At 41.6% G+C, this 63,569-nt stretch overlaps 1 protein-coding gene across 1 annotated transcript; it reads left to right on the top strand.

Annotated features, from left to right (window-relative positions):
- Nucleotides 1-36,088: 36,088 nt before the first annotated feature.
- On the top strand, nucleotides 36,089-47,488 carry LOC310858654 (ATP-sensitive inward rectifier potassium channel 12-like). Its single transcript, XM_083764862.1, has 3 exons — nucleotides 36,089-36,325; nucleotides 44,604-44,791; nucleotides 45,059-47,488. The coding sequence occupies exons 2-3, from the start codon at nucleotides 44,697-44,699 to the stop codon at nucleotides 46,707-46,709; spliced, it is 1,746 nt and encodes a 581-aa protein (XP_083620988.1). The 5' UTR covers nucleotides 36,089-36,325; nucleotides 44,604-44,696; the 3' UTR covers nucleotides 46,710-47,488.
- The last annotated feature ends 16,081 nt before the right edge of the window (nucleotides 47,489-63,569 follow it).

Below are 63,569 nucleotides of genomic sequence, written 5' to 3'. Positions count from 1 at the left end.
ATTCCTCTGTAGAAACTCTATAACTCAAGGATATACTACATTATACTTTTTATACTCTTTTTATATGACCAGAGGGCAATTTATTTAGTTTTAAGCTAAACTAGCAAACCTGCTTTGAAACTAATTTGAAAGCAAACTGACATTGAAAACAAAGAGTCAAAACGAAATAAGAAATAAAAGCTTATAAGCTAATTAAATAACTTCATACTGTGAAAGAGCGTACTGCCCACCTAGGTGTTCTTGGCCCCTGGGCCCTTCGTGGGCTAGGACTCTGGGTCCTCCTCCTCATCCCTTGTAACTCCTCCTCATCCATGTTGATTTTTGGAATGTCAGCAATCTCGATATAGTCATCAATGGTCATTCCCACCTCAGATTTAGGTCAGATTTACATTCAGATTTTTGTTGTTGTTATCATGGCCATTATAATATCATGTTAATAATAATGTATGTTGTATAAAATACAGAATACTGTATGCCTTTGAACAAAACAAAATGCAAAGCAATTTTACAAATTTTAAACAAATAACAGCAGGTATACCTCTTCAACTGCTACCTCAGATTTCTTAGGTTCTGAGGTCAGCAAGGCGCCCAAGCCGCGCGCCATGTTGCTCCTACTCCTGTCACTGCTAGCTTTATTATTGCTGTTATTAACCTGATCCGTTGCTTCCGGTGCTGCATGGGAGTGCAGCGAGTGGGCGAGACGTTCAGAATCCACGGCCCGCATCGATGGAGAGGAGCCATGATGAGAGTGGGTGGGGCTGAGTAAGGAATGTGAGGAGCCATGCCAAGAACCTTGAGCAGGGCTGATTCTCTCCTCCCGAGAGTAGGTTTGTGTTGTGTCAGGCCTGCTGTCCCTGGAACGGGGCTCCCTCTCACTGTTTCTATCTGAGTAGGTTTGCGGGGTTGTGTCAGGCCTGCTGTCTCTGGAACGGGGCTCCCTCTCACTGTTTCTATCTGAGTAGGTTTGCGGGGTTGTGTCAGGCCTGCTGTCTCTGGAACGGGCCTCCCTCTCACTGTTTCTATCTGAGTAGGTTTGCGGGGTTGTGTCAGGTCTGCTGTCTCTGGAACGAGGCTCCCTCTCACTGTTTCTATCTGAGTAGGTTTGTGTTGTGTCAGGCCTGCTGTCCCTGGAACGAGGCTCCCTCTCACTGTTTCTATCTGAGTAGGTTTGTGTTGTGTCAGGTCTGCTGTCTCTGGAACGAGGCTCCCTCTCACTGTTTCTATCTGAGTAGGTTTGTGTTGTGTCAGGCCTGCTGTCCCTGGAACGAGGCTCCCTCTCACTGTTTCTATCTGAGTAGGTTTGCGGGGTTGTGTCAGGCCTGCTGTCCCTGGAACGGGGCTCCCTCTGTGGAGAGTGGTTGTGTGTGCCGTGTCCACTCCTGGACGGGGAGACATGATGGCTATTGCGTGTTCGAGGAGATGCTTGCGATCCCTGATATGAGTTGAGTTGAATGGCTGAGGAGGATCCACGGCGAGAAATTGATTCCAGATTCTTGTATAGCTTCTCAGAGTCTAAGCTGTGACCGTTTGAAGCTTGGGAAGGACGCCTCGACTCTCGGCTGCGTCCATTCAAAGTGCCGTTCTCTAAGTGCAAGGAGTCTGTACGCTTGTGATACGGGCTGGCACGAGAGGGTGAGGCAGGCCGAGACAGAATGGATCCCCTCCGGTGTGATGGACTGGACCTGCCCGATGTATGCCGAGATGGAGCATGCGATGGACCGTGGGATGGGGCTTGAGACATGGGACGACTCCTAGAGTGTGAACTCCTTCGTTGGGATGCCGGCGGAGATTCTGTCACTTTGCGGTCTGGGCTCTTGGAGTAGTGGCGAGTTGGAGAATTTTCTTGCGACCGTCTGAAGTTGGAGTGGTAAGAGTATCTCTGTGGAGACTCACTTCTCCACTCCTCCTGCAAGAATGTATCCTCACTCCTCCTCTGGGATGGAACGCCAAGATTAACAGTCCTGTAAGGGACACAGGCTTTGGGATCAGGGACGTGGTTGTAAGGCAGGGCATGTCCTCTCTCATAGTGACGATATGGACGTTTTTGGACGTCCTCCGTCTGCTGTTCACCAACACTTTTTCTGTCTGGTGAGAAGTAGCCACTCTCTTGTTGCCTGTCTCCTCTGGATTCTGAAATATTTACAAATTCATCATATCACTAGAAATCATTTATGCATATATAATGTACACAGCGGCTGCTACTAACACCAAAAGAGGCCCTTGGTTGTACGGATTTACAGCCTGTAAATAAGCTTTTATGTTTTAAAGAAACTTTAGTTAATAAATAAATGATTTATTTCTAGAAAACTCTTGCCACTATAGTGTCTACCCACTCTACAAGCGTCACATATTTTCACTATTTATTTAATTTTGTTTTAAATTCATGGAAATGTTCACTTTCTGGGAATGTTTTTTGAAAATGTTGAAATAATATTAATAATAATAATTTAAAACAAAATCTAGGAAACAAAAAAAATAAAGGGATCCACAAAAATGTGTCCGCGACCCACAAATGGGTCCGGACCCACTGTTCGGGAACCAGTGGTCTCTATACTGTACATCTTCTGTCAATAATGTGTTATGTCTAACCTGATGGCTGCCGTGACCGGTCTCTTCCCCTTCTCTCGTCCATCAAGGAGCTGTTGCTGGCTCTGTGGAGAGACGGGTCCAGTCGGGTCATATCTGGCCAGGCCAGGCCGTGCCTCGCTGGGCTGAGGGAGCCACTTGTCCCTGCGCTGTGCCACCGATCTGGAGACCTGCAGGAGGGTAACGGAAGGTCCTCCACAATATTAACAAGGGTAAACTGGACATGTACTCTGCATCAGTGTTGTTTTCATCGACTAAAACTAAGACGAAAAATGTTCGTCGACCACCTTTTTCCACTGACGAATACTAAATGGAAACTAAATGAAAACTAAGCTAGGATAACTAAAACTATAAGACTATTAAATATACTGACAATTTCATCAACAAATAAAAACTAGACTAAAATGTTAGGAAGGGACTATAGCGGACAAGACATCCAGTATAAGTCATTTTACACTGAATGCAAGTTCACAATGCAGTAGATCTGCTATTTTCAGCAAGTGTAAAATCAGCTATTACGACGGCATCAAGGCCCGCCAAAATACATTTTAGACTAAAATCTCATGACATTTAGTCGACTAAAACTAAAACACTGAAACATTCCAGATGACTAAAATATGACTAAAACTAAATGAAACGAAATGAATTCCAAAGACTATGACTAAACTAAAATAGAAATGTGCTGCCAAAAACAACACTGTCCTCCACAATATTGACAAGGGTAAAGTGGACGTGTACTCTGCATAGAGATTTATGTAGCATAATCATAATCACAAAACTGTCAATAATGAAATTCAATGGCTGGACACTATAGCCCACTGGGCTTGTTGATGACTGGGGGATTTGTATTTAATGTTGCTGAATTCCCCTAATCTACAGCACTGCCACCCAAGTGTGGAATGCCCTGACCCCTTCCCTCGAAAAAATGCAGATCACTGGCTTCCTTTAAAACAGTCCTGAAAACCCACAATTCAGTAGGCCAAAGGGAGAGGAAATTATCACTTCGCCATTATGCAGGTTTATATTGTGTGAATTGAATTTTGTCATTATTTTTCATGTCATGTTTATGAATTGAATACATAGGCCCCGAATGGAAACAAGACCGCAAGGTTGTTTTTTTTTCGTGCTGCTATCCTTTTAGACCAAATGTTTGACTTGTACTCTGTTGCTGTTTTCACATTTCTGTCTAAAAAAGTATTCTCAACCTTTTTCATTTTAAGGACTCTAAGGAGTTTGATATGCATTAAGCCTATAGTTAAAAAGAATCAGGCCTAAATCTTCCACCACTGGTAACATGTTGTACAAAACATGTGCACAAATCATCAATATAGCCTATATGCTGTGTGGAAGCCTGTGAATGTGTGATTATACCTACTAGCACAGTACACCTTTGCAAAGAGTGATCTCTCAGCCTATTCTTGGCACAATGTGCTTAGCAAAAATCAGGTCACAGGGTACATTTACCTAGATTGTGTGTCACTATCGCAGATATTTAGTTCCCAGTCTGGACTCAAAGTGTGGACCAGACTCCACTCAAAGGTCCAGCCACCGCTGGTGGCATCACTGGTGGCACTGGTGGCATCAGAGGAGGCATCGTCGTCATCCTTAATGTGCACAAGAACACAGATGACACTTAATAATTCAAATAATTAAGTGTTCGTAAATTAATAATGTCTAAAATCAGTGTATCTGTACGTCGTCGGTATCTGTGGAACAATCTTTTCATTATTTCTGTAAGCAATTTCTGGACGATCTATCCCTCTGCATTCAACACACCTCTGCATGCCATGTGCCCGTCGTGTGTATTCACATTTTCATGTGTCTTCCCGTCTACTGAATGAAAATTAAATGTGAATTCCGCGACCAGGATGGTTTACCATGCTATTTTTAACCTATGAAGTTGATCAACTGAATACATAGGACCACAATGGAAACAAGTCCCCAGATCTTGTTTTTGTCTTATCCTTTTAGCTTTAATGTCTTACTGTACCACGTGCTGTTTATATTTCTGAATAATAAAGTATGCAATCAATGAATCAATCAAAACCCTAGCATCTCTATTCCAGGCTCAACATTCTGCAAAAATAGCAGATCGGCAATTTTCAGCAAAGAGATTTGGGTGCAGATTAGTGAAATCATGAAGACCTAGAAGAGCACTGTGGTGGTTAAGTAATGCAAGAACACAAAAATTACAATGACAAACATTTAGCTCATCAGTTATTTGACTTGTCCTTGATCACACTTCCATTTAAAGGGGAAACATTAGAAAACAATGCAGAAATGTACACATTGCACATTGCATCTATAGTCCTATAGATTATGAGAAATCAAAGAATTACAAAGTGTGGGACTTACTTGATTGTCCTGTAACTCTCATCAGTCTAATATGCTGCCAACTCTTTCGGGAGCTGTCCTGGTTCCTTCTCTACACTTGTCTAGCTTAGCCAATCCATTAGAACGGCACTGGCCGTAACTCAACCTAGTCTCAGGCCAAGCTCATCATTATTTCATTGCTCTAGTGCTTTTGCATAACCAGAACCGCCCACCCTCTTCTTGCCCTTATCTTGATTCCTCATTCACCTTTACCCTACTTAACAGTAAAAAAAAAAGACAAATTTTTAATTGTGGATTAATTGTGTGTGTTTGCTTGTTTATTCATGAAGAATACTGTACTAGAATAGATAGTGCTACACCTTTCGCTTAATATGAAACTGTCATTTATTTCATTATATTACAGTGCTGTAATTGTTGTTGTTATATTAGTAATTTGCTCATGATGTTCCTTCGAGTAAAATTAACTTACAGTGCTCCTACAGTGAGCTGGGGTTGCACCAGGCTACACGTGCATATGTTGTTTGGGTATATTAGATTACAACCTATTCCCCTAGGGTTGTAATGTGCTTTCATTAATTAATAATACAGAATCAAATGCCATCCATGATCCTGGTGCTTCTTCCTCTCCCTGTGGGGAGTATACAGCCTGGTGTGCTGAACTGGAGGTTTACGTCAATACCTTATAGTCAACTTAAACCCTATATTAGTTGACCAGGGTCTCCGGCCCCCCCACCCACGGCTCTGTAATGCATTGGTTCTTTACTCAAACTCCCTTTTCCCCCATATGATAGGGTTCATAAACCAGTGGTTTTCAACCATTTTCATTCAAGGCCCATTATTTATTCAGCATTTGAGACACGGACCACCGTTTGATGACATGTAGTCTCTCAGACCCAAAATGTAGAAAATGTTGTTGTCGTTGGATAAGATTGGATAAGAAGGCAAACGTTGCTCAAAATAACAGTTCTTCTACATTCACTCATTGTGTATTTCTTGGAAATTAACTAATGCATTTTAAACAATAATTTAACTCTTGAGAGCGTGAAATGAATGGTTTCATTTCACGCTCTCAAGAGTTAAAGATCTACTGTATAAGGGTCCATGTGGTTACCAACTCTCCATCATGTAGCTGGGGACCACCTGGAATCCCTTCAAGGACTACTGGTGGTCCCCGGACCACTGGTTAAAAACCACTGACATAAACTGTATGCTCCCGTTACACTAGCACTATGACGCTATGTATATGACTGTGAATATATTCCATTCCCACACACTATTTGTATGTGATACACTCTGGTGTATTTTATTTACCGGTATTTACTTACTTTAATTCTAGAGTAGGTCTACACACTTTTCTTTTTAAATTCATATATGTTTTATTACACAATAGTGATGACCTGGCTATAATCTGTCTTCACTATTACTCAAGTTGCAATCTGGTCTCATTTGGCATTTAGCTTTACTGTACATAGTTCATGTATGTCAATAGCAGAAAAGGCCAATCTAGTGCTTGTAGATCTTATACTGTATTTTTGCCCAGTATGACATGCCCAGAATAGGGATGTTATAGGGTTCATGTGGATAAAGTTACTGTCTGTATCTTCGAGCATATGGACTGAAACCTTAATTGCCGCCATCATATATTCATCTTTCACTAACTCGTCACCTGTTGTGCACCTGCTGCAGCAGTGCTAGCGTTCAGGTGCATGAGGCCTGGCCGCAGGCAGGCGCCACAACGAGATGGGTCAAAGGTGTTGGGCTGGAATTGGTTACAGTAATGATCCCCACATGGTACATCCATGCTGTTCCTCCTTGGATGTCTCCTGTTTGTGTCATGCCTTAAAGTACACAGACACCGGTAAACTCAGAAAACCTTAATTAGCACTTGTGTCTTATTGATTGATTTTTACTGGAACTAATATGATCTTTGCCACCAAGCCCCTTGGTAGCCATGCATGTACATTTCAGGACTATCATAGGGTAAACAAAAGGATAACAGTAGGACAAGCGTAAGTACAGGTATTCATGGTCATTATTTTATTTATTTTAGGTGAACAATAAATCGGAGAGTAACATCAAAAAGTATCACTCCGTTTTTATGAATATAACTCAGCGAAATGCATGCAGTGACACAGCGACATCATCCGAGTAGTTTTTAAGCATTCTTTGAGGCTAAGCATACTTACTTAGATAGCTTTTTTAAGTGAAACACACACCACTATTCATGGGATACCTTTACAGCTCTGACAAGAAAATTGTGACACTGAATACTCAGGCAGTCCAAAGCATAATCTATCTATGTCAAAAAGAACCTGCAAAATATAAGAGTCCAAAGGGACTATAGGGAGAAAGAAGATCATCTACCTTACAACCTTTTTCCGAATTCTTCATTAGAGCACAAAGGTACAGATATTGTTCCCGGGGATGGAAAGAAAGAAAGAAAGACCCTTTTTTAAAAGCTGCTGCTGCTGCTGCAGACCTGGCTATGAATGATCAAGAGGAACATCCGACCGGGGGTCTTTTTTCATGAAGAAAACATTCATTGGTTCTCACTTGAACTCAATGAGGGGACTGCATGTGGCCTATCAAATATCATCATCGTTACAGAGTGAACCGTATGACTTTCTTCCATCGACAGATGTCCTATGGTGGGCTAGTTATACAGATGGCTGCCCAATGCAACCCCAGAGAGATCACCATGAACACAATGCAGCGTAGCTGATATGGGTAGCCTAGTAGGGCCTTAGTAGTGCCTAACAACTACAAAAGGTTGCATCATGGTTTATATTTATGGCAAGATAATAATTTTAATTTCTAAAGACATGTAAGATGATCTCTCTAAGTTGAGTATTCTTTTTTTAACCTTATAGGGTATGCTCAAATTGCATTGCATGCATAAAGTGAGTGGAAAATCAAGTGGCAAAGTATGTAAATTATGCTAATGAGAAAATGTTGCATGACTGCACCATGGATTAGATAGATATTTGCATGCACAAACATGTACCTAGATTCATAAATCAATCAATGAATTAGAAGCAACATTTTTCCAGTTCTACTGACTGACACTGACACTGATACAGCCGGACTGGCAAGGATCTCTCGCCTTATGCGAATACTCTAACCAAACCCAACAGAAAAAAAAAATCTGACTTTCTTGGAACCCCCCAAAATGTAGATTTACCACTATCCCAACATTATACAAAAGCTAAAATCATGGCCACCAAAATTTAGATGGCTACTTTACAACATTTTACAATGGCCATTGTGTTCGCTTGTATGCCATGAACAAACCTAAATCTATTAGGGAAAGACAGGGTCACACAGTCCACCGCTCCCGAACTACTCTGCCGGGACTGGGAGGTCTGGCACGTGGAAGGACGTCTCACCAGGTCCACTCCTGCTCTCATCAGGTGCAGTGCAGGACCTGTGCGTTGCACCAGACTCTTCATTCAGGAGTGGTTATTGAGCCGCAATGGTTCCACAGGCTCCTCCGGCAGGGAAGCGCAGAAGCGGTGGTGCTGCAGGCTCCGCTTGCGGCTTGAATGGCCCTCCTGAAGGCCTTACCGTGGGCTGTTTGGTAGATGGTATAGGTATAGGTATAGTGGGAAAATTGTGGACCAAGGCAGAGGGTGTTCTGGGTCTGCCCCATAGAGTTGGTCTGCCCATAGAGTTGGTCTGCCCATAGAGTTGGTCTGCCCATAGAGTTGGTCTGCCCATAGAGTTGGTGTGCCCATAGAGTTGGTCTGCTAATTGTCCGAGCTGCATTTTATTTTTGCTTCATTTCGCATCTGATGACAAAATGCTTAGTCCATCATAGATAGCCTACTATGTCCAGTCACCAGTGGGAATATTAGTGTTCCATGAAGCCACCAGAGGGTGCCAATAACACACGCACGCACACACATTCATGCACACACACACACACACACACACACACACACACACACGCACACACACACACACACACACACACACACACACACACACACACACACACACACATCAAAAATAGGTTAGGTGAGGAAAACAGGTGAGGATTTGTCAGGTGAGTGTTAAATTCAGGCATGTGGAAAGTCTGTGATGATTAATTGCAGTGTGAGTAATTGCAGGGAAAGAAAGTGTATATTCCTGGCATAGATGCCTTTACAGAACTAATTACATAACACACTCAACAAGAAAGACACTGATTTGGTAATTTATTTTTGCCTAATACTTATACACTGTCACAGTCGCACAGACAATTTGCTGTGAATTCACACTAAATTACTGGCTAATAATTGCTGTACTTTCACAGTAAGTTTCACAGTAATTATCTCACAGTAAATTACTGTAATGAAATTACTGTAATTTACTGTGATTTACCAGTATGTAGTAGTTATTTACTGTGAAAGTAATTTAATTTACTGTGATTTACCAGTATGTAGTACAGTTATTTACTGTGAAAGTAATTTAATTTACTGTGATTTACCAGTATGTAGTACAGTTATTTACTGTGAAAGTAATTTAATTTACTGTGATTTACCAGTATGTAGTACAGTTATTTACTGTATATATTATTACCATTACTGTGAAAGTAATGTCATTCACTGTGATTTGCCAGTGTGTAGTACAGTTATTTACTGTATATATTATTACCATTACTGTGAAAGTAATGCCATTTACTGTAAATCTACATACAAGTATTGTAAAATTTACTTTTTAACTGTGATTTTACCATACATACAAACATGCTTTGTGGATCTGCTCAATACAAAAGAAAACAAGGAATATTAATTAACTTTTTATTTAACAATTAGTTAAAGTGCAACATTTCAAGGACATTTGAGGATTCCAGGTGGTCCCCAGCTAAATGGAGTTGGAAACCAAATACAACACACTGTAAAATTCTAAAGAGGCTCAAATAGTGGGTCCCAACAACATAATGTCACAAAATCTGTAATAATCTTAAGGGATAAGGCGGGCATTTTTAATGCATTGCTTACAGCTTAGTTCTTTTTTGCTCTACTCCCATTCATTTGACTTCCCGCATACTGTTTTTAACCATCAACCCAGAAGTAATTGGCTCCAATTGTAAGCTAGAAACCATAAAATACAACTCAAAGACATAGTTTCCATTTGTTAAATCCTTTAATCCAATCCAAATCCAATCCAACTATATAGCAACTTGTAGTGACTCATGACTATAAGCAAAAAGACCACTTGATTTTCACAGATTGTTTTTCTTTTCTTGTTTTTGTCCATTTGGGTATGTGGTCATTTTACATAAACAGTCTGCTTTTGTCACCTGCCTGTTTAAAACAACTCTGAAAAAGAATGGTGGAGAGCAAATAGTAAAAGGCCATGTACTTTGTAAGCTGGAAGAGGGCAGTAGTCAAGCAAATCCTCATGCTTGACGCAGACAAATTCCTCTTGGGCTATACTCCTAATTCAGAGTAGATACCCATGTCTATCAACTTCACAAAAGTATGTTTCTCTGTCACAAAGTGCACAGAATCATGGTGAACAATGACCAGGTTAATTTTCCCAACGTAAAGTTCTTCATCACTTTTCCCAAGCAAAACGAACATCCCTTTTTTGTACACAGTTTCCTTCACTGTGACAGTGTTACAAGCCACTGCAGACAGTGACTCAAACTTGTAACTGGCTACAGATGCCCTGATCTTGTCATTGTAATCATTTACATAAAACTCTGTTTCCTTTTCTACTTGTATTGCAGGAGGGAACAAGTTGCCTGCACTCAAGTAGGCTTGCAGAAGTTGGTGTCTCTCTGCCAGAGTTTTGCAAATATTTTTGAAATTGTGTAATTTTCTTGCACACTGCTTGAAAAAGGTGTGTTTGCTTTCAAACCTTAGTGTCCACAGGCGGATAAGTGGGCCAAAGTGTATGATAAGCTCTGCATAATGGCTCAAATAATGATGCTTCGGCTTCAGGGGATGATCAGGGAAGAGCTTTTTCCTGTAGTATATGTACTCTTCAGTGATGACTTTTAGATATGCTACTTGGCCTGCTGTAATGGCTGGTGCACAGACAAGTTCCACTATCTCTCGCAGCTGCAAAATGAGCTGCCACACCTCATTGTCACAAGGATCTTTAATCCTGTCACCCACCAAGAGAGGTAGCAATCTAAGAAAGCACCAGTTTTGAACCGCATGCCCACTTAGTCTCGCACCGTCAGGAGAGATGCCTGCCGGTTTGTCATTGCCATCATATCCTTGATATTTGAATTGGTTCTTACACCGATTTAGTTGCAGGTAATTAAAATGCTTCTCCTTAACTAAATGACCAATGAACAAAGCAAGGTCATAATTCACAACGCCCTCAAACAAGTCATGTCCTAAGCATGGTGGGAGGCCAGGCTGGCAAACATGGAAATGAGCAAGCTGGTTAAAAGGAGAGTCAGACTTGATACCACATACAGAGTTAGTGTCACTGGTTTCTATATCTTGCAAATTACTTTGATAGGATTGTGGTGTTCTTGTGGTCCCACACAACTGTGGCTCCTTCATAAATGTAGCTCTGTCAATCTCACAGTAGCGACAGAAGTGAGTGGCCCGACTGAAGTTTTCCAAAAAGCCCCCAACAGCATGGGACCCCAAGTTGTCTCCTGAAATTGCAACCAAAGTGCTTTTTACAAAAGTACCATCACTTATCTCAAAACCTCTCTCCTCCAGGAGTTTGAGGTCCTTGATCAATGGTTCAAAAACTTTGTCCATCCCAAAGTATTTGAAGTCCTGCTCCCTACACAGGAGGACAAGTTGCATCTGATCTATAGTGGATCTGTTGTGTGGCAAAATATCAGTCAGGGTTAAGTAAACAGCTAACACCTTGTGTTTCTTTTTCCCTGAACCGAGAGGGTTCACAACTTCAAATGAATCTTGGTATAATATCATACCAATCGAGGAAGGCTCGTTTTTCCACAACAGATTACTTTGAACTCCCTCTCCATCCCGAACATCTTTATAGATATTAGCAGTGGATGGTTGCAACCGTGTTGCAGCATACTGTTCTCGAACAGACTCACTTTTGAACAGTGCGGCCAATGTCTCTTGTACTGGTACATACTGTGCAAAGCACTCTTTGCCGCTATCATCATATCCAAAGCACAGAGGGACAGGATTAACATAGTTGAAACCATTTTTAAAAGCAGCCTTCCTCTTTTTGTCTGTGCTCAGAACTCCTCTGTTATAGATTTTGAGTAGATCATCTCTGTTCAGTTCATCAATGATGTTGCTTATAATGGCCTCAGGAATTCCAAGTAGGCCTACCTTCAATTTCTCACTCAGGGTGTTAAGCAAATTTGACAGGCCAATTTAATGGACATTTTGAAAGTCCTCAATGATTGTTTGTATGGTAGTGGCTGGTAACAATAGCTTGCCTTGCAATTTCAAGTAGAGAAGTGTAAGATTTTGTAAATAGAGGGTTTCATCCACAGCTAATGGGCCTCCTGACTCCTGTTATAAATGAACAGTGCTCCGGCAACAGTCAGTGGCACTAATGAGAGAGGAGATCAGTATCCATGGAAATGGGATTGGAAAAGTTTGGCACACAACTTCATACTCGTATAAGAATGCCAAAACTATTCAAAGAATCACTGCGGCTATTAAAATAATGCCTGTTTTTACACTATGTGACTTAACTATATAACTACCGGTATAAAGAATAAAGAATAATGTTCATAATATCAAGCCAGCCTAATATGGAAACGCAGTGTTGTTTTTGGCAGCAAATTTAGATTTTAGTTTTTTCTCTTGAATAGTTTTCATTTAGTTTCAGTCACATTTTAGTCACCTGGAATGTTTTAGTGTCTAGTTTTAGTCAACTAAATATCATAAGATTTTAGTCGGCTAAATCTACAGTTGATTTAGTTGACTAAAATGTATTTTGGTTGGTCTTGATGCCGTCGTAATGACTGATTTCACACTTGCTGAAAATAGCCGATCTGCAAGCTCACATCGCACTGCGACGCAGCGTCAGTGGAAAAAGGTATAGTCGACGAACATTGTTTTGTCTTAGTCGACGAAATCAACACTGGTTCGATATAGGCCTGGCCATGCAGTTTTCTCTTGAGTACTGAAAATACGAGCTTCCTTTGCCAATTGTCGGTGTGGGCCTTTTCCGGTTTTTGTCACTTTTCAGGTCGAGACCCAAAAGAGAGATTAGAAATGTTTTAGTTTTTTTTACATTTAATTAAAAAGCACACACACACACACACACACACACACGTTGAAAACCTGTGGCCTACATGACATCCTCTCTCTCGATCACTCCCATATTTCTGGTACCCTAATTATTCTACACTAGTGTAGCATATACTTCGTGATATGGGAATATGATTGGACCAGTACTGCTGTCAGAAGTAGGCGTATGATTGAAAGGAGTTTGCATTGAAAACCATAAAGAACCAAGAGACTGAAAATTAAGCTTAAGGATATTATTATTGAAAAAGACAAAAGAAAAACAAACAACAACAATGAATTCAGATATCAAACAATAACATAAATCAACCCAAAAGTATAAATCCAGTCATGGTGTGTCCAAAGTCAATGTTCAAAGTCATTCAAGTCAGGGGGAAATGTGAGGCAGTTTTTAGAGTGTATGCAGTTATGGAGGGGAAGTGTGTGTGTGAGTGAAGCTGATATCCTACCGTCCAGGTAGGACAGAATCAGGGGATCGCTCTGGGACTAGCTCGCCATTGTGTTCAGGATCATCATCATGGGAATGAACTAAGGGAAAAAACCTGGCCTGAACACAAAAGAGGCCAAATTAAATATATTATCAAAATAATTAAAGTAGCTGATCTAAAACAACAAAACAGCATAAACCAGCATTTACAAACGTCAAATTATCTTTTCAATTAAAAATGAAAACAAACAAAACAAAACAAAACACTTCAAACAAACAACATTTCAAACAAACAACATTTCAAACAAACTCACCAATTCAGTTCAATTGCAAAAGCTCATGCAGCTCATCAGTTCAGTTCTCTCATCAGGTCAGTATTTGGAGTCTAGAATCAATCATCAGTGTCAGTGTTAATATCATGTATTGTAATGAAGAGTAAAATGGTAAAATGTTTGCAGAAGGATAGGGATACAGACCTGCCACAGCCAGTGATGTGCACCTCACTGACTGAGACAAAATGGCTGTGCTTTATACTAGGGTGTGGTGATTACTAGGGTGTGGTGATTGCTGATTGAAACTGGTGTTACTGAGTGAGTGAGTGAGTGAGTGAGTGAGTGATCGGTGTGATGAGCTGTGAACTGATGCAGATGGTACATGTGACCATACAAATGCATACAAACAGATACAAATACAGACATACAATTATAAACCTGGGTTACACTAGTCTACACTATCAAGTGGAGAACATGGTTTTAAAAATAATCTTTATGAAAAACGTCCCATATAAATATGAGATCAATCCCATCTGACACTCCTAACCTAATCATAACCCATAACCCAAGGCAACTATTGATCCTTACCAGCACTCCCACTCTGGGATACGTAATGGATGCCTCTACAGTCTACAGCAGGGGTACTCAACTGGCGGACCGCGGTCCACGACCGGACCGCGGACCACCTCTCTGCGGACCCTAGGCAATCTTTTTTTTTTTTTTTTTTTCATCAGGTCAGGCCAGCAAAAAAGAAATCTCTCCTAAGCTCAGGCCAGGCCAGCCACAGTCAATTTCAATTCAATTCAGGCAGTGTTGCTACAGCACAACTACATTGTGTGTCTTATGTTAATGGAGGGAAGAAGTTAATAATATAAATAACATCAGATGGTACATTTCTCATTGCTGCAAAGGCCCCCAAAATGTCCCCCAAGGGCCCCCAAAATTCTGGCACGCGCTACGCGCGCGCAGTGTGGCCTGCCAGGGCGTATAACTCCCGGCCTGATTTGGAGTTCCACTCCGGGCCTGCACTCTGCACCCCATTATTGGTTGGGTGGAAGGGGATCTGATTTGTATAAGCTTGGCTTGACCATACTAAACGGGCATAGAGCCGCGCTCTCCGATGGACGCCGCGCATGGGACCGGATCTCGGTCTTATTAAAAAAAAAATTTGTGGACCTTCATCATTTCTAGTTGAGGACCCCCATGGTCTACAGTCTACAGTATAACCCTAAACACTCTTTTACATTCTCAGGTAAACCACCCCCTAATATATTCTATATTCATAATATTTTTTGTGACTTATTAGACCAAAAACATTTGCCTAATAGTTTCGTGAGCCAGGGGGGTTAATGTCGGTTGCCTATCAACTGAGGGGAATAATGCTCATAGTGATTTCTGACCTGTTCCCAGACCAAATGACCTGTTCCCAGACCGACCAAATGACCTTTTCCCAGACCTGTTCCCAGACCAAATGACCTGTTCCCAGACCTGTTCCCAGACCAAATGACCTGTTCCCAGACCAAATGACCTGTTCCCAGACCGACCAAATGACCTTTTCCCAGACCTGTTCCCAGACCAAATGACCTTTTCCCAGACCTGTTCCAAGACCAAATGACCTCTTCCCATGACATGTTCCCAGACCAAATGACCTTTTCCCAGACCTGTTCCCAGACCAAATGACCTGTTCCCATGACATGTTCCCAGACCAAATGACCTGTTCCCAGACCGACCAAATGACATTTTCCCAGACCTGTTCCCAGACCAAATGACCTGTTCCCAGACCAAATGACCTGTTCCCAGACCAAATGACCTGTTCCCAGACCAAATGACCTGTTCCCAGACCAAATGACCTGTTCCCATGACATGTTCCCAGACCAAATGACCTGTTCCCATGACATGTTCCCAGACCAAATGCCCTGTTCCCAGACCGACCAAATGACCTTTTCCCAGACCTGTTCCCAGACCAAATGACCTGTTCCCATGACCTGTTCCCAGACCAAATGACCTGTTCCCATGACATGTTCCCAGACCAAATGACCTGTTGCCATGACATGTTCCCAGACCAAATGACCTGTTCCCATGACCTGTTCCCAGAACAAATGACCTGTTCCCATTACCTCTTCCCAGACGTGTGTGTGTGTGTGTGTGTGTGTGTGTGTGTGTGTGTGTGCGTGCGTGCGTGCGTGCGTGCGTGCGTGCGTGCGTGCGTGCGTGCGTGCGTGCGTGCGTGCGTGCCCATGTGTGTGTGTGTGCACGCACGTAGTTCATCCTCACCTGCCCATAGCTCAAATGTCAAATACATAATGGGCCTTGATATATAAAAAGGTTGAAAACCACTGGTAACCAACATGAATAGCCCACATGTGCTGGGGCATCTGTCTATGCCCCAGTTTGCCCACTCAAAGAACTGCCACCCCGTGGCACTTCTTTGAGTGCTGCAAAGAACTGCATGTCCTAAGTGCATGAAGTGAGGGGAGTGTGTGAAGTGAATGAGATGAAAACAAGCTGCATGAACTGACTTCATTGAAATCTGACAAACTCAGTAGGCAACAACTGTACATTAAAGAAAAGCATCAGGAGGTGTCACATGGCACGGAGTGAGTTAATCCCCCCCCCCCCCCCCCCCTAGCCTGGCTAATAAACCAGACTAATATCACACTGGCTCTGCTGAAAAAGAGGGTCCAGACTCCAGCCCTCAGTGTGTTCACCGAGAACTAAATAAAGGTTGAAATGAAAATGAAAAGTGGAAAAACATAACAGGCAAGAATTACACGTTTGGCACTTCTGGTGTTAAAAATACACTAAATTCATTACTTATTTAGAGTAAATTCATCCACGGGGAGTGATTGGCCTGTCACTGCCTCCAAACCCCCCCCCCCCCCCCCCCCCCTCGGCCTGCATTTCTAAAAACATGTTGGCCTGGATCTGCTTTGAAAGTGAGAAATGAGCCGGCTGCCTGCTTCTAACCAAATTGGCTCTAAAGGCATAAAGGGGGGAGTCATCAACCAAGGACACCAGCTCATTTATACTGCGCACAGCTGTGACGCTCCATGTAAATAACCCAGTCAGTCCTCAATTAACTGACATCAGTTGCCTGACATTCCTAACTTGACCGGCAGCTATGCTTGTGTCAGGAATGTTGTCTTCTGTGTGGAGGCGGGGAATAAATCAATAAAACAATGGTAGAAAATGTGTGTGTGTGTGTGTGTGTGTGTGTGTGTGTGTGTGTGTGTGTGTGTGTGTGTGTGTGTGTGTGTGTGTGTGTGTGTGTGTGTGCGTGCGTGCGTGCGTGCGTGCGTGCGTGCGTGCGTGCGTGCATTTGTGTAGGGAGTGGTAATTATACCTGATGGTTACTACTCGGACAGAAATAAAATAGTGCTTTCAGAAATATTATGCTGTTTCTAAACAGGCATTCACACTGTGTCTGACTCATGCTTTGTCACAGTGATGGTCATTTTGAAGTGAGGGCGGTCTTCCCTTCACTTTACCTAGTGTTACACTTTTGATGATTAGAGGGTCTGGCTATAATCTCAGCTGTATGTAATCCTAAATTAAACCTGCTGAAATCCAAAGCTAGTTTCATGCTTCCCTGCAGTTAGCCTATTCAGCTGACTGATTGATAGGCTATCAAAAGACTATGTTCACCCAACAAGTCAAAAAGGGTGAAGGGGTACAAGATCCTCCCAGCACGCACAAGCAGGCTGAGGAACAGTTTCTTCCCACAGGCTGTCAGGCCTGCAAAGTGACTATGAAGGTGCAGTAACCTTCCGTACTCTGCACTATGCACTCTGAGTACGTACGTACTGCACTATGCACTTTTTGACAGATTGCCCTGTGTTTAGTGTTTTATAGGTTTTTAACATGTTTTATGTAATGTTTTATTATATTGGAGCTTCCAAGTGTAAGATTTTCACATGTATGTACCGTGCAACTAAATGACAATAAAGTGAATCTACTGTATCTATCTATCTATCTACATCCATCCATCCATCCATCCATCCATCCGTCCATCCATCCATCCATCCATCCATCCATCCATCCATCCATCCATCCATCCATCCATCCATCCATCCATCCATCTATCCATCTATCCATCTATCCATCTATCTATCTATCTATCTATCTATCTATCTGGCCACCGTAGACCAGCTGCCCTGCCACTTCCTTGTCGTCAATCAGTGTTGACTATTTAAAGGCCCTGCAGGTTTCTTGGTATTGGCTGTGGGTCCTGAGATCATGTTTAAATTGTGTTTTATCTGTAACATGATGTTATTTAGATTTGACTAAATAAGTGTTTTCTAAATAAGTATTTTAATTATTTGTTACTACTACAATTTACGCATTTAGCAGACGCTCTTGATCCAAAGCGACTTACATTAAGCAAAAACAAAGCATGGCATACATCACATATATAAAAAGTAGTTATCATGAATCATGTATAAACTAAGAACGTAACAGTGGAGTATCTATGTCAACTATACATACTATACTAACTATACTATATTATATTATACAATATACATGTGTACTATAAAGTGCTATGACTACATAAAATGCTATTCTAGTGCTGTCTACGTAACAAGCTATAAGTCTGTCTAAAATACTTTCTAAGTCTACATGAAGTGCTATCTAAGGGGCTAGGTTAGGGCAAGTGCTATGGGCCATGGTGGAGTCTGAAGAGGTGGGTTTTCAGACTATGGCGGAAGATTGGGAGTGAGGCTGCAGTTCTGACTGTGATGGGAAGTGCATTCCATAGTTTTGGAGCCAGAAGGGAGAAGAGTTTGGGACATGTGTAGCGTTGTCCCGGTGTTTTTAGTGAAGGTACCTCCAGCTTCCCTGCGTTGGCTGATCTGAGTGCGCGGGAGGGTTTGTAGGGTACGATCATACTTGTGAGATATGGGGGAGCCATGCTTTGAATGCCAGCATCAGAGTTTTGTATTCTGTACCAGTGCGTTGTCTACGGAGATAGTTAGCTCCCGCATAGGGCAGGACTTAGCTGGGAAGAACAGAAGCTCAGTCTTGTCTGGGTTCGGCTTGAGGTGGTTGGAAGACATCCACAGCCAGGCATGCAGTGATGCGGTCTTCCACCTGGGTGGCAGAGGGGGGGAAGGATAGAAACAGTTGTGTGTCATCGGCATAGCAGTGATAGGATATATTGTGAGCAGAGATGATAGTGCCCAGGGATTTAGTGTACAGTGAGAAGAGGAGGGGACCAAGTACAGATCCCTTTGGCACCCCAGTTTGGAGGGTGCAGGGGGATGATAGCAAACCTTTCCAAGAAACCTGGTAGGTCCGGTCAGAGAGGTAGGAGGAGAACGACTTCAGCGCCGTCCCGCCAATGCCTAGATCAGCTAGGGTGTCTAGGAGCAGCTAGTAGTTCACTGTGTCAAATGCCGCCGATAGGTTTAGGAGAATCAGGTAGTGTTTCTGTGACTGCGAGGATTGCAGTTTCAGTGGAGTGTGCCTTCTTGAATCCTGACTGGTTGGGATCCAGCAGGTTGTTCTGTGAGAGATGGAGAGAAAGCTGGTTAGAGACAACACGTTAAAGGGTTTTGGAAAGAAATGAAAGGAGTGATACCGGTCTGTAGTTCTTGACATCTGAGGGGTCAAGAGTTGGTTTTTTGAGGAGTGGTGATACCCTGGCTGACTTGATGGCAGATGGGACACAGCCTGAGGTTACTGAGGTGTTGATGATGGAGTTGATGAAGGGGAACAAGTCAGGTGCGATGGTCTAGAAGATTGGAGACGGGACGGGGTCGAGAGGACAGGTGGTAGGTCTAGTGATGTGACGCCAGATGGAGGGGGGAAGGTCCATCAGCTGTTGCTTCCGGAGCGTATGATGGAGGAGGTATTCCACCAGCTACACGACAACCATGGTCATCAGAGTACAGAGCAAACCACTGAACTGATCAGGCAGAAGTATTACTGGCCACGTATGGGGCGGACCATCAAGAGATGGTGCCAGGCTGCCAGCAGTCAGCGGTGTAAACGATGCAACCTCTCAAGGGACACATGGGCCCCCAGCATCCATCACGTCACCAAGTACCCTAAACCAGGTGGTGGAGGTCAAACGGTAGCACCACAACAGGACTCGTTTCAGGTCCACCAGCCACACAGCTCGCTGATGCACAAGCCTGTGTCATGCGGCCGTTCTGTTTCTCCACCTATGGGGAGCCCAGTGTCCAACAGCCTGAGGGATGAAGAGGAAGGCGAGCTGTACATCATAGTAGGCCCTGTAGACTTTACAAGGCCATGTCCAGATGACATCCCAGCCAGTGACACCCCTTCCCCTGGCCCGTCACTGATGGTGAGCCCTCCTCTTGTCCAGGTGCATCCACCAGCCCCTCCCTGTGAAGTGGTTGTTTGGAAGTCTGCCTGTGAGACAGCTGGCAGACATTCCAACCCTCACCACCTACCAGTGATTATGGGAGGTAGGACTATGAATTCCCAGGTGACTATAGTGTGAACAACTCCATGTCAGCTATTTTTAGGCCTTGGTTGTAGGTTGGTGCGTTGTCGTGACGCCAATAAAAAGAAAACGGGGGTAGATGTAGCCAGGCAAAGTTGAGCCTCAAGGGCCACCGTAGACTGGCTGCCCTGCCACTTCCTTGTCAATCAGTGTTAACTATTTAAAGGCCCTGCAGTCTAACAAACACAGGTTTCTTGGTGTTGGCTGTGGGTCCTGAGATCATGTTTTAATTGTGTTTTATCTGTCCCTGCCTTGGTGAGTAACATGATGGATAGATGTTATTTAGATTGTACTAAATAAGTGTTTTCTAAATAAGTATTTTAATTCTACCCTACCCAGGGTGAGTTCATGTGCCTGGAAGTGATGAGCTGCATGTGCCAGAGGGGCCGATGTGAATGCACAGAATGAACACAGACTCAAATAGATGTCACAACTGCTGTTTTGGTTAGATTGATTTTAGCATTTGATTTTATTATTGGAGCCATTTATTTTGTAATGTTTTTGTTGTTTGGTTTGTTTTAGAAATTAATTCCATCTACATTAATATATATTAATAATAAATGAATGTGCTATGGCAACATTGTTCTAAGCTAACTTAAATAAACGTCCATATGCTTGGGGGAAACTCATGTCTCAACTCTCATTGGCGAACTTGTACATATTGGGGAACCCGATTTACAGATTCATTGTATTTCCTTGATACCAACATCATATCAAGGTGTAGTAGTCATACATTTTAATCACTAAGAGTAAATTCCTTGCCCACCAGGTATAATATAACAGACGTCTGTCTGTCTGTCTGTCTGTCTGTCTGTCTGTCTGTCTGTCTGTCTGTCTGTCTGTCTGTCTGTCTGTCTGTCTGTCTGTCTGTCTGTCTGTCTGTCTGCCTGCCTGCCTGCCTGCCTGCCTGCCTGCCTGCCTGCCTGCCTGCCTGCCTGCCTGCCTGCCTGCCTGCCTGCCTGCCGCCACACTGGAGAGAGTGAAAGAGAGAGAGAGAGAGAGAGAGAGAGGGGGGGGGGGGGGGGTGAACATAGTCCTGGAACTAAGCATTCCCCTCTGGCACTGGTACAGTCTGTGCTGTAATAAGACATGACAAACCCAGTCGTTAGGTTGGTACAGTGTGCTGCACCGGTGTGACCAACTCACATGGGTACAAGGTGTGTGTGTGTGTGTGTGTGTGTGTGTGTGTGTGTGTGTGTGTGTGTGTGTGTGTGTGTGTGTGTGTGTGTGTGTGTGTGTGTGTGTGTGTGTGTGTGTGTGTGTGTGTGTGTGTGTGTGTGTGTGTGTGTGTGTGTGTGAGTGAGTGAGTGAGTGAGTGAGTGAGTGAGTGAGTGAGAGAGAGAGGAACAGAAATAGAAAACATAATGGTAATGGTTTCCATAGTCCATAGAAACTATAGTTGTGTCTAATTGCCAATAACCTCTCAAAGAAATGAGAAACCATCATAACCATGGAGTGATGCTTGCTTACGCTGAGCTGACATTATTGGTTCACACATTTTTACAGTCTATATGGTTCACACATGGCCAGTGGTGGTGGAAGTACTGGAAGTACTTGAGTCAAAGTCAACCTCCTGGTCAAATATTGCTCTGTCAAATTTGTACAAGAGTTAAAGTTCTGAAATAAGTATTTTTTATTTTTTATTATCGATGCATTGCTGTATCGAAATGGAGATTTTCCAGACATTCGAATTCAAAATTCAATAATAGTGGAAATAGCAGATCTACAATAACACAATTTACAATTTTCATTTAGCATGATAGAAATAGTCATCTCTAGAATCATAAGTAAACTAAGAAAAACCTATCATCCGTCTAAGAGTAGAATATCCGTACATTGAAACTAAGAATGCTACAGAACAGTGGTTTTCAACCAGTGGTCCGGGGACCACCAGTGGGCCTTGAGGGGGTTCCAGGTGGTCCCCAGCTAAATGATGGAGAGTTGCTAACCAAATGGGCCCTTATAGATCTTTAACTCTTGAGAGCGTAAAAGGAAACCCTTGCCGGTACATTTGGTTTCATTTCACGCTCTCAAGACTTAAATTATATCTGCATTTATTTCTTTACAAGAAGACTATACAATTCAACGTTTGCCTGTCATCTCTCCTAATGGTACCAACATCAGATTTGATACAAAAGGTTTTTCGATGGATTCTGGTAGTATTGGGTATGCTAAATAACATACTAAAAGTCTACCAAAATCTACTCCCCAGAAAGCCGTCATTTTCAAGATTGCGTCCCAGACGGAGTTTAAAATGGCCATATCTCAAATGGTATGGTAAGTATTTTTCAACATATTCTAGTACCTTTGGACATGCTTAAGAACATACTACAAATTTAGGAAAATATATGTTCGGGAAAGGAGTCATTTCCAAGATAGCGTTAAAAATGGCAGCTGGACAAGCTTATAAACGGTTATACTGTATATCTCAATTGAAGAAAATATATATACAAAATATTTTTCACTTGATTCTTGTACCTGTAGACATGCTTATGAACATACAAAAGATTTAGGAAAATAGGCCTACACCTCCCGGAAAGGCTTCATTTTCAAGATGGTGTCTAAAATGGCCGCCGGTGCCGCTATACTGTATATCTCAATAGAAAAAAATTATACAAATGATTTTTACATTTGATAATTGCATATTTTAGCCTTTGCATAAGCCTGCAAGGTCGTCGTGGCTAGGGCAAGTGAAGTAGTGCTACGGCAAGTGCTATATGAGCTCAGAACGCCTCGCATCACAACAGCCATATTCCCTATATTTGAAATAGTGGAGTGAAATGTCATATAAGTAGTAAGTACAGTGCTCATGTTAATGCACTTAGTCACACTCCGCCACTGCCGTTCACACATTGCGTGACACATGAGTGACAGACTTTGATGGATCCATCATGCCAAGCGTGACTCGTGAGTGGTTTCGGTATATGACCGATTATGTCAGCTTGACCTCGACCTTTGACCCTTTTGATCCAAAACGTTACTCACCTCTTCAGGGCATCCTACTGATTTCACCCAACATCTGCCCGTCCGTTTCTCGTGCGATTCTTTGCTCACTGACAGGAGCTAATAACCCTGCTAAGAATTGCTGAGGGAAGGGTAGTAGTCTTTTCAACATATTTAGGAATCTGTGATTTGAGGGTATGCTAACTAGATTAGACACCAACTAGACCCACATAAATTCTCTATTTATTGTCAATGGCATATGATGTTTGTGTTACGACAAAGATCTACACTATAGCTGAATATAGGAAGGCCTGGCTAGCGCCCCTCAAAAACAATAATGGAGGTGGGAACTTCTCCTTTGGTCCACCCATTCCTGGGATATGTGAGAATGGTCAAGTGATAATTGCATCAACTGCCCATTGTGATAGTATGGGATAAGTTTGTGCAGCCACTCCAATGCACAGCTCTGTGTGTATATCTGTCAGTCTGTTTGAGCACGGAATGTCTGTGACGTCATGTTGTTGACATCATCAGATGTCATCATTGAGTGTGATTTTTTTTTTGAGGGCTACAGCTTTTCGTCTCGTCATGTCTCACATTTGCCATTGACAATTCAGTGCCTGAAATATGACGTAAATTTGTGGCAACGCAAACATTAAATACCATTGACAATGAAATCATATGTATACTAGACGAGCAAATCGGCTTACCAATCAAATGAATTCAGTTGTCATCTTACATGTTCATGGTGAAAATATGAGGTTTTTTTAAACATTGTGTCATGGGTAAAAGATAATAACAGTTGACAAATTAATTCATGAAGAAGTATATTCATTTTTTATTGGATGATGTACGACGACAAGAGCGCCCCTCACTTCACATGTGATTTATTTTTACCCAGGTGAAATTCACCCACACACCTGAGGTACAAACAAACAGGGAAACTATAACCTAATTTCTATGATGTCACTGAGCATCCTGAAGTTACCCAAGGACCCACCCACACAGACATCAGCGACATTATGAAAATCAACATAATTGTGCAGGTGAAAATCACCCAGGTGTTCTATGGTTAAACAAACATTACCAGACGGCAGGCGCACACTTCACACGAGTGTGATATTTGTTTTAGAGATGTCCCGATACTGTATTGGCATCGGAAAAGTATTGGTATCGGTCCTTATTTGGTCATATCGGGTCATATCGGTATCGGCGAATATGCCAGTCTAACCACCGATCCGACACAGGGGTAATTAAGGGCTTGACACTATGGCAGGTAAATAAAATGTTGGGGCATTTGGAGTTTGCTTTCGAGTTTCCCAAACCGAAAGTGCACATTTGAATAAGGGGTCTGCTATAAACACAACACGACATATATAACTAGATATAAACACAACTGGTATCGGTATTTGTTATCAGTGTCGGCTAACACAGAAATGGTGGTATTGGGAACGAAAAAAGTGTTTTGCGACATAATTTATTTTACAATTTCATATAAATGTGACATGCTCGTTAGGCCTATCCCTGAACTACAGAACTAGACCATGAGAGCTGTACTGAATGTCCGTACAGATCATCTCAGACTGATACCACTGCCACTGTTAAGACATCTATACTTTGCTGTACCGAAAATAGCTGATCTACATTTGTGCATGACATCATCGTACGGCAGAGGATACATGAGGCATTAATGTTCTCATACCTCAAATTGAGACTCCATTTTACAGTGCTTACTCACTTTACTCACTTTAAAACACTTCTGGGAAAGTGATGACAGATCACTATGTTACATGTAGTGGAGTCTGCGGACATATGCTCAAAAGACAAATCACAACAATGAATAATGAGGCAACACAAGAATTCTGAAGTTATAGAGTATAGAGATTTTACTCGAGCAAGGAGACAAGACTTACATGAACCAACCCCATGTATGGAAACCCCAGTCTGACTCCCAGAAGGACAAGACAGGACAGCCTTTATAGCTCTTCTCTTCTCCCACACGACAACCCCCAACATAGCCACAAGGCATTCCACATGGGACAGTGACGTCATAAAACACTTGGAGTATTATTACAATGTTTATCTCTAAACTTCCACGACATTACCCCACTTTTAAACATTTAAAAACTCATAAACACCATTTTATCAGTCATTGCAGATGCAGGCAAAAACCTGGAACACAAAATAAACACTTACTCATATCGTACGGGCAGGCGAAAAACCCCTTTTAACGTTCTGGGAAAATTCCTACACCGGCCTATCTCATAAGAGAAAACGACCACCACATGGCTTACGACATGATAAAAACATAAAATCAACAACATAGTATATACAACAAAACACATCAGAATACACAGGTATTCAGGCACAACCATAAATCAATATACAGTGACACAATGGTTTTATAACAACAAACCCAAGAAAACATCTCAGCACCATAGTGTGTCCATTCAGAATTGTCCATCAGCCCACTTTGAGGAGCAAGCCAAGTCTTTTTTTAGTTCTTTCACAATGTGCAGGGCCCAGACATGTTGCGAATTTGCAGATTGGCCATTTTCAACAGAACAGCACACGTCACGGCCTCCCAAAAGACCAGAAGTTGTCACCGACAGGTGACGTTCCCGGAGCACATGCCGCACATGATCGCCGGGTTCAGAGTCCAGAGTGCTAACAGCACTCTCATTTAGGAACATCAGTGTCATAGTAGCAGACATGATCGCACATCATCATCATCATCATCATTCATCATCATCATCATTCATGTTGTCGTCTTCATAGGATCATATGGAGCTGGAAAAAAACATACTACAAACCAATTTTTTTTTTAAAGCCCTACTCTATCTAGTCTGTCTAGAGTGTTGACGGTGGACTCAACACTTTGTAATATGACGGGAATATGATAATACTTTTAACATGGACACATATATATATACCAGTCAGCTGTTACTTTATAGACTGTTGATTCCTTACTTACAGAAGGTGTAAGTGGCACCTTGACTTATTCAGCCTGCTTTTTTACTAGCCTACCCTGCTCCTGATTTTGTCATAACAAGAGCCAGCCATGACAATATAACTACAATATAACATACAGCAGTATCAAGGAAATCTCTTCAGAACATCAAAATGTTGCATTTAATACTTACAGATCTGATTTCCACAATCCAATGATAAGAACATCAAAATGTTGCATTTAATACTTACAGATCTGATTTCCACAATCCAATGATACTTTTTCCTGCAATCACAGCAATATATATACACTTTCGACGCGCATGCACAATTAGGTTAGCCATTCCATTAGTAATCATGCTACACACATGTGAGGGATCAATAAATCAATCTCATGACACAACACGCATCTTTGCCTATTTATTTCCGGGGCGTCCCCCGAAAACAAGACATCAGAATCATAATAGTACTCTATTCTAGTATCAAAGTTCACAAATGACACTCAAATCAATAGTTTTAAACAAAACTACACAGGAACTACACAGGAACTTCTAACTTTTTAAACTACCATGCGTTCATTTGGTCATCGGCATCATCCCCTGTTTTTATTATTTTCCCGGATATTTCCCTATGATGACAAACAGCTCACAGAACAACAACCATTATTTAAAAAATGTTCACACCGGCCATATGTGGTCAGACCAATATGTAATGCTAAAACACTTTCCTAACTTAGGTCTATCTAATCTGTAGTATACAGCCCCTTATCGGACTTTTTGAATAATCGAACAATGTATAACTCATCAATATAAGCCTAGCCTATCTTTAATAAGCCTAGCTTATTCCGGCTTGATCATATTCTGACCATGTAAACAGGTTATCCTAGTACAGTATGTTTTACATTTAACTCACACATTAGTAGTCATAATCACTATTATTTTCTTGTCCTGATGTCAGTGTCTTTCCCTTATTTATTTTACTTATTTAAATTGCACAGCTCATACTGCATTACTGCATCGCTCTTACTAATGAGCATTTGCCTGTCATAGACATGCACAGAGCAAGTTCAGTCAGGGAACCTCAGTCAGCGCGCTGGCCGTTAATTGGACCACTGCAGCATCAGGCTCTCATCCACATGATTCACTCAGCCAATCACAGCTCACCCAATCTCTCATACCGGCTATTTTAACCGAAGGTTTTGCATTCATCCTCCTGCTCGCTCGCGTGCTGCTGTCACACAACCTGAGCTCAATTCTGCTTGCTTACTGCTGGTTATTGTATACTGTGCTGTATACAAAGTGATCACCCACCTTCCGTTTTGGATCTACTGCTTGGGCACGGGGGTTTCAGAGTTCCTATGGTCAGGACTGATGCGCTTGACCTGAGTACCCAAAAAACAGATCCAATACATCGCCAAACCATAATAGATATATTGCATTGATTATCTTACATCAATAAATATATATATATTACATCCTCCTTGAGTTGTCTGACTGAACTGTATTGAAGTTCCGCTTCTGTGACACACATTACACTAATACTATTCAAATCACTTGTTATTCAACAAAACTATGCCTCAATATACTGTACTTATCCTAATTAATTCTCTAACCGATCCAATACAATGTAGGGGTTGACTGATTTTACACTGTTCCATTTCTACAGATTTCCAACATGACCTATATGACTGCAGTAGAATCTTAACTGCCCATCTTCTTATTTGAGTGAGCGTCGTACTGCACACACATATGATCTATTTCTTATTTAGTACTGTACTATTGAACTGCACTAATTTATATTAGTATTGTAGTATCTAAACTCTGACCACCAGCTCAGTGGCCTTGTGGTTAGAGTGTCCGCCCTGAGACTGGGAGGTTGGGTTCAATCCCCGGCCGGGACATACCAAAGACTGTAAAAATGGGACCCAATGCCTCCCTGCTTGACACTCAGCATCAATAATTGGACTGGGCAAGTTCCCGCGACACACTAGCGTCATGTCCAGGGGTGTACTTGTACATCAGATGCCTCACGCTACAGAAGGAGTTAGGCTCCCGCCCCTCTGGCCTCATGGCTCAGCAAGCCTAGCTCTGAGCAGCTGATTATGCCTTGAACAAGTTGTAAAATCATTAACATTCAGGAGGGGGGTTTTATTGTCTCCACTGTTAACCATGTCGGAGGAACTCAGACAAGTGCCTTGCGACAGCTGGAACCCCCCAGTTCTCTTTTAAGATAAGTTTACGTCCTGTCACTCACAGCAACCACAACCTACTGTTTTCCATAGCAGCTACAACTACACAACGCAACTCTACTCACTCACTATCATTTTGATCCCAATGTACACCTGTCGGCTTCACCTCATCCCTCCATCACTGCAGAGAACACAATCAGTCACAAAAATAGCTTCCTTTGCACTCAGCTGTCGCGAGCATGTTGGTTCCAGAATCTTGAAAATGTTCACACTCCCAGTTTTTTCAGCGATTCCCGGAGATTCCCCCATCACTGTCTGCCAGGTTTTTCATCTCACAATGTCAGTTCATCTATGTCCATTTAGTGACCAATGTTCAATGTTCAGTACGTTGTATCAACCCTCCTCATACTGGAAAAAACAAAACCAGTAGGTTGGATTTGATCGTGGTATCCTCTTCTCAACGGAACAGGATGAAGCTTTGTTGACAGTTGTACATTTATCTTTCCATAATATTGCAATCCTTTGCATACTAAATTTTGCAATTTGTAGTTGTAGCTGTTATGTCCCCTCCCGTATTTTAACTTTTGGGTTCCTGTCCTTCAAATAATCTCATAATACTGTTACATGCTCATTAAATGTAGTTTTTCATGTCGGCATATCTGGTTTATTCATCTCTGCATTCACTAACTAGTGATTGTGACCCTGAGAGGGCACATGCGTTCTACAACAACAAGACCCTCCCAACTGGCAGTGTTGCCAGATTTTGGAAGAGAAACAAGCAGCCATGTCTATGGAAACAAGCCCAAAAGAAGCCTGACTAGGCTATTACAATACAAGCCCAAAAACGCTTATAATAAGCGGACATGGCAACACCCAACTGCTCCGTCTCTGTGACAGTGGGGTTGACAGTGAGAGAGACGCTGTGAGCACTGATTTTCTTCCTATATAGACCACCAGCTGTTTCTTCCTGTTGACTATTTCAACTAACCACTACTACCCCCCCTCTGGGGTCACTGGGACAATCACCAGCTGGGCGATATGGCCGAGGCCGACACCTGGGGCACACATACCGGTGCATGTCGATTTGAACCATAGTTACTTTTGGACGAGACTGCATGTGGAACCAAGACAGTTCTTGTCTATATGCCACCAAAGATGAAGAAACTTTGACCAGCTGTAGCAGCTGAAAGCTGCTTTGAGTAGTATGCAACTGGTCTCATCTGTCACCCTGTTGCTGTAACAATACAGCACTATAGCCTAACCTTATCCTTCCATCCGCATTTCTTTAACCTCCTATTTTTACCAAGGCAAGAGGTATTTATAATTCGGCCCACATGCTTTTATCTTAAACCTCAACCAGTTTGACATTAACAACATACTATTATCTGTCACTATTGCTTTTCCTTTTCTCAATCAACACTATTATTCTCAATCTGACATGTCCACAATTTCTTACACAGTCCAATATATTCTTTGAATCTTCAAAATATCCTTGCATGAAACTGAATATTTCTTTTGGACAATGTCCACTGGGATTTACTCCTGTGTCATCATATCCACTACATAGTGGATATAGACACTAGACACTAAACTTTCACACAGTCACACTGTGACACACTCATGCTCCTCTCACTTAGTCACAGACATGCATACTCATTTGCATACTGTCCCCACAGAATGAGTATAAACTCACTTCAAGGACAACATTCAATACTGTCTCTCTCACACCATCCACACAGGTGTGTAAAATAAGGAAATTAGAAAACTATTGACAGTATCAAACCGTAACTCAAAAAACAAACAACCATAGAAATGCTACAAGGTAACTATCCTGGAAAGTAATCCTTTACATTCATATAGGGGACCACCTAGCTTTGGTTAATTTCTACAATGGCTTCATAATGTACTTACTCTCCTGTCTGTAACATGAGCCGTCACACAGAGGCAGAGGAGCCCTCGGAATAGCAAATAAACAATAAACCAATTACAGGGGTAATTATCTCACAGCATGACCCCAGGCTAGCATCAACACTAATTCTCACCGTTTCATTACAACATGCTTGCTTTTAGAACTGCCATTTTTTAAACTCTTTCCTATCGGTATGCACAAATGCATCATCTTAAAAGTCACTGTCCTAACAATTTCCTTAAATTTAGGCTATGTATTCTATTTTACTCAAACTGCTCCACACCTGTTTTGTCACAGAATCAAATTACCCATGCAGCTATATTGTTTTTGACTAAGATAAAAACCTGTAGGCCTAACAATCCACATTAACCTATACCTAATTTCACAAAAGATATGAAATGTCCTAAATGTGATCATTTACAATGAGAAATATATCTCATCTACCTCCTAAATTTAGCTTGAACCTTCTAATTTTATCCTGGACCCCAAATGAAAGCCAATTCAATTTTAAACCTCCCCTGAGGCTCTCGCACATACGCTCTCAAACCGGAGCGATTTACAAGACTACCCATAACATACTCATACAACACGTCACGTATTTTCTCTTAAACTAACTTACAATATTAATCAGGGCATGGCCTGCCTGGGGAATTTAGATTACATTTTGTTTTTCTACATAAAACAATCCTAAATTTTATGACAACTCCCCTTGCAGGGGGCCATATAGACTGCCATCATGCCAGGTTAAGGAGGAAGAAAGATAAATAGTCCTAATTCAGACATTCCACTGCACATTTGAGGTATTTCCGCAGTTACCATTTCCATCAAGAATACTTTGACCCCACATATAAAATGTAGTTGATAGATTAAACTACCATAGGCTCACTATTTCATCAAGATGTACTTTTAACTCCACAAATTACACAGTAACAATATCTAAAATAGAATATCTTATAATTTCAACACACCAAATATAATATGCCAAGAAAAAATGAAACCATACCACTCTCACACTCTCCTTCGTTTCACATCCTTACTTTCATCCATATTATGGAACCATTTCCATTTTCTCGACTCGAGAATTATGTCATATCATGTGACTAAAATGTATTACCATATCTCCATTTTAGATCATCAAAATCTCCCATTTCCACATATTCTCTCCCTGTCATCCTGACACCTTGCCTCACTCACAGTCACACACACACAGGCAGATAGGCAAACACACTCAAACACTCACACACCGTAGGCCTACATTCACACACTGGCTAGCCAACTTTCGTTGTTTCTTAAAACAACAGGATACCCCTAGGCAGGATCTCTTGTCCCCCTATTAGACAGCAGGCAACTTAATGAATGATTTATTGAATAGACTACTTTTTCCTAGCCATTCAACCAACCAAACACTATTCCTCCGTCTCTCATATGCACATATGAAAGGCAAAACTTCACAGTTTCCCTCTTTAGTATAGGCCATCCAAAAAAAACAATTGTGATCACAACCAACTTCATCACTATACTTTAAAACTCTGAATAAAAGCAATACCTCATTTTCTGAACATCCAAACAGACCCATATACTCACTTGTGCGACGCCGGCCCAGCCGAAAGACAGAACTTTACCCCACCGGGCCGACCCCGCCAAGCACAGCACATCTCGATGGGACACCTCCAAATTGTACTGGAATCTGCGGACATATGCTCAAAAGACAAATCACAACAATGAATAATGAGGCAACACAAGAATTCTGAAGTTATAGAGTATAGAGATTTTACTCGAGCAAGGAGACAAGACTTACATGAACCAACCCCATGTATGGAAACCCCAGTCTGACTCCCAGAAGGACAAGACAGGACAGCCTTTATAGCTCTTCTCTTCTCCCACACGACAACCCCCAACATAGCCACAAGGCATTCCACATGGGACAGTGACGTCATAAAACACTTGGAGTATTATTACAATGTTTATCTCTAAACTTCCACGACATACATAATCTTTGTTCTGTTATAGACGAAATACAAGTCTCACATAAAATAAATCTGACTTCATCTGTCACCACAGCATGCATGGGAAGGCTAGGGGACGATTGAGGACAATGTCTATCTATATAATACTATATAGACAAGATTATATAAGAGAAATGAATGATGCTATAAGCCACTTTACTTGAGCCTTTCATAAAATCCAATAACACATCTGACATAATTATAGGATATACATTAGGCTACGGGCGGCAGTGGCTCAGGGGTAGCGTATCCGGTAGAGCGGCCGGATGGGAACCACCAGGTTCCCAGTTCGATCCTGGGCTCCCCCAGAGTTAGTTTCGAAGTGTCCTTGAGCAAGATGCTGAACCCCTAATAGAGCACCGAAGTCTGACGTCAATATCGGTAGAGGGCGCAAATCCACAGGTTCATGTACTTTTTATTTGCATTGTAATCCCCATAGGGGGATTTTAGATTGCCTCATATAAGAACTGTGTTTGAAAAATAAACATGTCGTCCTTGGACGATGCAAAAACGCTAATCCACGCCTTTGTTTTTTCTCGGCTTGATTACTGCAATGCACTTTTTTCAGGACTGCCTAAGAAAACAACTGACAGATTACAACTTGTCCAAAATGCAGCAGCCAGAGTTTTAACTAGAACTAAGATGAGAGAACATATTACTCCAGTTTTGGCATCGCTGCACTGGCTTCCGGTTGTTTTTAGGATTGATTTTAAAATTATTTTACTTGTCTATAAAGCTCTCAATGGTCTCGCACCTTCCTACCTACATGACTGCCTGCCTAAATATGTCCCAAACCGCCCCCTAAGGTCTTCCACCGCCGGCCTGCTCGCTTTGCCCCAAAAAATGGCAACTAAAAAATACGGGGAAGCAGCTTTTTGCTTCTACGGGCCGTCGGCTTGGAACAAGCTCCCACTGTACCTTCGTCAGGCAGCCTCTGTAGACATTTTTAAAGCTCAGCTCAAGACCCACTTCTACAACATTGCCTTTAATTGATCTTATATTTTTTATTTTTCATGTCCTCACTGTACTGCATTACTGCTTGTTTTTTAATGTCATTGCCTTGCTTTTCTTTTATTCTCCATTGTTCTGTAAAGCACTTTGAGCTGCATTTCATGTCATGAAAGGTGCTATACAAATAAAGTTTTATTATTATTATTATTATTATCCCGGCCGTTTCACTCATATGGATATGAAGAATCAACTGACTGAGAGAAAACGCTATTGTTAATGCTACTGAAATAGTTAAATATTTGCTAGAAACAGACTGTATCATATATGAGTGACTGACTGTCGTAAACGATACAGAGACACCTACCTGACAATAATACAATGCAGAGACAGCTTGTTTATTTTTGGACCACAATGCATATATGAAACGATTTTAAGATGAGCCCATGTTATTCTCCATAGAGAAATTACTTCCGTGAACCAGGGGAATCGAGAGGACGAGCGAGTGACGTCAGGACTTCGGCACTCTATTGCTCCCGATGTGCAGGTTGGTGCCTTGCATGGTTTCCTCCGCCATCTGTGTGTGAATAGAGGGTATGCGCATGCATAAAGTGAATGGAAGATCGAGTGGCAAATTGAGTGTCAAAGTGAGTGTCAAAGTGAATTTAATGTTGATTAAAGTCATATAATCAATCAATCAAATATGACTTTTCTGTTTGGATGTATGGGCTGTCAAGGCCAGAAAGTAGCCACTCAGTAGGCATTTCTGCATAACTTCCTGGTATGATGATGATGTCACACGCATACTCTCTATAGTTCAATGTAATTCACAATCTATGTAAAGCGCTTTGGATAAAAGCGCTATATAAATGCACCATTTACCATTTCCATTGTCCACAAAATAACAACAAAACCAAACATTTATTTTACTTTGATTCAAACCCCTTTTCTTTGTTCCAACATTTTACAGTGTGGTTGTTGTGAGCAGGGTGGCTGTGCTGGAGTCTAAGCACCAGTGACAGTCTAGCAGGGAAAAGGAACAAGCGGAGAGTTATTGGAAGCTACAGAGGTCATGGTAATTGTCCCACTCTCTTCCACCTATCTGAATATGTCAGAGCGGTTCATCGTGGTTATAACAAGCTTTTCGTTCCCTCCTGCCTGCTAGCTACTGCTAGTACACTTTTAGTACACTTTCCTCATTCTTAATCCAGTTATGTAAGACATTGGTTGTCAAACATTTTCATCTCAATGTTTGGCTGAAAGGATGATGCACCAGGGACCCCTGATTTGTCTTGTTAAGAAAAACAAAAATTCCTAAATTAGATGTTTTCCAAAATAGCAGATCTACAATCTCACAATGCGGCACATCGCAATGCATTGTGAGCTCTTAGATCTGCTAATTTTATAAAATAGGGTTAAAGTGGTTAATGTGTATCTTTAATTTGTCATGGGGACCACCTGGAAGCCCCTCAAGGACCCCTGGCGGTCCCCGGACCCCACTTTGAGATCCACTGATGTAAGATACATATTGCTCCACAAAAAATAATAATTATAATACCGTAATAATAATAATAACCAGTAAGACGCCCTATGGGCGAGAAGCGAGGTTGCATGCATGCATCCGCCTTGATGACGGCAGACTGCTGGGCTGGCTCTTTGGCATGGGGGGTCAGATCAACATATGGAATGAATTCTGTACTGACCATATATGGAGCGTGTCTTGAGTGTACAGGGTTTGATGAGGTCAGATCAACATATGGAATGTCAGAACAGGTCAGCTCCATATATGGAGATATAAGCGTGGCAGTGGGGGCAGTGTCTTGAGTGTACAGGGTTTGATGAGGTCAGATCAACATATGGAATGTCAGAACAGGTCAGCTCCATACTGTATATGGAGATCTGAGGGTGGCAGCGGAGGCAGTGTCTTGAGTCTACATGGTTTGATGAGGTCTGGCCATATATGGAGCGTGTCTTGAGTGTACAGGGTTTGATGAGGTCAGATCGACATATGGAATGTCAGAACAGGTCAACTCCATATATGGAGATATAAGCGTGGCAGTGGGGGCAGTGTCTTGAGTGTACAGGGTTTGATGAGGGCCTAGGTATGGCCGGGCCTTAATTTTCAGGCCTGTTGAATGGACAGGTGTGAGTCAAAAGGGAGACATCGACGAGAAAGGACGGATGGGGAGGGATCAACATATGGAATGTCAAAACAGGTCAGCTCCATATGGATCTAATTAAGGGTTTGAGGTTTGAGGTCATGCAGATGTATAGAATTGCTGGCCGGCTCCATATATGCAGATATAGGTGATGATCCATTCTTCTCCACGGTTGATGAGGTCAGTGTTGTGATCTTCATGGCCTTATATGGAGACGTGATGTCACGAGGCGTGATGTCACGAGGCGATGAGGTCAGTGTCGTGATCTTATGGAGAAGCCCATATATGGAGACGTGATGTCACGAGGCGATGAGGTCAGTGTCGTGATCTTATGGAGAAGGCCATATATGGAGACGTGATGTCACGAGGTGTGATGTCACGAGGCGTGATGGACTGATGGACCATTATGCAGTTGTGACATCATGACTAGCAAATAAACAACATAACTGGCCTCACATCAGGAATGGCAATGGAGTACATATTCCAAATTACATGCTGCACACCTACACTCTCTTGGGGACACAATAGCATATAAATAGAATCATAACCAGAGTGACAATCGGCCTCATCCGTTCCCTTCCTCCCTCCCGCCCTCTCTCTCGCTCTCACTCTCTCTCTCTCTTTCTCTCTCACCCACACACTGTCAGGGACACGGAGAGATGCGCACACGGTGCGATGGTGTCTGAGGACGAGGAGTGAAGTTGTTTATGTAGCTGAATGGAGAATTGTGATCTACGATTAAGGACTATATTATGGTGCAAAAAGACATGAAGAACGGACAGCTATCACTATTTGTGAAAGTGCAGCTGCGGTGCAGTTTTATCAAAAACATTTTTTGCCTTGTAAACAGATTACCAGGAAAGCTCACAAACAAGGATTCAGATGTATTTTTTTAGGATGATGTCAGCTTTACTTTTCAATTATAGCCTCTAAACAAAAGGTAAGCGAGTTAAATCTTTAGCCAATATACTTTGGTTATTTTGTGCTATTCCTTATGCATGTGCAGAAAGTAATAAGCATATGCATTTAGGCTACTGAAGTGCTGTACTCAAGGTATAGGCTATACTTTCACTTTACTTGAGTATAGTTCCATTTTTGATAGGTTACTTTTTACTTCTATAGTCAACATCTCAGAGGCAAAATGTTCCTACTTTAAAGGATCACTTCACCACTTGTCAACTTATCTTTATATAATTGAGTACTACAGACGAAAAACTGTTTAAGTCCACACTAATTATCCATAATGTATAAATGATGGACAACGAGGCCTTTTCATGGAGGTGTCAGAATAAAATTTGGACTAAACTGTTTTTCGTGGTGCTCACTATAATGTTCATGATAAAATATCACAATTTTGTTCTACACTGTCTACTCGTTATAATGAACTTTAGTGAGGACCAATTATATGAAGGTAGGTTGAAAAGTGGTGAAGTGGTCCTTTAACTGATTATAGGTGAATCTACCCAGCAGCACATGCAGTTCAATCAGCCCCACTTTTACCAGCTGCAACAATAAAGTGACGATTTATTATGAGTACAGGTTTACTTATTATACTACTTTCTAGTGATATTTAAGTAAGCAATCTTTAAGTACTTATTCCATCACTGTTTCTTTTGAAAGTTATTTCAGTGTTCATTTTTACCCAACACCTCTATGATAAAGATCTTGATTAATGTATTTTCTCAACATGATTGGTTTGTTTCCATCCATGCCAGTGATACAGCTACAGTATACAGTATCTCCTCTCGGCAAACGCACCACCTTTAGATGTTGACACCATTATGTCACCATACTCCATGTCTGTGGGTGGTATAGAATAACAACCCCAAGGAACTCAGCTGTAAATACTGTGAGGGTGGAAAATAATTAAGAGACCGAAATAATGGCAAGCAAATAGGATATATCCTTTAGGCTGATATGTCAGAGACTCCGAGTAACTCCAGCCCAGTGAGTGAGGTGGCTCGGTAGTAGAATATAATTAGAATAAAGCAGTTCATTCATTTTCATGCATGCTCAAATACATTTTGAGGTCTATTTTGAGGCCAACCATGTGTTTTACCATTTCAGAAAATCAACTCCAAATTCCATGTTGAAATGTTTTGAAAATATATTTTCTTATACTGGCAACGCAGTCTGCAGGGAGGTTTAGTAAGATGTGCAGATGTTTTGCAGTACTCAATCATCTTCCAGCTGTGTACCATGACTGCCCATATAGACTAATCACCTATTTCATCACCTTAAGCCTGATTCGCAAACCAGTTATTTTTGGCAAGTGTACAGGTTGCCTGTTCCTGCACAAAATGTTAACTTTAATTTAGTCTCTTCTTGTAGATATCATGAAGGAAGCAGAAATAATTCCCAACAGCATTGCATGAACATTATAGCCTATACGTGGGCTGATTCATCCACATATGATGGCCTATTGTCCCATTCGATCTGCACAAGAACTGCCAAAAGAACACAATGCCACACAAACCCTTACCCTTACCTAGCATCCCTATTAGTGGACACATCATAATAGGCTCACATTCGACAAAGAAATAGGAAAACATTTGCAGAAAATAGCAGATCTTTAAAAAAGGAGGTGACCAAGAAGTCTCCCGGGGGACCCCGGCTTGTTCTGTAGTACAATTTATAATGTAGATTGTTGACAGTATAGCAGCTACAATTGTATCCAAAGAGACTTACAAGTGCAAGATCAGAATTCAGTTCAGTTCAGTTCAGTTCAGTTCAGTTCAGTTCAGTTCAGTTCAGTTCAGTTCAGTTCAGTTCAGTTCAGTTCAGTTCAGTTTTAGTTTAGTTTAGTTTAAGTTTATTGAGGATCCCCATTAGCTTCTTAGTTCTTCCTGGCGTCCTCACGGAATAATTTATTTACAAAAATCAAAAACAAGTTTACAGACATTACAAAAGAAAACAAGATAATATACGTGTACAGCATAAAAGCACGGTTAGTGCATTCACCTTATAGTGACATGGTATAGTTAAATAAACAGAATTATAATTATTTCTCTATATTTATAAGAAAGTGCTTCAGTCTTTTCTTAAAATGCCTTTTACCTTAAATATCTGTGATGCATACTGGTGGAGAGTTCCAGAAAGTCATTGCACTGTACATGACTGTATTCTTCATTGCATCACTTCTTGGCTTGGGCACTGTAAATCGACCCATGTGGACATGTGGTCTGTAAATATCAAACCACATGTCTGATATTATATCTGTGTATAATAGATTTTTTTTATAAGCATTTTGGTATTTTAGTTGAACAAATTCCTAAAAATATAAAAATATTAGGAATAAGCAGAGTAATTCAACACTAGTCAATAAACAATAAGGTAGTCACATAAGTGGAGTGCAGAGAGAACAATGAATAGTGCCTCAAATAAACTAGGACACCAGGTAAACATCTACATAACAATTTTAACATTTGTGGTCAATAAAAACAAGTATTATGTAACAAAAACATGAGAACATGTGACCACGATATACGGTATCTGCAATGTAAGCAAGCATCTAGTAGTCAGGGATACAAGGACAGAGGAGGAGTATACTAGCGGGTGCAGGGACAAATTAGCCATTGGGCCAGTGGGGCCGTGGCCCAGGGGCCCTTGGCTCTCAGGGGCCCTTCAGGGAAATTGGACCGTAAGGTACTAGGTTTGACGCCCTGAAAAGGGCTCCTGGGGCCCTTCATTGGCCATTGATTTTGTTAAATTTAGGTCAAAAAGATGATAAAAACACGGAAAAACACCAAAGATTTGCGCGCACGCGCGCTATGGGGGCCCTGCAAAAATTACCGGCCCAGGGGCCCTCGGGGGGTTAATCCGTCCCTGAGCGGGTGAGGTACAGTGTAATAGAGTGTGGGGTTTACGTAGGGTTTAAGTAACAAAAAAGGAATTCTGTTTACAATACAAACTCCAGGCACTTATGGAACAGTAAAAACAGTGTGAATCAACCTCTTCTCGGGAAGTGGTTGCAGTAGTAGTATGCTGACTCGCTCTGATATATCTTTTGTTTCTGTCATTTCTTTCCTTCCTTCCACTTGTAACTCCATCCGTCTTTCAAGCCTGCCTATATTTACCCCCTCCGTTCTTCTTTTGCTCCTGTCTCTCATCTTCACGATCATCAGATCAGATCACAGATTAAATAAGGTCTTATAATATTATAATCTTAAACCGTGGGATCGCACATTGACGGCCATCCAAAGTAAAATCCTCAGTGTTAATTTATCCAATCCAACTGTAACTGAGGGTGTACAAATGAACCCTTTCGGGTCTATTTGGTTGCACTCAGAGTTGAACTACACTGATGATTTTACTGTGTAGCTTTCATGTTGTTTGTATTGTGAGATTAAGGAAATTGTAATCTCATGTTCTGACATAGGCCTCTACAATCCTCGGCAGACACAAACACAGATTCATAACAATTCCCATTCAATGGGATTATACTGTGGTGTACAGTACATTGATTTGGCTCCTCTGATGCTGTTGAATATAACATATACGTCAAACTGACAGTGACGTTCTCTAACCCGATTAGTTATCTGCACTCCTCTTACGTTGGACAGAGTGGGGAGTAACAAACAAATAGGTTGTGCCAAATAAAGAATAGCAAAACAAGAGTGGCTACCGTAATTGTGCTGTATTCGACACAACTGGAGTGTGTGTAAGTGTGCGTGCGTGTGTGCGTGCATCCTTGTAGCTGCATGCATTTGCATGTGTGTGCATGTACAGTCTATGTTTACAGTACAGTCTGTACTGTCATGCACACACACGCGCACACACGCACACACACACACACACACACACACACACACACACACACACACACACACACACACACACACATACACATGTGTGTCTATGTCTACCGGTATATATATAGCCTACCGGTAGTGAAAATAGCCAAGTATAATAAAGGCTTAGTGGTTAATCAGACTAATACACTTAATTTTTTAAACGGGTAAGAAAAAGAAAGAAAGAAAGAAGTTTATTGGTTCTAAATATGGGCTTTGATATTTTGTCTTAAGTGCCCATGCAGCCCTAGTATATCACATAACAAACCTAGTATATCACATAACAAACCTCTGACCACTCAGTCAGTCAACAACACAGAGAAGAATCTCTGAAGAAAGGGGAGAGAGGTTCCTATGGAGACACTAATGACTACCTTTAACCATTAATTACCACAGCTCTCCCACAGGGAGTAATGCTTCATGTCAGCAGGGAATGGAGTTTCTGCCATTTGTTTTAAAATGTTTTAAAAATACAACAGTGGTTCCCAAACTTTTTCATGTCATGGACCCCCAAATCTACACTAATTAGCCCACTGACCCCCATTTCAAAAGATATTTCAGGGACCCCCATAAGAGAAGATCTTTACGGCTCTAGCAGTGATTCTCAACCTGTTAAATTTCAAAGACCCCCCAGTTTGACATGCATGTCTAGTGTCTACAGACCCGCATTTAATGGCATTTCTTTCTCTGGGACCCCAATTTATATTGTAAAATCAATGTTAATGTAACTGAGAGTGTACAAATGGAACCAAATGGACTCCATTTGTACACTCTCAGAGTTACAGACCCTTAAGGGTCCATTTGATTCCATTTAGCTGGGGACCCCCTGGAACTCCCTCAAGGACCCCTGGGGGTCCCCCGGACCCCACTTTTGGAACCACTGCTCTACAAGAACTCATCTTGATCTGTGTCATTCAATAGATTTAGATTTTTTTTACCCTTCTTTTATTACCCCATCTAAACGTTTTAGACCAAAATACGTTTGGTGTGTATGTGAAATGTTGACAGTGATTGAATCACAGTGCAATGATTTGATGTCAGAGTGAAACAAACTGAAGAGAACACTATTCCATAAATTACAAATACGTTATCGTGGTCATAAGGCTTCACCAGCCCAGATGCAGCTTATAGGTCCGTCCAGAAGCGTGTTGTGTTACGTGTATATATCCACAAATCAAAGTGAGGATCGAGGCGGGTCACAGGCGGAAACAAAAGCAAACTGTGACACATCGATGACCAGTGGTGGAAAGTAACTTACTAAGTAAGTACATTTACTTAAGTACTGTAGGTACTTAAGTTCCATTTTGAGGTATTTGCACTTTACTTTTGAATTTCCAATACTTTTACTTCTACACCACTACATCTCAGATCCAAATGTTGTACTTTTAACATTTATTTGCTTTTTGATTATTATTACAAAACATACATTAACCACTTCAGCCCTATATAGGCTACATTTCGTCTGTTTGAAAATAGCCGATCTACAAGCTCATAATGCATCACGATGCGCCGCATTGTGAGCTTGTAGATCGGCTATTTTCAAAAGATTTGTATACATTTGAAAACTTGAAATGAGACATTCCGCATAATGAGCCTACTTTTACTTTTGGTACTTTAAGTACATCTTGATGCCAATACTTTTGTACTTTTACTCATTTAGAATTCCGGACTTTTACTTTACTTCTATATTGCATTATTGATGTTTTTACTCAAGTAAAAATTGTGAGTACTTTTTCCACCACTGAAACTGTGACACACTGATGACGGCTGCATATTAGAAACGTCTGAGGCATAATGGAACAAACAAAACCAAAGTATTTCTGAGTGTGACCCGCCTCCTCTCTTTGATTGGGTGAACAGTTTATTGGTCAGAGGAGCGTGGCGGTACAAGAGAATCACAGATGTAGGCTAAAGGGAAACTCTCTCCAGGCGTTCAGTCCTGATGAACACGTTGACGAGAATGGGAGGTGGATGTGAGCTCACCGTGACCTTGACCTTTGACATACATAACATTCATTTAATTTTTATCCGATTTGACATTTTGGGTGAAAATATATCATATAATTATTAGCACATGAATTCTTCAGTTATGGCCAAAAACACACGTCTTGTGAGGTAACAGACAGTAACCTTATAGCCTCGGAGACCGCAGGCGTTTTGTTTTCAAAGGAGAAAGAAAGCCTGGGCGAGGCTGGCATACGAGTGGAAGTGAGCCTTGTATTTCAGCTAAATAAAAGTGCAGAGCGGCGTCACTCCAAATGTGGTGACATCGAGCCTCGGTCTCATGCCTTACTCATCTGCGAAGAGAAAATCGGCAGCGACATAACAATAAGAATAGCAGTGATTCTACAGTCACTGCAATCATGTATTGGGCCTTGACGACCTACCAGTATACAGAGAGATTCATGCCACACACTGAAAATACATTCTTAGAGCTAATTCAGTTCGATTTAAGAGTTTTTACAAGTTTTGCTCGCGAAACAATCGTATTTTGTTTATTAATCTAAATGTGCAGCTTATTTCTTTTCTACTGACTTCAGTCATTTAAACCCTATTTACTGTTCTTGGTTGACAGGGCTCTATAATAATTTGATCCGCTCCTATTTCCCCCTCTACACCTGTCTTCGCTGAAAATAGCCAATTTACAAGCTCACAATTATAATCTTTTCCACACAGTTTTAGCCCATTCACATACATTTAGATGTCATCAGTCATCAGTAGGCGAAGAGCTTTGATCCTCTGTCTACACTCTACAAAGACTTGTCTGACAGAGTCTGCAGTAATGCTAAGTAATACCATGAGTCACAGTCACATCGACATGGTCCTTTAAAATAGGTTGATGATGTCACATAGAGTAGATGTCATTTGCCAAGCTGCGAATGTTACCAAGCTTACATAATCCTGTCATCTTGCGACTATTTGATTGGTTATGCATTGTAATCTCGTCATTTATATGCCAAGTTACAACATCTGTCCTGGATGTGTATGGAAGGAGTATGGAAGCACACAAAGGTTATCAGCAGTGTGTGCCACGTGATCCCAAATGAATGTGGTGGAAAAAGTACTTGCTTCTTTTACTTAAGTAAAAGTATCAATACTAAGTAGAAGTAGAAGTCCGGAATTCAAAATGTACTAAAAGTACAAAAGTATTGGTAATAAAATGTACCAATTTAAGTATCAAAAATACAAAGTACTATTTACCATTTTCAAAATGGCCAAATAGGGCTGCAGTGGTTAATGTTTTGTAATAATAATCCAAAATATACTAGTATAGGTTTTCAAATAAATGTAGTGGAGTAAAAGTATAGGCTACATTATTTCGATTTGAGATGTAGTGGAGTATAAGTAAAAGTAAAAGTATTGGACAATGGCAATACTCAACTAAAGTACAAATACCTTAAAATTGTACTTAATTACAGCACATAAGTTAATGTAGGCCTACTTAGTTATACTTTCCACCACTGGACATTAAACACTATCTTTAAACCACTTAAACCCTATTTACTCGGGGTCCCCCAGGGCTCTATACTAGATCCACTGGTATTTCTCTCTAGTGTCTATAGTCTAGACCAGTGGTTCCCAAAGTGTCTGACATGTTGACTCCCCTACGCCCACAACCATGAAACCTAAACTGCACTGCACTGCTGTCTTGCGTGAGCCCCTGCAGCCGCCTGTTATGCAACCTGATGCTTTTCCGTCCTCCTGTCTCTCCCAGCTTACTGCGGTCCAAACAGCAGATTGATTGTACATTACCACTCATTCATCTCTTCATTTTGACCTTTTCCCCCTCCAATGCCCCGTCTGGTTTTCCAGTCCCACGGCATGCAGGGTCCCTGCGGGCTAACTGGTAGTGCGGGGACCCAATCAATAGGCTTTCATTACAAAATAAATGTCGTGGCAGCTTCATGCACATCATCGGTATTTCCAATACGTGGTAATGGTTTTGTGGCACACGTACGTCACGTCCAGCAATTAGCCCCGTTTACGGGGTGGTGGCCTGTAGCAGTAAGAGGCAGTCTAGGAATGGGGAGGTTCGCCATGCAGTTCAACCCTCGGTTTGCCCAGTCCACGTGTTCAAGTTCCCCCGAGCAAGACACTTGACCTCTAATGGTTTCCACCATGCACTCATCATCAGAGCCATCTGAGTAGCCATCAGCTGGATGAAATAGTAAAAGTAATTCCCCCTCCCCGGGGAACGGAACACACAGTACTTCCTTAATCTTGTATTTGCCTCGTTGAGATTACAAAAGAGATTACAAAAAGCAGTGCAATATATCAAAATATATCAACAGTCGAAATGAATATAGTCTGCACACTGGTTCTCCGCTCCACTTGTTTTTTATTGCCATTTCAATCTTATATTCACAAGGAATAACTTTTGAACAGGGACATTTTTCAGCAAGTATAACTTTGTTGTTTTATTCTCAGAAGATGCATCATCATCATCAGGGCCCAGCGCTGGCACCTCCTGTAAGACAGACCTGAGCACATACTGCCTCATCGCTTGCCTCCTCTATTTTAATGGTTGGAACTGCCCGCCCCAACCTGCATTACTGCCCTTGCAGACACAGCCTGATAATCAGCAGCAGCACCATGGAATCAGTGCCACTCAGCAGGTACAGATGAGAGTCAAAACCGTTACCCCCTTTATTTTCCCAATTTAGTAGTTACAGAATAACTCTTCCTACTTTCCATTTAGTGTGCAGTGGTTCTCAAACTTAATAACTCTGAGAGTGTACAATTGGAACCAAATGGACCACAAGTCCATTTGGTTCCATTTGTACACTCTCAGAGTTACACACCCGTACGGGGCTATTTGTAACCCACTCAAGGACACATTTATTCATTCATTCATTCTTTTTTTTCTCTTTTTTTTATACCAGATACAGCATTGTATCTACAGATGAAGATGCCCTAAAGATCTCCACCCTGGGCCTTCACAACGGCCACGGTCCTCTGAAGCAGCACTCACTGACGGCGCTCCGGGCAGGTGCAGATGGAGGAGGGGGACGTGGAGAAGGAGAGCGTCACGGCACAGAGGAAGGAGCAGGCATGTTATCCTTGAGAGTGAACAACGAACCCGTCGTTCACACCCGCCGCTCGTCCCCGTCGTGCCACTCGGGCATGGACCTGGGGCCGAGTCGCCTTCGCAGCCGCTTCGTGAGGAAGAACGGCCAGTGCAACGTGGAGTTCAACAACATGGAGGACAAGCCGCGGCGCTACCTGGCCGACATATTCACCACCTGCGTGGACATCCGCTGGCGCTACATGCTGATGCTCTTCACCGCCGCGTTCCTCCTGTCGTGGCTGCTGTTCGGGCTGGTGTTCTGGGGCGTGGCCCTGGCCCATGGGGACTTTGACCTCCTTGGCCCCGCTCGCGGCGAGGAGCCCGTGGACGCCTCGGAGGGAAGAGGAGCAGACTGGCGCCCGTGCATCCTTCACGTCCAGGGCTTGCTGGGAGCGTTCCTATTCTCCATAGAGACCCAGACCACCATCGGATACGGCTTCCGCTGTGTGACGGAGGAATGCCCGGTCGCCGTGGTGACCGTGGTGGTGCAGTCCATCGTGGGCTGCATCATTGACTCCTTCATGATCGGCACGATCATGGCCAAGATGGTGCGGCCCAAGAAGCGGGCACAGACGCTGCTGTTCTCGCACCACGCCGTGATCGCGCTGCGCGACGGCAAGCTGTGCCTCATGTGGCGGCTGGGGAACATGCGCAAGAGCCACATCGTGGAGGCCCACGTGCGCGCGCAGTTCCTTCGGCCGCACGTGACCCGAGAGGGCGAGTTCCTCCCGCTGGAGCAGAGGGACATCGACGTGGGCTACGACGACGGGCTGGACCGGCTGTTCCTGGTGATGCCGCTGGTGGTCGTCCACGAGATCAACGAGAGCAGCCCTCTGTACGGACTGAGCCGCGCCGACCTGCAGAAGGAGGACTTTGAGATCATCGTGATCCTGGAGGGCATGGTGGAGGCCACGGCCATGACCACGCAGGCACGCACCTCCTACCTGGCCAGAGAGGTCCTGTGGGGCCACCGCTTTGAGCCCTTGATCTTCGAGAAGGGCGACCGCTACCACGTGGACTACTCACGCTTCCACAAGACGTACGAGGTGCAGTCCACACCACACTGCAGCGCCAGGGAGCTGAGTCACATGGCCGGCCGAGGGAGCCAGTGCTCGTCCTCCACCGCCACCTTCTCGCGGTCGCCGTCACCGTTCGGCCCGCGGAGGACGCGCAACCTCCTGGCCCCGCACTCTCCCAGCGCATTCTGCTACGAGAACGAGGTGGCCTTGTGCTGCGGGGAGGAGGACGAGGAGCAGGAGGAGGCGGGGGAGACCAAGGTGGCAAAGGACGACGTGGCGGGGAACCTGGACGCAAAGGGCGATCGAGAGAGAGAGGAGAGAGGCGAGGCGCACCTCTTTGTGGCGGAGCAGACAGTGGAGGTGCTGTGCGTGCTGGACATAGAGAGCCAAATTACCTATGACAGACTGGCTCCGCCTTCGTATGTTAGCAAGGAATCGGGAGTTTGAAGCTCTAATTTAAAGACTGGAATAAAATATGTGCCCTTTTGATTTGTGTTTTCAGCCTGTCTGTGGGTATCCACCAAAGCTCTTTGATGTATAGTCTACTAAATAAAACTGAGGAATGTAGATTGCACGTTCACAGAAAGAGAAAGAAAAATGTTTTATTTTTTAAATAATAATAATAATTTGTTACTAAGTATTGTCTATGTTTAATTACAACATGAATCAGTAGTATACATACAACACTCCAGGGTGTGACTGCATTGGGCCTTCTTTGAAGTCACACTGATTATACTTTTACTCAGCATGGCTTTGTGTGTGGTCTACATGGAATTATACGGTTGTTGGGAAAGGGGTCAGTTTCTGATTTCCATTCTCATCTTGTAAATATGATAAGCTTTTGTTTTATTTTTATTATTATTAGACCAAAATGTAAGCATCATATAAAAGGCAAATAATGATGAATGACAATGTCCATAATGTGAATGTGTGCTCTGCCAATATGTAGGCCTACATCATTTATTTTCTCAGTGTAAAAATAAATATGTGATTTCTTCTGTATTTAAAAACCTATGCATGGCCGCTCATGTCTTACTGTTTGAGTGTTGTCACTGCTTTGTTTGATAAATTAGATCTTTCCAAAATATTCATAATAACAGCAACAACGTCTCTCTGAATCCTATATAGCACTTAAACAGTGAATCTACAGTAACTACCATGTACTGTATGTAAATGAAGGACAAGCACCTTATTCCGAATTTTATCATAAAGTCACTGTCAGATGGAAATAATCGGCTATTCTTACTACTTTTCTGTGACACTGTAGTGTGACACAGTAGGGCATTAGGCCTAATTTATGCCGAAAAAGAAAGCCACAGAATGTTCTATTATGGAGAAACAAGGTTTCTGCCCGACCTGTTTTGAATACATTTTGTATCAATAAAAAGCACCCAATGAAACAAATAACAGCGTCTGCTGTTCTGCTTGACTCACGACATCGAGTCACGTTCACTTCCCTTTAGAGCACTGACTCTGTGTCAGTCAGAGGTCAACGCAGTACCTGTGTTGACGGCCACCTGTTTTGATTACTCCGGTAAAAAATGCTGTCCTATTGGCTGGCTCGATCTCCGTTTCGAAGCAGCAGGGAAGTTCCTCTAAATATCCTTCTAACAAGCACAAAAATCTATAATCCGGCTTAACCCACCTGTCTCGTTCATCATGAGTCAGTCCTCAGCAGCCAGCCAGAGAGAGGGAGCCCAAACTGGGGTAGAATTAGCCAGAATTTAAAAAAACAGTGTCACAGCACAACACTTTTAATGTCACAGCCAAGATTATTTCTGGTTTTGGCTCTGCGCGCTTGTGTGTGTGTGTGTGTGTGTGTGTGTGTGTGTGTGTGTGTGTGTGTGTGTGTGTGTGTGTGTGTGTGTGTGTGTGTGTGTGTGTGTGTGTGTGTGTGTGTGTGTGTGTGTGTGTGTGTGTGTGTGTGTGTGTGTGCCAGAGACTGAAGGACAAATAGAAATAGACAAGATGTAGGCCTGTTGGACATGTATAGCATGTGGACAAGGACAGCTGACACGGAGGAAGGACAGACAGGACTGTGAGCTATGTAACTAAGTAGCCCACATTTACTCAAGTACTGTACTTACTACTTGGCTATACAATTTTGAGTTTTTTTACTTGACTGGAGTATTTCCAATTTTCAGCACTTTACCTCTACTCCACTATATCTCATCTCAGAGGCAAATATTGTACATTTACTCCACCAGAATTATTTGGAAACTTGAGTTACTATAGTTAGATTAGATAGTAGATTTTTATTATTATTATTATTATTATTATTATTAGAGAGGTGCCTGTGGGGCATTGGTTAGGCCTACTTCAGCCCTATATAGTGTACATTCAGGCCATTTGAAAATAGCCGTTATTATTTTATTTTTTTATACATTTGAAAACTTGTGAAATGGGACAGTCTGCATAATGAATACTTTCTACTTTTAGTACTTTTGGTATTTTGATACCAATAGAGGGTATGCGCGTGACCCATCATCATCAAACCCGGAATGCAGGAATGCCTACTGAATGGCAAAAAACTACTTTCTGGCCTTGACAACCCATGCATCCAAACAGAAAGGTCCTATCTGATTGCATTAAACAACGTTAAACAATGTTAAACTCACTTTGCATGTTGCTTTGCCACTCGATTTGCCACTTGATGTGCCATTCACTTTAAGCATGTGCATATACCCTCTTGTACTTTTACTCAAGTAAACTTTGAATTCCGAACTTTTCCTTGTAACAGAGTATTTCTCCATTGCACTATACTTTCACTTAAGTAAAAAAAGAAAATCACAATTCAGTCTCTTTTGTTACGACCCTGGGGTCTGTGTATATGTGGCATATTGAGACTGAGAGCAGGATTCTGTGTACCATTCTCTTCTTTTCCCTGGTCTGAGGTGATCTGCTGAGAGTGATATGTGACAGCTGACAGGTGTGTGTGAGCTAAGGGAGTGGCACAGGTGTGATTGAGTGAGTGATTGAGTGAATGATTGAGAGAGTAGGTGGTGACCAAGAGGTGATTGGTCCCAGGCTGACGTGGAGGAGGATAAAAGGCCAGTTCTCCTCTGCGTCGACGAATGGGCTCCATCCTCTCGTCACTCCCATTGTGGACTGCCAGCCCATGCACCACACCCATGTAAGTTATTCTCTCTCTCTGCATTGTAAAAACGTAAGTTCTGGGATGATTTAAAAGCCATGGTTTTGGTCAGGGTGGCTGGGTGGGGGTTTATTTGCATAATGTAAATGTGCTGATGATTGGTTAAAGTTATGTTAAGGATTGTATTTTGGATTATTCATTTGGTAGTTAAGTTAGGGTTCTGTTGTTTAGTTTATTATTTCATTAATACATAACCCACCCTGATGAAAAACAATCACACCCGTGTGAAGTGAGGGGCGCTCTTATCATCATACATAACATTCCGTGCTCAACAAATCAAATCATCACAAATACCATTCTGGCCAATCACAATTTGTGTCTTCACTTTTATGTCCTCACTTTTGTCTTCAATGTTTGTATTTACAGTGCACAAAAAGTTAGGCATAGGAGGACTATGGGCATATAGGAGGGGCTAGTGCCCCTCAAAAACCCATCCTATGGCTGAAACAGCTGTTTGCGGGTGTTTCATTGGGAGGTTCACTCGTCTTCATGTTGCACCTCAGTTCCCCTAGGATGGGGCCGTAACATTTTCTTATATTATTTGAGAATATGTCCAATTGATCCGTTTTTATAGGCTGCTATATTTTGCTGATTACTTTTGATTCAGTAATGGACTTTTTATTTTATCAGTTTATTTTTTGTTTTTTATAAAACAAAAAATACTTCAACTACTTCACTGTCATCTGTGAAAAATACGTCTGTCTTTGAAAGCTTTGAAGAGATTTGTTTTGTAACCTGCCTCTGGAAGCCGTGAGAAAGACTGCTTTGTGCCATGCATGACCAACTCTAGTCTTGCTTATTTATTTGTGTTATTTGATTTGTGTTCAGCTTAGGTTTGTAGTTTGGGTTTTGTTAGTTAAATTATAGGTTTGTTTATATTGTATATTTTTGTATATATTCCTAATTTTGGCCGTAATAAATATATAGCCTATTCCTTTTGTCCTTTTGCATTTTATGTTGCTTCTCCTAACCCTGGGGGCGTAACATAAATGGACTCTGGACTGTACTGTAGTGTAGAGAGAGCATACATGGGCTGGGCAATACATGGGCGGCTGCATGTCCAATGTATTTGCATTTAAGTTCATCAAGTAACCTATAACTAAATGCATTTGAAATTTAATAAACTTCTTCATGATTACAATTCAAAATAGCAAAAAAATATATAATCAGGATTTCAATTCAAATATAGCAAAAATAGCAGATCTACAAGCTCAAAACACGTCGCATGGCGTTTTGAGCTTGTAAGGATCTGCTATTTTTTATACAACAGTATGCAATGTGGCCCTCTGTGAGTGTGGAACTATAGTGGCCCTCTGGAGTGAGTGTGGAACTATAGTGGCCCTCTGGAGTGAGTGTGGAACTATAGTGGCCCTCTGGAGTGAGTGTGGAACTATAGTGGCCCTCTGGAGTGTGTGTGGAACTATAGTGGCCCTCTGGAGCGAGTGTGGAACTATGTATAGTGGCCCTCTGGAGTGAGTGTGTAACTTTAGAGGCCCTCTGGAGTGAGTGTGGAACTATAGTGGCCCTCTGGAGCGAGTGTGGAACTATGTATAGTGGCCCTCTGGAGTGAGTGTGGAACTATAGTGGCCCTCTGGAGTGAGTGTGGAACTATAGTGGCCCTCTGGAGTGAGTGTGGAACTATAGTGGCCCTCTGGAGAGAGTGTGGAACTATTGTGGCCCTCTGGAGTGAGTATGGAACTATAGTGGCCCTCTGGAGCGAGTGTGGAACTATGTATAGTGGCCCTCTGGAGTGAGTGTGGAACTATAGTGGCCCTCTGGAGTGAGTGTGGAACTATAGTGGCCCTCTGGAGTGAGTGTGGAACTATAGTGGCCCTCTGGAGTGCGTGTGGAACTATAGTGGCCCTCTGGAGTGCGTGTGGAACTATAGTGGCCCTCTCCATCTTCAATGTTGCCCACCCCTGCTGTAGAGAGAGAGGGACCGCGCTCTGGTACTTACCAGGAAAAGCGTTAGGGGGCGCTGTTGTCCATTGCAAGGCAAGAGGTCCGACCAACATTGTCGTTGTTGTTGTTGTGTGGGCTCCCTCAAGTGGCTGGCCATAGTACCACATTGTTGAATGCAAAAAGTATGGAGCTCTGTATCTTCGTAGGGCAGGCTATGCTATCCCTCGAGTAAAATCACCTATTTTATATATAACTTTTGATTTCTATAGACATGAAGCTAACCGTCCATGTAAATAGCCTACTGTTTGTAAATATAAACATAGCCTACAGGTTTATACTGTGTACAGTGTACAGTACACATGTAGAGTCTGTAGACTGTAATCCTGCACTGTTTGCACTAGGGATCTTGGTAGAAATACTGTGAGTACAAACAGAGAAACTATACCTTTAAATGCTATTTGTCATAGCATTGTACGCCGCAGTAGACTATAGGCCTATAGCTATTTCTGACAAATGCATAATTATTGTGGTTTGGATGTAGGCTAATTCTGTTTACACCACTCTTTACACGTTTCTTTATTCCCATTCAATTGTTTTGTTTTGTTTTGTTTGGTTTTGTTTTGTTTGGTTTGATCACACTTTTGCTTTAGCAATGTAAACATATGTTTTATAATGCCAATAAAGCCCATTTTAATTGAATTGAACTAAATTAACAGATCACTTTCTGTCATTCAGAGAGAGACAGAGAGAATGAGACACACACAGAGAGAGAGAGAGAAATAGCACCATGCTTTGTGTGCCATGTGTGTCTATTTGTAAGAATGTGACATAACACACATATCACAGTATAGCAACTGATAATGATGATGGACAATAATAATAATAATAATAATAATAATAATAATAATAATAATAATAATAATTTGACACTTAAGTTAAATACAATGTTAATAGTATAGTCAAAATTAATGTTCTGTCAGTATCTTATACTCCTCATCATGCCACTGGAAACACAGGTGAAGCTTCTACAAACACAGGGAGGTTGATTCTCAAAATCACTATCCAGTTCCCTAAAGTTCCCTAAAAACATCACCTTAAAAACTCTCCAACTCTTCCAAGTCAGTTCAAGTCTTCTGAAGCCAAATTATCACATTGTGAGTGGGGGGGAAAAAACCTATATTTACACCATTATTGAGTGCATGCTCTACTCTCCCCCACTGTGATTACACACACGATCTCTGGATGTGCATTTTGAATTCTTATCTTTGGATTCAGCTGGCAATAATGATGAATACAATGACATAATGTAAGTTTTCCCGGTGAACAATTTATTGAATCTTATAAATGTGTATTCAGGTAGATATATGCAGAATAATTTCTCAACTCTCTGTTACAACTTTAAGGTATAGTGTAAAAGTCTCAATGTAGGCCTATACTTAATCTATGGCTCATTGGCTCATATTGTTTCACTTTAACAGTATATATATAGGCAGAGAATTTGACATTTTCATGCACAATTCCACAAGTCAAATATATGTAAAGAAGTGCCACCCAGTGTGGGATGGACCATACAGGTAAGTACATTTACTCAAGTATATATAGGCTACTGTACAACTTTGCAGAAGTTTTACTTTACTGGAGTATTTCAAAATTTCAATACTTATTATTATTAATTATTATTATTTATTTAGTTATGACTAGTTACTTACTACAAAAAATAAACATACATTAACCACTTCAGCCCTATAATACATTTGGGCCAAATATAGCACATTGTGAGCTTATTTGCTATTTTCAAAAGATGTGTATATATTTGAAAATGTGTGAAATGGAACATACTGCACAATATTGTACTTTCTACTTTTGGTACTTTAAGTACATTTTGATACCAACTTTTGTAGCCTACTTTTACTGAACAAAGTTTTGAATTCCTGACTTTTACTTGTACTTTATACTTTTACTTAAGTAAAACCACGGTGAATGCAATCAATGATGTCAAGAAGTGCCACCATGCACCTATTTACCTGCACTGAGCTTTGCATTCATTCTGAGCTTAACTTTCTGATTTGCAGGCAAACCAGGTATAGCGAACTAACAGGTCTGCTCTGCTTAGAAATGTTGCAGTTATATCAAGTAGGTGAATAAATTAAGGGAAACTCCCATCTCAGATTTCCCTGTCATCTCCCTCTCATATAATATAATCTAATCACCTCTTGGTTTAATATTGTTAAATGTCCTCTCATCTTCTGTCTAATGAGCCATTTCCCCTTCATCCACTCTCCCCATGTTTCGTCCATCACCCCTTTCTTCTCCTCCTGTCCCCCTTGTGCCAGTTAATTACCCTTTATGTGGGTTAATTAGGCAGATCGTCACACTCTCTGTCGTCGGTGTCCATAAAAAGGAGCAGCTGTGTGACCTTTGTGACCCTTGTAAGGACTATAAAGGCAATGGTATGTTCTTGCTTGTAGGCAGACGGTGAGTGTGTATATTCACCTATTTCTGCGTGCATGCATGCGTGCGTGCGTGCGTCACGTGCGTGCGTGCGTGCGTGCGTGCGTGCGTGCGTGCGTGCGTGCGTGCGTGCGTGCGTGCGTGCGTGCGACGGTGCGTGCGTGCGTGCATGCTTGCTTGCGCGCTCACGTGTAGATCTTTGACCTCTCCGGCCTTGGTGGCGGTTCGTTCCCCGGGGGTATACGTATATGCAGAAGCCAGCAGTGGAAACTGTGCCCTCACGGCAGGGGACAGTATTTAGGCACTAAGTGCTCTGGTTTGGGGGAATCTTTTGATTCTGTTGCTGCGTCGTCTTGCGAGGCTGTGTGTGAACTGTGAAGAAGCAGCAGCTCCCTTGGCAGGACAGAGGAGCATTGTTCACAGCAGTGCTGCAGTGTAGGACCGGCTCTAACTGGGATGGGAACCACCACACAGGATCATAACAAGCATCTTCTGGTCAACAGTCTGACCGTTGGTCCCTCTGTTTGTCTGCTCACAGTGAAGTCCATATAAGTCAGAGAGGGTGTACAAATGTGACCGGATTTGGTCACATTTGTACACTCTCTGAGTTATAAATTAACGTTGACGATTTTACTTTGTTAGGTCTCCGTTAGACCTGCCTACAGACAAGAGTGTCTGTTTGTCAACCTGTTAGGATTAGTGTTGATTTCGTCGACGAAAAGTGTTCGTCGACTACCTTTTTTCTCTGACGAGAACTTAATAAAAACTAAGCTATGATGACTAGAGTAGAACTAAGACTAAATATATTGACAATTTCGTCAACAAATAAAAACTAGACTAAAATGATAGGGAGGGACTATAATGGAGAAGAGATCCAGTAAAACTAAAAGACAAGTCATTTTAAGTTTGGTTGCGCTCTGAAAATAGCAGATCCACAAGCTCATAACATAGCGCTGCATATTGTGAGCTTGAAGATCTGCTATTTTCAGCATACAACTTAGTGTAAAATCAGGCATTACGACGCCATCAAGGCCCACCAAAATGCCTTTTTGTCAACAAAATCAACTGTAGATTTAGTCGACTTCAATCTTTTGATATTTAGTCGACTAAAACTAGACTAAAATATGACTAACTAAATTACATTTAATCAAAAGACTATGGCTAAACTATATCAACATTTGCTGTCAAAATCAACACTGGTTAGGATATCTGTCACCTGTCCACCTCTCTTTGAAGCATGTCTGACGTCCCTCTTTCTATAATGCTGTGCAGCACTTTGGTCAACCTTGGTTCTTTTTAAATGTGCTTTATAAATAAAGTTTACTTCACTTGTATTCTGTTTTAATATGTGGCTTTTTATGGCGAGTGAAGAACCTACGTAATGCATAATTCTTTCCACACAAATGTATCAAGAGGCTGCTCATATCTGCATGCATGCTTGTGTTCGAGAGAAGAGGAAGAAAAATGGAGATGAAGAATCCAATAAATCTCCATATTCTCGTTCTCTCTCTTTCTCTCTGTCTCTGTCTGTCTATATGTCTGTCTGTCTCTGTCTCTGTCTCTGTCTCTGTCTCTGTCTCTGTCTCTGTCTCTGTCTCTGTCTCTGTCTCTGTCTCTGTCTCTGTCTCTGTCTCTGTCTCTGTCTCTGTCTCTGTCTCTGTCTCTGTCTCTCTCTCTCTCTCTCTCTCTCTCTCTCTCTCTCTCTCTCTCTCTCTCTCTGTCTTTCCTCTCCCTCTCTCTGGCTGAAAATCCCCCAATATCTTTCTGTTTCATTCCCTTTTATCTCTGCTCAGCCAACAACAGACTCTTTCATGCGGGCATCTTGCCCACGGAGCCCTCAGGCCTTCTCTCCCGCTCACACAGACTAATTGAATGTTCTGAGGAAAACTCATGATTGCAAGTCAGTTGCTGCTGCCTCTCTCTCTCTATCTCTCTCTCTCTCTCTCTCTCTCTCTCTCTCTCTCTCTCTGGACAGATACTCATAATTTGATACAAATTTGAAATCAAGACTATTCCTTAACACCACACCAGCATTGCTTTATTTGTAAGATCAGAGATCACATAAGATTCAGGTAATTGAGTAACACGAGACATATAACACATCCACATCCAAAGTGAAAATCTTCCCTCCTGGGAAAAGTTAACAACGGTCAGAGTGAGTGGGTGAACTGTAATAGAAGAGACTTGTTCCAGATAAAGAGGATCTATACTTTGTCAAAGTGTTATTTTATCTATTTACAAAGACTCACCTATAGGCTACTTAAGTATACTACTTCTTTTTAAATGAGCCACAGTTTTATTTTCATTTTGAACATTTATATAATATTATAATATTACAGGAGTCCAGTTTTGTAGTATAGCTAGATTAATTAGTGGTATATCAATCGGTAATTGCTGGTACAGTTTCTATTCACATTATTCCAAACAAGAAATTATGAATTGGAGTGAATTATGTGTCTAGCCTATATTTGTTGGCTTAACTTGGCTACCACTCTACTTTGTAGAGGTTTTTACTGAGGCCTATGCACAAAAATAAATAACAATGTTTTGGGTCAAATTGTCTGTTAAAATCACACCCATGTGAAGTGAGGGGCACTCTTATCATCATAAGTAATCATACATCATCTCATTCTCAACCAATGGGACATATCCCACCCAATCACGTCGGCCAATCACAATTGAGTGTTTGTGTAAACACCAACATTGTGTAAACACAAACATTGAAGACAAAAGAATGTTTGTGTTTTCACACTTTTCACACAAATCTATATTTTTAAAGGGTTTACTTTTCACTGATTGAGAATTCACCTGAAATATACTCAATTCACAATACACGTGTTACTCCAAAGAAGTAAAACACAGATTATAACTATACTGTTCAACCAAGATTGCGATTTCAGTGCTAGTGGAGTCAAAGGTCATGCAGGTGGAGAGCAGATCTGACAGCATTATTATCCCCCATTTCTAAACCACTCATCACACATCTTAATGAAGGCACCTGTGTGTGTGTGTGTGTGTGTGTGTGTGTGTGTGTGTGTGTGTGTGTGTGTGTGTGTGTGTGTGCGTGCGTGCGTGCGTGCGTGCGTGCGTGCGTGCGTGCGTGCGTGTGTGTGTGTGTGTGTTCTGTTTTTGATTCTGAACGATTCAATTGTGAAACTGCAGAAACCAGATCTGTTATTGGTTTGTAATATTGTTCTCTCATGTTTGGTGTATTTTAGTAAATTATTCTAGCCTGAAATGGTTTAGCCATTTGGAAAAGGGCAGAATATGCAGCTTAATACAGTTGTAAAATGCAATAAACATACATATAACAGAAAATACTTGCTCAAAAAAGCAGCGTAAATCAAAACATATATAGAAACAAAGGGAGATACTCTGTCAGTTTCATATTTATAAAACTATGAAACAGAGTCAAATCTTCTGTAGCAATATATTTTATATCTGCCTAATCGGCAAGTCCAAAACAAAGCAATGCTGCTTCTAACTGAAACAGCTCTGCTGGCAAGTACTGTTGTGAAACTGGTGTCTCAGTAGTAGCTACTACGATCCGTGACCAATAGAGAGTTATAGACTGATCTTGAAGCGATATACAACATCGCCTTCTTAGGGCCTTTCCAACAGTTGATTTGCATTGTTCTTTTGCTGCATGCCATCATTTAGTGCATTGCACGAAACGGGTCTTGTGAGTCTGGCCAGTAGAATCAACCATTAACGTCCGAGACTTGTGACAACATGCCATTGCCATGACTGACCCCGTGAGCTGGCACATATGACAAAGGGGTGAAACAGTCAGTCACAGAGTCATAATTTAAATGCCACTATTGTCCTTCTTTGCCATCGTCATCTTCTTCGTCATACCATCATCATCATCATCATCGTCGTCGTCAGCATCATACCCTGATTTAACATCGATTGGTATTTGAGTCAGATGCACAACTCCATTAGTTTCCTCTCTCCCTCTTTCTCTTTCTCCTTTTGTCTCCCTCTCTCCTTGTCTCCCTCCCTATCCCTCTCTCTCTCCTGTTTCCTCATTCCCCTCTAAATGAGCCTTCTCCTATATATTCTTCCTGGAAATACTATATAGAGTCACTCGTATGTTTCTCCCTATGTCTCCTTGTCTTTCTTTCCATCGCCCTCGTCCTCCTTAACCCTGTCTCCCATGCTATGACTGAGGGCTAGTGGCCGTGGCCAGCGCACGCACGCAGGGAGACGTGGACAGCAGCGGAGCCCAGACAATAGGCCATTCATGATGCCCTGCAATGCAATGATGATCCTGCTATACCCTCCATCACCCTCTTGCTCCTGCCTCCCACCCTCCACCAGCCTCCACAGCTGCACAGGAATGTGGTCCAACTAGTTACCCCCTCCTCCTCCACCTCCTCCTCCACCACCACTACTTCACCAGTACCACCACCACCATCGCAACCTCGGCCAACCCAACCTCAGCTCAGCCCCCTCCCCTGTCCAAAATATACATAAAAAATAAAAAGACGAAGAAGGCAAGAAACGACGAAGCGGTGGGGGGGAATTCTGTAGACGGAACACAAAGAGAGGATTCATTGCTGGTCACAGACACTCGTACAAGAAGAAAAAAAAGGGGGACCCATTTAAGTGTTGCGCAGCTGCACTAATTCACTGGGCGAAAATAGTCGACAGGAGAAGACAAAGGTCAGATAGCAGAATCACTCATTTCATGCCTGATGTGGGTGACATCTCAATAAATCACAGGTTGTAAGACACATCCACTCATAAAATACATTTTGAATAGGGCTGCAACTAACGATTATCTGATCAATTATTATTCTATTGATTACTTTTTTCAATTTATCAAGAAGCATGTTTTTTTAAACTGATGCAAGAAAGATTGCGTTGTTTTATAATAGACTAAATCGATTAGTCTGATTATCCGCTTAAGTCCTATTTAATTTTCATTGTACGTTGGCACTAGTGGCACAAAGGCAGACCTATAAAGCTCAATATGCACAAAAACTAATTTCACCCACTTCTTTATTCTGCATTATGAGCTCTTGTTACATTATGAGTTGCTACAACAGCTGATTGTGATTTTGATTCTGATTCTGGTTCTAAATCTTCTAGATTATTTTTTTCATCTACTTTTTATTGAATTTTAAACAAACATACATAAAAAAGTAAAGACAAAACATCCAACCAAACAAACAATATACATACAAATACACATAAGGCGGTATATCTGCTTCTCTACTCACTCACTTATTGATCACATTCACTATACATAAGTACCTCAAACAGGTGCATCCACTTCAACAGGTGAACAAAGTCCATTAAAGTAACAGATTTAACACAACTGAATTTAAATACAATGAGGGGACATGAGAAATCCACCTAAACCAGTTGTCCATGAAGACTTCAATCTCTATAAACTGAATGTAATTCTCCCCATAATAAACATACTATAGATTAAACAAATCCATTAATTAATAGTTGGTATAACATTTGTAAGACACTTTTTAGTTAGGCTCTTTTGGATGCTACCAGCAATACACTCATGCTGCTTTGCAAATTTAAGTCCTTTCGGATCTGCAAGATTGATGGTTTTAAAATAAAAAAGAATGTCAACTCCAAAAACTGCTTCCACTGCTGTGGACACTTCTCCAAAATGGAACCACAGAAGGCAACTCCAGAAAACATGAAAATTATTGTCTCCCCACATGCAGGATCTTCAGGTTTTTTTTAATAATCAACCTATTAGTTTGATGATTAACTGTTGCACCCTAACTTTGAAACATGTCTGACTCAAGCATCTCCCTCACTCAGTACTGCATCTCACTCAGTGCTGCAAGTTTGTGCCGGAACTTTCAACACAGCATCCGATTAATGAATTTGTCTGCACCTCCTGCACAATAAAATCTTCAGTCTTTAGGCCCACTAAGTCCATATTCCACACAGTTAAATTATCACTTTCCTCGTTTCCTGTGTTTCCTGTGTTCACTGTGTTCCAGAAAAGCCCTGGGTGTGACAGACCATTGCTCAAGCATGAGGCTCTGTGCTAAACTATCATGATACGTGCTTCATCCATTTTCCACTCTACATTTTCCTATCCCAGCGTGAGAATACCTAAGATAGCCTCCAGTCCAGACAAGTAATTCTGTGATCTACGCTTATTATGACCACCCATGACCCATAGCGACCCTGGGCCCATGGATAGCAGATCCATTTTCAAAGCATAGAAGAGGACAGCAGCAACGCCATTTGGTCAGTGGAGCTTTTCTTTAAAGCACATTAAACTCCTGACTCTAAGTAAAAATGACACTTGAGGGACACTTGAGGGACTCTAGACAAATTATGTTCATTGATTGATATATCGTTCACCATTGTATTTTACTTTTTTATAGTTGGTGTGAACTCTGTCATCCACTTGACTTGTATACTGTATAGCACTCTGAGATCCGCTGTGAATGAAAAGTGCAATACTGCATGTATTTAGTTATAATTATTAATATATATATATATAATATAAGTATTAATTATATGTGAACGGCCCTTTACTTGGAATTCCCTCTAGAGCTGAACCCACCATGTTTTGAATCAAACCCTGCAAGGCACTGGCATTCTGTAATGCATTTCTGATTGATACACTCTGTAACCCAATACTAATGCATTCATGATTATACACAGTGTCACTGTTGCCAAGTGTTAACTGTAACTGGGAGAAGAAACCCACAGCAGAAGGAAAAGAAACATCTTGAATTTTGGGGGGCAAATAAACATGGAATAAAGTTTCATATAGGCAACCATCAAGATCTTAGAAAGCTCTTGTTCTGAGACACACTGGCAGAAAAGTTATATGTGAAACTAGAGGTAAATAATTATGCTAATGCTTCCATTATGTGCCATTCATGCTGTATAATTTAAGAGCTATTACTGAGTTCATCATTTGGGACAAACAGCACCATTCATTTCTGTCCAATGTACCCATTGAGGCCGGAATGAATGGCCTTCACCCAATTATACAACAGTTTAATGCAGAATTTGACCCAGACTGTGAATATTTGACCGTTTCTCTTATCTGCTTCCCTCTTGCGCACGTTTTCTCTCTTTTTCTTTCCATTGTCAGATGTCAGGAATTTCCCTAGGGATGGATTATGACCTATGCAAAAGGGCAACAGAACACACTCTAAGTGCCATCGTGGAAAGTATATTTACTGTATTATACTTCTACTCAACTACATCGCAGAGGAAAATAGTGTACTTTTGACAGCTTTAGTTATACTGTAGTTACTTTGCAGATTTATATTGTTAATATAAAACATTGATGAATTATGCTTATGTTAGGTTATGGTTCAGCTACCCAGCAGCACATGAAGTAATTTCAATTAGACCCACTTTTACCATGCAGCTGCAACATTAAAAAGTGATTATGACATGAACACGTTAATTACAATCCAATATTGTGATTGTGAAATGGGCCAATCTGCATAATATGTACTGCTATGTTTGGTATTGTAATGTAATGATGCCGATACTTTGGGACTTTTATTTTTTAATACAGGAATTTTACTATCAAAAGTGTATTTCTCCATTGTATTGCTATTTTTACTTGAGAATATACTTCCTCCACTAACTTTCCCACCCATCATCTTTGTTAGTTTGTTTGTTAGTTAGTTAGTTTCTTTCTTTTTTTCTTTCTTTCTCGCCTGTTGTGAGAACTGCACCTTAATTTGCAATAAACAGAAGCTGCTTCTCTTGATCTGCAGTATATAAGTTATATAAAAAGTGACAGATATAAGCTGAAATATACATATACTAGCATGTTATATAAAAAACACCATCATTGTGTGTGTGTGTGTGTGTGTGTGTGTGTGTGTGTGTGTGTGTGTGTGTGTGTGTGTGTGTGTGTGTGTGTGCGCGTGTGCGTGTGCGTGTGTGTGTGTGTGTGTGTGTGTGTGTGTGTGTGTGTGTGTGTGTGTGTGTGTGTGTGTGTGTGTGTGTGCGTGTGCGTGCACATGTTGCACACACACACACACACACACACACACACACACACACACACACACACACACACACACACACATGCACCTGAGGTGATGTGACTCTTTGACCCCCCCCACCCCCCCCACCCCCACTAGTCATGAGTTGTTGTCCTCCCATGTATCCTCTCTCTCTCCCCTCTACCCACCCCACTACACCACCACCACCACAGCTCCCGGCCGGAAGGAGCGAGCTCTGGCCTTGTGACACAGTGCTTCAGACAGCTCTATAGACGGGCCCATTACGGAGGTCACATGGCAGGTTAGTACAGGGATGTATGTCTGTGGTTAGTGGGACCATGTGAGTCACCGCACTGCTGCTGCTGCTGCCCCCAGGGCCTTGTTGAAGAGATATTACATACTGATGGACGTTTTATATTGTAAGTAGAGCAGTGGTTCCCAAACTTTAACGTTAAGGACCCCCAAATTGACACTTATTAGCCCATGGACCCCCATTTAAAAACATATGCCAGGGACCCCCACAAGAGAACATTTTTACGGCTCTAGCAGTGATTCTCAACCCGTTTAATTTCAAGGACCCCCAGTTTAACATGCATTAGTCTACAGACCCCCATTTAATGCCATTTCTATCTCTGGGACCCCAATTTATATTGTAAAATCAATGTTCATTTTTTAACTCTGAAAGTGTACAAAGGAAACCAAATGGACCCGTTAACATTTATACACTCTGAGTAATACAGACCCATAAGGGTCCATTTGGTTCCAAACTATCATTTAGCTGAGGACCCCCTGGAACGGCCTCAGGGACCCCTGGGGGTCCCCAGACCCCACTTTGGGAGAGTCTGATTGTTATTATGTATTTATTTTAGTTATTATAATTCTACAACATGCTACAGTCAAATCCTCTGTGTTTAAATGTGCATTTGTAACTCTGATTTCAGCTACAAAATAACAAAATGGACCCATAAGGGTCAACACGGGTTATACATAATAAGGGTTAACACTAGCATGACTGAAGAAAGTAGTAGCATGTGCTTAAATTCATATTTAGAAAATGTTTCAGATGTCAAACATTTCTGAGATGATATGGTGATGGATGATGATGGTCATGGACCTTCTGAAAGCTTCATGGCATGCATGGGCAAAGATAATCAACTACTTCATGGGCAAAGATAATCAACTACTTCATGGGCAAAGATAATCAACTACTTCATGGGCAAAGATAATCAAAAAACGGTCAAAATGACCTCTACGCTGTAAAAGTATGAAATTACTTATTTAAAACCTGAGGTTCATCCAAGTTTTGGTCTAGACTATATATTGTTATAGTATAGGCTATAGACCTTAAAGTGTGAGTCTTCTGCAAATCTGGCTGTGGACATTTTTAATAAAAGGTGAACTGAAGCACTGACACAAATTTCAGCATATGATCTGGATATAAATACTAGAATGACTTTTAATTGATCCAAAATAATAAAATTCACCAAAATTGTAGGCTACTAGTTAACAATATATGTTTAATTTTAACATTTTAGCTGTGATTTTTTTCGCATATATTATATTGCAAGGCAGACATTAATTCATACAATACAAAGTTTTGGCCTATTTGATTTACAAAACAGTGAAAATATACTTTTGATCAGTGAAGGGGGAAAAAGATAATATATGATGTTCAGCTTAAGGGTCACATTTTATTAATTAAAGAAATAACTTTTATGAGGAAGAAAACAGTTGTTTTGAAAGGTTTTGTCATTGATCCCGTTTCTTGTGCACTCGATCATTAAATATTGTATATTTGATATTCGGAATACTGTTTTGACAACAAGAAAT

Source organism: Protomyctophum parallelum (genome assembly GCF_964188405.1).
Source record: "Protomyctophum parallelum genome assembly, chromosome: 5".
Classification (NCBI taxonomy): domain Eukaryota; kingdom Metazoa; phylum Chordata; class Actinopteri; order Myctophiformes; family Myctophidae; genus Protomyctophum; species Protomyctophum parallelum.
Note: the sequence above shows the minus strand (reverse complement) of the source record. Positions and strands in the feature narration are given on the sequence as shown.

What these genes read in the sequence shown, in the direction of transcription:
- LOC310858654 (XM_083764862.1), top strand. Translation starts at nt 44,697, where the DNA reads ATGGTTGGAACTGCCCGCCCCAACCTGCATTACTGCCCTTGCAGACAC. An exon ending in GAATCAGTGCCACTCAGCAG is followed by an intron (nt 44,792 to 45,058) that starts GTACAGATGAGA and finishes TTTTTATACCAG; the next exon opens with ATACAGCATTGTATCTACAG.